This window comes from Miniopterus natalensis, chromosome 14, assembly GCF_054644295.1.
Source record: "Miniopterus natalensis isolate mMinNat1 chromosome 14, mMinNat1.hap1, whole genome shotgun sequence".
Lineage (NCBI taxonomy): Eukaryota > Metazoa > Chordata > Mammalia > Chiroptera > Miniopteridae > Miniopterus > Miniopterus natalensis.
The window spans coordinates 15,131,394-15,192,341 of NC_142094.1; the positions used below are offsets into that span (position 1 = coordinate 15,131,394).

The 60,948-nt window shown below is 46.8% G+C and overlaps 3 protein-coding genes across 5 annotated transcripts in view; 2 read left to right on the plus strand and 1 right to left on the minus strand.

The window, feature by feature from the left end:
• The window catches only part of LOC107523870 (pulmonary surfactant-associated protein A-like), a 2,121-nt gene extending 2,050 nt beyond the window's left edge, over nt 1-71 (plus strand). For both annotated transcript variants that reach the window (XM_016195546.2, XM_016195545.2), the window contains exon 4: nt 1-71. This exon is cut by the window's left edge and continues 306 nt beyond it. In XM_016195546.2, the coding sequence (XP_016051032.2) occupies nt 1-71 (71 nt within the window).
• Nucleotides 72-12,127: 12,056 nt separating this feature from the next.
• LOC107523860 (mannose-binding protein A-like) lies at nt 12,128-16,249 on the plus strand. Its single transcript, XM_016195541.2, has 5 exons — nt 12,128-12,305; nt 13,284-13,473; nt 13,855-13,971; nt 15,121-15,195; nt 15,876-16,249. Exons 2-5 carry the CDS (start codon nt 13,293-13,295, stop codon nt 16,247-16,249), a joined length of 747 nt encoding a protein of 248 aa, XP_016051027.2. The 5' UTR covers nt 12,128-12,305; nt 13,284-13,292.
• A 12,202-nt stretch (nt 16,250-28,451) lies between these two features.
• SFTPD (surfactant protein D) lies at nt 28,452-39,368 on the minus strand. Of its 2 annotated transcripts, XM_016195544.2 has the most exons (7): nt 39,170-39,368; nt 33,215-33,331; nt 32,837-32,953; nt 32,399-32,515; nt 31,905-32,021; nt 31,185-31,268; nt 28,452-28,828 (listed from the first exon to the last, which is right to left on the minus strand). In XM_016195544.2, exons 1-7 carry the CDS (start codon nt 39,366-39,368, stop codon nt 28,452-28,454), a joined length of 1,128 nt encoding a protein of 375 aa, XP_016051030.2. The 2 variants fall into 2 exon arrangements, with proteins under 2 accessions (XP_016051030.2, XP_087680253.1); XM_087824127.1 differs by lacking the exons at nt 32,399-32,515; nt 32,837-32,953; nt 33,215-33,331.
• Between the last annotated feature and the right edge of the window lie 21,580 nt (nt 39,369-60,948).

Below are 60,948 nucleotides of genomic sequence, written 5' to 3' on the forward strand. Positions count from 1 at the left end.
AGATGTACACGGATGGGACGTGGAATGACAGGAACTGCCGCCAGTACCGGCTGGCCATCTGTGAGTTTTGAGCGGGCATCAAGGCCGCAGGAGAGACAGGCTCCTGCCTTGCCTTTCAGCCTCCAGCCTGTGGCTCCACCTGACGTGTGAGATGCCGTAACTCCTTTGCAACAGAATTTATTTGAGGCTATTTGGGTTGGAGGCCCTCTCAGCCACTCGCTCCCCAGTGGGGCCCTCACGCTTCCCCCTTGATCACTAATCAGTCGGTCACGCCCCTGCAGCTCCTCCTCTGCACTCCAGGCAGCCCCCCCTACCTTTGCCCTTTGTGAAGATGTCTTTCTTCTTCCTCCTGCCCAGTTCCTTCATTTATGGATGGGGACAGTGAAGTCCTGGGACAGAAGATTGCCTCCAAAATCACGCAGAGGGTGCCTGCTTCCTCCCCCCTCTATTCTTTCTCTGCAGCCCACCACCTGCCCAGTCCCATCAAGATTTAGAAGTTCTGGTTAAGCATATGATAGAAACAGGTGGACTTCTGGGAAATTCCAAATTTGGGGATTATCTGGCAACCTGGGCATCTGGGGACACACGTGATCAGTCTGTCCATGGCATCAGAAGCCAGATGGTGTCCCAGCATGGTGAAGGCCAACCCAGTCACAGTGATTGGCATATATTATACATTGTCTTGAGCCTTGGGGTACCAAGTCAACTCCCTGACCTAAAAGCAGCTAGCTTATACCTCTAGAGAAAATCTTACCCCCACTCCAGACATAACCCATGTAACTTTCTGCTGTTGGACATATCTCCACACAACTTCAGATCTCACGAGGAGTTCACACCACTGACTATTGATTGAGCACATGCTATGTACCAAGCACCTTGACAAGCACTTCTAGAAAATAAAATATTATTTAATATTTACACAGTGCCGTTATTTTTCATGTTTTTTATATGAGAAGTTAAATATTTTTGAGTTTTACTACATGGAGCAAGTGACAGAGACTGGACTCAGACTCATCTACCTGGACCTGAAGCTCATGATCACAACCACCCTACCCTCTCGCTGAACAGAGGTGATTTAAGTGTAATAAATCATGACTGTGTTAACATCAGTTTCCATTGCTCTGGTTCCAAGAAACATCACATTTCTGTATTTTTATAAATCCATTTAACTGGCTCTGAGCCCCCACTTACCAAAAAAAAAAAAAGGAAAATTCAATCTCGGGTTATGCTTCCTCTGGTGAATGGAAGGGCAACCTGCTCTCCACTCGCAGGTTATACGGGCAAATGGGGAGCTACAGAAAACACCTGGAAGAACATCAGTGTTGATAGCTGGCATTAAGATAACTCCTCCTCTAAGTCTTTGTAGTCCATTTTGGGTAGTGATATCATGTCTTCCATTTCCCACTCAGCCCTCTGGATGTGTTCCATAGTTAGAGCTCTGTCCAGGGCCTCTGTGAGCCACCTTAGTCTCAAGGAATGGGACCATGTTCCAGTGTCCTGTGGGAATAAAACCATGTCCCTACTGGCTTGAGGAGGCAACCACATATGTGTCCCCACTTCTCCCACTTTCACATCTTCTAATGCTTTTCCTAACTGCATAGAATTCTTTTCTTAGGCACGAGGAAGCTCTGGATCAAAACCCACAAAGTCAGATGGGAATGAGCAGAAATATTTTTCATTCTTTCATGAATGGTCATTTTAAATCTGGTCACCTTGCTACATGTGCATAGGGCCCAGCACATAAATTATTGAGCCTGCCCCAAAATTCAAAAAAAGCAAGAAGGAAAGGTATATTTTTCCTATTTTATAGATGAATAGTCTAAGCCTACAAAAATAGATGTTTTCTCATTCCTCATTAAATTTATATTTTACTTAGTTTATGGTTTTATTTGCTGTTGTTACTATATTTTTATCACAATTTAAATTAATTATTGATGGTTTATAAGAAAACTATTGATTTCTTTTTTGTTGATCTTGCATTCAGCCATCTTTTTGAATTTTCATTTATCCCCTAATATTTCTAATATAATTATCTTATATTTTATAACTATATGATTATATTTATAAATGACAGAAATTTTTGCCTATTCATTATATTTACATTTATTATATATCATTCTTATATATTTAAAGGTGCCAAGAGAGTCCCTATATATTGTTGAAGACACTCAATGATGTTATGTTTTTGGGGGGCCCTGAATGTATAAATGGGAACACTTCTAATATTTCACCATTGAAAATATTGCTTGTTTTAGGTTTCTGATAGATACCTTTTACCAAGGAAAAGAAGTTCCCTCTTAGTTTGCTGTGATTCATTTTAATCATGAATGTGTATTGAACTTTATCAGATGATTTTTTTGGCATTTCCTTCAGTGCAATAACACTCAAATGGTGTCTAGTGTGGGCTGAATCATCTCCCGTTCCTGGGCGCCAGCATCTGGAGCCCATAGGGTGGAATAAGAGGCTTTAAGTGCCTCATCTTTTAAGGTCAGAGAAATGCCCCAGGGACCCCACTGTGGAACATGCAGGGAGTGGGCAGTTCAGCATGAGTGATTTAATTATTCCCCCCCTTTGGTCAGTGTACCGAGGAATAAAGAGAGGAAAGAAGGCTGACGCACCTTGGGTGGAATTATCCCTTCCTCTTCGCTCCCCGAGGGAGTGAGGCCTTGCTAGCCTCTTCCTAATCTTTGCAAGTAGAGATGCCCAAATTACTCCACCTTCCCTGATTAAGTCACCTAAGGTGGAAATGGAGGGATTGTATCCTGCTCTAAAATTACTGAAGTACTAATCCTGTAGGTGGACTGCTCTTGCCGAGGCATGGGGAGATGGAGAAAGGGGAGAATGGAACCGAGAGCAGGAGTGTCGGGAGGTAATGTGGATTTCCACCACTTGGGTGGAGCTTCCCTGGGGCTGTGTGAATGCCAATGCCGCGGAACCTAGCCAGGGTTTAAACCCTAACTGTGAGCAGGTTGCTTCCCTGAAGCAGGAACACTAGCTCAAAGGAAAAGAGACAATGAATTGAAAGGACAAGAGACATGAAACATTCACCGATGTGATGGTGAGGGTCAGAAACACGCCGCTAGAGGCTCTTACAGGGTCCCTTATCTGAAGAACTAGCTTCTGAGAAGTGCTGTCATTTGTAATCATCAACAAAGGGACCCAACAACCAGTCAGGGTGCGCCAAGAAGCAGCACTGTCCCCACTGACATGCGGTTCCTCCTGTGAGCAGGTATTGTCCACTATCGGAACCATCGCTTTCCCCCTGTGTGTGAAGAGGTAAGAGAGAAGGCCACTGCCCACCCTTCACTTCAAGAGGCCACTTCTCTATGGCCAGAGTAATGATGAATCAGAGATGAAACTGAGATTTTGATGACAAAACTGGAAGACAATAATCATTCATTTGGACTATGTTTTAAATCAACCCATAAAGGTTTTATTGGAGGGGTCTGGGAAGAAAACGTATAAAGAATTTTGAAACCATGTATTAGTTTTGAGGCCAAGTGAACTTCAAGTTTTAAGATTGTATATATCAGCAGTAAGGCTCTTAAACTTGTTTGTTAAGTTAGTGAGTTACATGGATTTATTTTTTGATATTGAACCATCCTTACATTCCTGGGATATACCCGACTTGGTCTCATGGCTGATACTCTCATCACACTTACTATGTGCCAGACACTACTTGTATTAACTCATGTCATCTTCCTTAGTCCCATTACCCCAAATTTACAAATAAGAATATTGATGCAAATAGAGATTGAGGTGAATCGTCAAAGATCATGCAGCTAGTTAATGGTAGAACTGGACTATAAATACAGGGAGTCGGATTCCAGGGACCGTGCTATTAATCGTTAATGTTTGGCTGAATATTAAGAACTAATTTTTACTTCAGGCTTTCAGGCAGGTAAGTATCTGCTCCACATCATATAATTATTCTGATGTCAGTGGCTACCAGGAACATATTCTTCCCATAACTGAAAACCTCAAGGGGAGGCCAGGCTAGACCCACAAGCATGTTGAAAGCTGCTGCTCCCCTCGTGTCTGCTCGATGTCAGCCAAATATCAAGGGGGCTGTGGGGTTTACTCAAAGGACTGTATCTCGTGGAAGACTCTACAAAGGGCCTGGATATAAAGTTCTATGGAAAGGAGAAGTTTAAAATGAGGACTAATAATTCAAACTATCATGGTCATATTTGCCATATTTATTATGTTTTGCAGAGAACCAGTTTTTGCTTTATTATTAGCTTTATAATTATTTTCATACTCTAGTTCATTAAATATATTATTTTATTTTTATTTTATTAATTTATTTTATTTTACTTCCTATTTCTTTCTTATTTCTTTCTTTACTCTTTATTTATACTGTCTTTTTAAAGATATTAATTTATCTGTTGCACAGAATCAGCAGTCCTTGAAGGGCGACTTCTTTCTCATCTTTTCTTTTTATTGAATTTATTGGGGTGACATTGGTTAACAAAGTTATATAGGTTTCAGATGTACAGTTCTGTAATACATCATCTGTATATGGTATTGTGTGTTCACCACCCCAAGTCAAGTCTTCTGTCACCATTTATCTCCCCTTTACTCTCTTCTACCTCCCCCCACTCCCCCTTTCCCTCTGGTAATCACCACACCGTTGTCTGTGTCCATAAGTTTTCTTTTTTGCTTAATCTCTTCACTTTTTACACCCAGCCCCTAACCCCCATCCCCTCTAACAGTTATCAGTCTGTTTTCTGTATCTATGAGTCTTTTTTTATTTTGTTTGCTTGTTTATTTTGTTCATTAGATTTCACATATAAATGAAATCATATGGTATTTGTCTTTCTCTGACTGGCTGATTTCACTTAGCATAATACTCTCCAGGTCCAGCCATGCTGTTACAAAAGGTAAAATTTCCTTCTTTCTTATGGCCAAGTAGTATTCCATTGTGTAAATGAAACACAGCTTTTTTCTCCACTCATCTACTGATGGGCACTTGGGCTGCTTCCAAATCTTGGCTAGTATAAATAGTGCTGCAGTGAACACAGGGGTGCATATATTCTTTCAAATCAGTGTTTTTCTGGTTTCTTCGGATATATTGCCAGAAGTGGAGGAATCACTGGATCATAAGGCAGTTTCATTTTTAATTTTTAAAGGAAACTCCATACTGTTTTTCACAGTGGCTGCACCAATCTGCGTTCCCACCCGCACTGCAAAAAGATTCCCTTTTCTCTGCATCCGTGCCAACACTTGCTGTTTGTTGATTTATTGATGATAGCCATTCTGACAGATGTGAAATGGTATTTTTTTGTGGTTTTAATTTGCATTACTTTGATGATTAGTGACATTGAGCATCTTTTCATATGTTTATTGGCTCTCTGTGTGTCCTTTTTGGAGAAGTATCTATTCAAGTTCTTTGCCCATTTTTAAATAGGATTGTTTGTTATTTTAAGTGTTGAGTTGTGTAAATTCTTTATAAATTTTAAATATTAACCTCTTATCAGTTGTATGCTTGGTGAATATGTTCTCCCATTCAGTGGGCTGTCTTTTCATTTTGTTGATGATTTCCTTTGTTGTGCAAAAAACTTTTTAGTTTGATGTAGTCCCATTTGTTTATTTTGTTTGTTTGTTTCCCTTGCCCAAGAGGACCTATCAGAAAAAAATACTGATGCAAGAAAAGTCTGAGATTTTACTGCCTATGTTTTCTTCTAGGATTTTTATGGTTTTGAGTCTTTCATTTAAGTCTTTAATCCATTTTGAATTTATTCTTGTGTACGGTGTAAGAAGCTGGTCTAGTTTTATTTATTTTTTGCATGTATTTGTCCAAGTTTCCCAACACTATTTAGTGAATAAGGTATCTTTACCCCATTATGTGTTCTTGCCTTCTTGTTATAGACTAATTGACCACAGAGATATGAATTTATTTCTGGGCTCTCTATTCTGTCCCATTGATCTATATATCTGTTTTTATGCCAGTACTTTGCTGTTTTGATTACAATGGCCTTGTAGTATAGTTTGATATCATTTAGTGTGATTCCTCCAACTTCTTTCTCAAGTTTGCCATTGCTATGCAGTCTCTTATGGTACCATGTAAATTTTTGAAATATTTGCGTTAGTTCTGAGAAATACACCATTGGTGTGTTGATAGGAATTGCATTGACTCTATAGACTGCTTTGGGGAGTATGGACATTTTAACAATGTTAATTCTTCCTATCCATGAACATGGTGTATGCTTCCACTTATTTGTATCTTCAATTTCTTTGTCCAGTGTCTTATAATTTTTCAAGTACAGGTCTTTTACATCCTTGATTAAATTTATCCCCAGGTATTTTATTCTTATTGAAGCAGTTGTGAATGGAACTGTTTTCTTAGTTTCCCTTTCTGATAGTTCATTATTGGTGTATAAAAATGCAACTGATTTCTAAATATTTACTTTGTATTCTGCTGTTTTATCAAATTAGTTTATAAATTCTAGTAGTTTTTGATAGAATCTTTAGGGTTTTCTATATACAGTATCATGTCATCTGCAAATGATGAGTTTTACTTCCTCCTTTCCAGTTTGGATGCCTTTTATTTCTTCTTGTCTGATAGTTGTGCTAAGACTTCCAATACTATGTAGAATAAGAGTGGTAAGAGTGGACATCCCTGTGTTGTTCCTGATCTTAAGGGAAACACTTTTAGTTTTTGCCCATTGAGTATGATGTTGGCTGTTGGTTTGTCATATGTGGCCTTTATTATGTGGAGGTATGTTTCCTCTATTCCCACTTTGCTGAGACTTTTTTTTTTAATCATAAATGGATGCTAGGTTTTGTCAAATGCTTTTTCTGATATGATTATGTGATTTTTAGCCTTCATTTTGTTTGTGTGATGTACCACATTTATTGATCTGCAAATATTGTACCAACCTTGCATCCCAGGAGTGAATCCCACTTAATAATGGTGTATGATCTTTTTAATGTATTGCTGGATCAAGAGTGCTAATATTTTGTTGAAGATTTTAGCATTTATGTTCATTGGGGATATTGGCCTATAATTTTCTTTCTTTGTAGTTAACTTATATGGTTTTGGAATTAGGATAATGCTGGCCTTGTAAAATGAGTTTGGGAGTCTTTCCTCCTCCTGAACTTTCTGGAATAGTTTGAGCTCTTCTTTGAATGTTTGGTAAAATTCACCGTAAAGCCATCTAGTCCAAGGCTTTTGTTTGTTGGGAGTTTTCTTTATTATTGCTTTTAACATTTATTGTAATACTGATTTGGTACTAACAGACTCCTTTAGCTTTTTCTTGTCTGGGAAGCTGTTTATTTATCTTTCAGTTTTAAACGGTAGCTTTGTTGGGCAAAGTAGTCTTGGTTGTAGGTCCTTGCTTTCCATCACTTTGAATATTTCATGCCAATCCCTTCTGGCCTGAAATGTTTCATTGAGATCAGCCTACAGTCTTATGGGAGCTTCCTTGTAGGTAGATAACTGCTTTTCTCTTTCTGTTTCTAAGATTCTCTCTTTGTCTTTAACCTTTGTCATTTTAATTATGACACGCCTTGGTGTGGGCCTTTTTGGGTTCATTTGTTTGGAACTCTGCACTTTTTGGACTTGTGTGTCTTTTTCCTTCACCTGGTTAAGGAAGATTTTAGTCATTATTTCTTCAAATAGGTTCTCAACCCCTTGCTCTCTCTCTCCTCCTTCTGATATCCCTAAAATGTGTATGTAATTACACTTCATGTTGTGTCAGTGATCCCCTTAACTATCCTCATGTTTAAAATTCTATTTTTATTTTGCCCCTCTAATTGGTTGTTTTCTGCTACCTTGTCTTCCAAATAGCTGATTTGATCTTCGCTTTATCCAACCTACTGTTTATTTCTTTTAGTGTATTCTTCATTTCAGATATTGTATTCTTTTTTCCTGACTGGTTCTTTTCTATGTTTCTGTGTCTTATTTTATGCTTGCTATCTCTTTGTTAAAGTTCTCACTAAGTTTTAGAGCATTCTTATAACCATTTCTTTGAACTCTGTATCTGGTAAATTGCTTGCCTCCATTTTATTTATCTCTTTTCTGGAGATTGCTCCTGTTCTTTTATTTAGGGCATGTTTCTTTGTCTTCCTATTTTGGCTGTCCCTTTGTGTTTGTTTCTATGTATTAGGTAGATCTGCTATGACTCTCAGTCTTGGTAGGGTGGCCTTGTGTAGTAGGGATCTTGTGGGACCCAGTGGCACAGTCTCCTTGATCACCTGATCTTGGTGCCCCAGGTTGTCCTTTTGTGGTTTGTGTGGGCCTTCCTGTTGTAATTGAATTTTGATTGCTATTGACACCTTTGTATGTGGGGTCAACCCTCAAGCTGGCTGACTGTGAAGATCAACCCCAACCAGAGTGTACGAACTGACCACATGAAGCAGAATTCACCTCAACAGGGTCTGGTGCCTGCCAAGATCTCCCTTTGGCTATGCTGCTTGTGAACCTAATTAGATCCTGTCCTGATATTGCCTGAAGCTGTGCATTTGTATGTTGGTTCTGGGTTTCTTTGGGAGGAACTCTGGTGCAAGCCAATGTCAGACACTGCCTGTGACTGACCCTGGGCAACCTCTTTGGAGCTACAAAATGATCCACAGTTTGTGGCTGCCTCTGCTGGAACTGGGTGTGTAGGTCAAGCTATGCACCAATGCTGGCTTTTAACAGCATGTCAGCAAACATCCAAAAGCACTCTGAGATCCTCCTTTGCCCCCTCAGCCTGCTGGCTGCCTGATTGGCTCAGTCACTGAAAGATCCTCTGGTGGTACTCAACTTGCATGAGGTAGGTTCTCAATGAGTCACCAGGAAGGAGTGAGTGGTGTTCACCAGATTAACACATGTTCAAACTTGGTGCCAGTGGTGAGTCTAAGGTCTCTCATGAAATGTCCTAGGGTATACTGAGTCTAACTAACACCTGCTAGATACCTGCCCACCTTTGTAGTAGGATGGGGTCTCAGGGAATCATTAGGGTGAGGCCAACAAAGCTTATTAGGCCTGAACAAACTAAGATTTGGCCACATGAAGTGAGAACTCTGCACTGGTCAGGCATGTATGGGGAAAATGGCCCCTACCTTAAATCTACACAACTTAGTCTGCCCAATATTCTGCAGGAGCCCAAGTTCAACAAGGCAAGGCTGTGGGGAGCCCAGAAGGTGGGGCTAGTGGATTTCCTATGAGGAGAAGGTGCCAGTGAGGCTTGGAGGGAGGTAGGAGGGGTAACCCCCACCCCAGAACCACACAATTCAATCTGTCCTGGATTCTGCCCAGACCTTGGCAGCATGGGGCCACCAGGAGTTGAGAGGGTGGGGCCACCTGAATCTCAAAGGGTGGGTTGAAAGTCTCCTCTAAAGGGGGCACCAGTCAGGTTTATGGGAGGTAGGAGGAATGGCCCCAGCCCCAAAGCCACACCACTCAGTTACTGACATGTCCTGAGTCTGCCCAGATTTCTACAGCCTGGCCCATGCAGCTGACTCCTCAGCAGGACATGAACATCACAGGGTGGGGTGACATGTAGTCTATAAAGTGGGGCTAGTGCATCCTCCCAGGCTGATGCTATAAGGAGGGGGCTGCTCTACCCTAGAAAGATGGCATCTGTGGTGTGAGAGAGTGACTCAGCACAGGGATCCTGGCAGCTGTCCCCTCAGCTCTCTCCCTAGAACCACAAACCCTAGTTTCTCCTCACACGAGCCTAGTCCACTCTTCCTTCCCTTTGCTGGAGCTTAGGGTGAGTAGCTGTGAATGAGATTTTTGTGCATTGGTCCTTTAAGAGGCGTGTGTCTTTAGCAGACTCTGTCTCTCCCGGGTGCACAGAATGCTTGCTAAATACTCCCTGGTGGACAGAATTTTCACAGCCAGATGTAATGTGGGTGCCTCTTCCCAGCTCTGGTGCTCTGGGCTGTTGAGCTGGGTTTGGGGTTGAGACCCCATGCTCCTCAGAGGGAACTTTTGTAACTGAACTATCCCTGTGGAATCTCAGCCACCACCTGTGGAAGTGGGGCCAGTCCTTTTCATGTCTCCTCACTTCCTCTCAGTCTCAATTTGGCTTCTTCTCTAAATCCTTGGTTATATGACTTCTGTTCAGCGAGTCTTCAGTTGGTTATTCAGGTTGATTGCTCTGTATTTTAGTTGTAGTTCCAGTTTGGTCCTGGGAGGAGGTGAATGTAACCTCCACCTAGTCTGCCACCACTTTGGGTCCTCCCTTAGAGGATTATTTCTGAAGCTTGTCATCTCAGTCAGTTTTCACTCTGCTTATTTCCTACTGTGTTTGGTAATTTTTGCAAGGTGAACTCAAATTTACCTGATTCCATCCAGGCAAATCCTGAGGTGCCTGGGTTAAGGATAAGGTCCTCCAATGCTTTTACGTCCCCACAGTGCACTAGGTTGTGATGAGCTGAGACCCTTGAAACACTATTTTTCATCTTGAGGTAAACAGAAAAATTTATTCATAATAATCACAGCAAATAATGATGATAGCATACATTCAAACCTCAGATCTGTGAGAAGACAGACTTGTGGATATGCGTGCTCAGGGAGGATCTTTCCCCACAGAGTCACTGCTCTCTTATTACCCCTTAGCTGACAGTGCACATTCCTCCCCCCTCCTGCCTTATCTTCTTCCTTCTGTCCCAAGCTCCCCTTCCCCTAAGTCTATAGCACATATAGGGTCCTAGTTTTATGTAAGTCACTCAGTTTCAAATTTCTACCTCTCTGGGAGGTCTGTTCATTTGCTGTATGGATTGAATGTGCCTTGTCCTCGGAGCCTATTGGCACAAATTTGTTTTAGCGGCATCAGGAAACACAGCCCTGGGAAGGGTCTTCTTTATAAAGGGCCCCTCTTAGTGCCTGGCAGGTTCCTTTACAACAGGAATCTGGGAGGGCTGCTGAACATGGCACGAGGACTTGAGTACACAGGACCGGTGACTTTTGAGAAGTCAAAACACCAATCACAAAGCAGGGTCAAAGAAAAGTGACCTGGTTCCTGCTCCCCACTAAGGAAAAAGCAAACCTTTGAGTTGTTTGATAAAACTAAGTGTTTCAAAGAGTGAGAGTAAGTTTGGGGGAGGGCAGGAATCAAAGGTCATGTCAGAGACTTGAAAAAGACCACTTAATCAGCCTTTGCTGATAAAAACTGGACACCCGTGGAAGCCCAGGCATGGAGGAGCCATGAACTAGTCTGGTATCTGCCCCACTCATGGTCTCTGCTTCTCTCCTCACTACCTCAGTGGGTCCTTCTGTGTACCTCCAGGGTTGCACCCTGGAGACAGGGAGGTGAATCATATCGAGCTCCTGCCCTAGAAAAGTAAGAACCCTGAAAAAGTCATCACAGATGTTTACTCTAGCTGTAGAGAAATCAAGAGGGCTGCTTCGAGGACATGATGCTGGAAGATTTGGTTGTTCCATTAATGTCTGTTGACCCTTGACTCTCTTCCAGGTGAGGATACAGCAGCTGAAAAACAATACTTCTGTTCCTGTTCTAAAGGAATCGGGAAGTCGATATGCAGCCAAATAAAGATTATTTTACAGAGATAAATTATAGGCAGAGAATTACAATTTTAATAGAGTGGCTACTTAGAGTTAACTGGTTAGGGAAAGCCCTTTCTCCAGAGATAATATTTAAACTGAAATCTGAATGACAAACAATTCTGCAAAGATAGAAGGAAGTGTTTTAGGCTGGAACAGCTAATACAAATGCCACATTCAGCTTTGAATGTAGCTTATCTACAAATACTTCTCCTGGGGCCTAGCCCCATGACATGCCCAAGGAGGACATTTGATAAATGTTCTGAATGAGAAGGTTGGAATGAGCTGAGTCACTGTTGTCAGTAAACTAAACACAAGTGGAGGGGTGAATTAATTAGAACAACAGATACAGAGGTGTGTGCCTCTGTGTGTGTGTGTGTGTGTGCCTCTGTGTGTGTGTGTGTGTGTGTGTGCTCTCACATGCACATGAGCACACATGAGCATGTGTTTGGTTTGGTAGAATGTCTATGCATGTCCCCTCTATAAAAAATATTTGTAGGAAAATATCCTGAGAATCTGTGATTCTAGAGGATCAGTTGCCCAGCTACAGAGATGGATGCATGGGACGGAGCAATAGAAGGAGGAGAGCTACCCAGTGCTGTGCTGAAGAGCCCACCAGCAGCCCTGGAGAACTGCCCAGCACACAGTTCTAAGAATGGTTGTTTATTAACCTGGGGTGAAGGTCATGGGTCCAGCAATGTCCCTGGTCACCAGACTAAATGGGCCTGAAGTTGCTGAGGCATTTGCCAGAGACTGAGGCTGGAGGACAGCTTCCGTGCCACAGACTTCGTGCTCTGAGGAGGCCCTAGTAAGTCATTTCTGGAGGACAGAGGTGGAGTCCTGGACCAAGAGCCTGGCCATCTGACTTGATCCTGGTGAGGCCCAGGCAGGGGCTTTGGTGGGGTTGTCAGGCCCACTCAGGGCCTCTGTCTCTCTCTGACCTGTGGCATTTATGTTCTTCTTGGATCCAGTTGACCATCTGCAAACTGAAGGGTGGTCCTTGTGGTCAAAGGGAAGAATGGAAATGGGGTGTGTCTAAGCCTGACCTTGGCCTCCAGCACAATCAGGGAAGGCAGATAAAAAAGAAGATAAAGAAAGGAAAGATGGAGCAGAATGTGATAAGTGTCTTTCCAGCTCACTACTTCTCACTGGGCCCTGGGGAGGGGAAGGGCTCAGGGAGCCGACAGGGTAGGCCAGGGCAGGTGAGTAGTTAGGCAACGTTGGGACTAGCGGCCAGAGAGGAGCAGAGGGAGAGGCCTGTGCAGGCTGGGCTGCCGAGGCTTCCTGCAAGAGGGACCAGCTTGAGCAAAGGCTGGAGGGGAATCTGACAGCAGGGTGGGGTACAGAGTTGCGGAGGCCTCTGGGCAGCAGAGAATCCTGCCAGGGGAAGAAGAATGAGCTGAAATCCTGCCAAGGGAGTATAAACAGAAATTCTGGGTTCTGGCTGGCAAACAAAGAAGAAAGAGAGAGAGAGAGAGAGAGGGAGAGAGAGACAAAGAAAGGAAGGAAGGAAGGAAGGAAGGAAGGAAGGAAGGAAGGAAGGAAGGAAGGAAGGAAGGAAGGAAGGAAGGAAGGAAGGAAGGAAGGAATAAGCCTCACATTAGAACATTCCAAATCAAGGGAAAAAAGCACTGATCTAATTCTACTTACTTGTCTGTCTCCTCTCAGGGTCAAGGGCTGTGTGTCTGCTGTTGCGGGCACAGGGTCGAACACACCAGAGGTAGTAGCAAATGTTGACTAAACAAGATGAGATGAAATTATTTCCCTCGGTTTTCTCCACTACCAGGTGAGGACCATGTTCTGGTTTGTATCACTTCCTGTCCTTCTGTGTGTGGTGACAGTGTCCTGCTCAGAAGCCGTCACCTGCGAGGATGCGCAGAAGACCTGTTCAGTGATTACCTGTGGCATCCCGGTCACCAATGGCACCCCAGGCAGAGATGGGCGAGACGGACCCAAGGGAGAAAAAGGAGAACCAGGTACGGGAGGCTGGTCTGACTTCTTCAGTCTTTACTCCCAAGAGGGATCTAGCCCGGGGCCACGAGCAGGCTCACCTTCCGTCACGCTGGGTGATGCATCGCTCCGAAGGATTCTTGCGCAGGGCCACCCTCTCCTAAGCAGAGCTCTGCGGTTCTCCCGGATCCCCATTGCCACGTGGGAACTGGTGATGTGTGGTTGTCACACGAGGTGGCATGCTGCCCACCTAGGAAGCTGGCCCTGGGATGCAGGACGGTCTTCCTTCTTCAGGCCACCACTAGTTGGCTGGTGGTTTCTGGAGTCAGTGTGAATCTAGTGTAGAGCTTTTGGAGGAAGGGAATGAGCAATGGCCACTGGGTCACATTTCTTTCATCTTCCAATAGGGCAGGCGCTGAGAGGCTTGCAGGGCCCTCCAGGGAAATTGGGGCCTCCAGGGAATACAGGGGCTCCCGGGTTGCAAGGAGTCAAGGGCCAGAAAGGAGATCGCGGAGACAGTTCAGGTAAGGAGCCCATCCCAGCCCCGGGGGGGCTGAGGGGCCCAGGCCCTGGGGACTCGAGGCCAGGTGGGAGGCGACCCTTCTGCCCCCTGGCAGGTGCTCAGCCCTGCCCCCTGGCCTGGCACTCTCGCTCTTCCCAGGCTTACTTGGGGCCTGGAGGGATTCCCACGGGGGCCTGAGTGCAGGCTTCGAACCCTGCCACCCCCCCCCCAGGGCGCTGCAGGAGGCGGCCCCGCTCTCCTTCAGGGGGAACAGCCCAGTGTGAGGCTCCAGGGTGTGAGGGAGGAAATGGCTCCTCTCCGCTGTTGAATTTGCTTTTTGTCACAAAAATGGCATGAAAATGGTCTGCTTTATAAGACCCCTGGTGCAATAAATGAATTAATAAAGTCATTAGCCCTGGCAGGGGTGGCTCCATGGCTAGAGCGTCACCTGGGCACCGAAGGGTGGCGGGTTAGATTCGCAGTCAAGGACCCTTACCTGGGTTGCAGGTTTGATTTCTGGCCCTGGTTGGGGTTTGTGGGGGAGGCAACCAGTCCATGTGTCTCCCTCATGTTGATGTTTCTCTCTCCCTCCATCTCTCTCTCTTTTTCTCTCTCTCTTCCCCCTCCCTCCTTTCCTTCCACTCTCTCTAAAAAAAAAAAAAAAAATCAATGGAAAAAATAACCTCAGGTGACGATTAGCAACAACCAAAAAGTAATTAAATAAATTAATTCACAGTGAAATACAGTAATCAGTAACAACCGCCACCAAATGATGATCTCAAGTAAATATGTGTCCACTGGCCTTTCACAATAATAAAAATATTAGAGAGTTTGCCTGGAATAAGAAATGACAGTGTCTGATTAAGCAAAATTTTCTCTAAGGCTAATGAGTTAGGCCTTTTCTTAGAAATTATTATAATACTGCGATATTTTAAGGGGTGTGTGGAAAAAAGGATCCAGAGCTGTAGTTTAAAAGTTATTGTTATTGTTAGTTTCAGAGTTACAGCTTCTAAGAGTTATGAATTATATCTGGAGGGCAGGGAGACAGGGTTTTTCCTTTTGCTTTTTGTTTTCTTGTTTTTATTTGTGGTGTTGCTTTTTTCCAAAATGCTCTGCTCTCCAATTTAGGCCGTCTTTCTCCATAAATGCCCTTCTCCGTGTTGCTTTGCAGGTGCTGAGAGTGCGCTGGCTAAGTTAGAGAGAGAGCTAAGGAGCCTGAAGTCCGAACTGGACCACATCAAAAAGCGTAAGGCTTTTGTCCGCACCACCCCCCCGCCCCCCGCACCCTGGGTCCTGGCTCTCGCCTTTATCTTCAGGGCACTGCAGGTTCTCCGGAGGGCAGAAGGGAGCTAACATTTGGAACACATTATATACCAGGGCCCGTGCAAGGTTGGCCTTTTCTCATAACATGGTTTCATTCACTCCTCTCACCATAGCTATTTGTGAGCATTACACTTACTTTATTTACAAGTGAGAGAAATCGGTCCAGGAATTGTAGATAATTCATCCAACAGGACGCAGGTGGGAAGCAGCAGAGGAAAGGTGGCCTGGACGTCTGCTGACTGCAGAATCTTTGCTCCATCCCCAGCACCCACTGTTCTCAGTTGGCCAGCCATGCCCCTTTCCTGTCCTGATAGAAACCAACCAAGCCTGATAGTGGGGCCCAAGCCTGTTCCCCTATGTCCACCTGCACGGGGCAGCTTGTACAGAGTGACCGTGTCCAGGACCGGGTACCCAGGAGAGGCCAGGCGTTCTGCCGGGGCCTTGCTAGACCCCTGAGGAGCTCTTCCTCGCTAGGCTCTGCCCAGGCGCCTTGAGCACAGGCTCTTTGTCAGAGTCCCGAGTTCCCAAACAAGGGCTTTGTCACCCACCGTCCTGGACTGGGCTCCAGGCCAAGTCAACCCCATCTACCCTTTGGGATTTCAGTGCAAACCTTCTCGTTGGGCAAAAGATCTGGAAAGAAGCTCTATGTGACCAATGGTGAAAAGATGCCTCTTTCCAAAGTGAAGTCTCTGTGCGCTGAGCTCCAGGCCACCGTGGCCACCCCCAAGAATGCCGAGGAGAACGCAGCCATCCAGGATGTGGCCAATGACTCTGTCTTCCTGGGCATCACAGATGAAGTGACCGAAGGCCAGTTTATGTATGTGACCGGAGGGAGGCTGACCTACAGCAACTGGAAGAAGGGCGAGCCTAACGACCATAACCTGAAGGAGGACTGTGTGGTCCTCCAAAGGGACGGGCTCTGGAATGACGTGTCCTGCTCTTCCTCCTACCTGGCCGTCTGTGAATTCCCAGCCTGAGGAGGCAGGCTCCTCAGCCCTCCCGGGCTCTGCTGAGCTCCCTGCCACTCTGAAAGAGAAACAGTGACGGCTTCTCTGGCCCTGTTGACTCCTTCTTGGGGGTGGGAGGGAAGTGAGGGCTTGTACTGGACCGTGGGCTGGGGAAGTGAAAAGAGGCTGGCTGTGGGACATGAGGGTTTCTGGTCCAGTTCTTGGCAAAGGTTGGCATTTTCTCCTGCCTAAGAGCAAGCCACTGGGTTACAGTCAACCACGGAAGGGGGCCAATCTAGCTCTCTCCTTTTTCAGCTAGGACACTGTGGCCCCCAGAGGGCCCAGCGGAGGGCCACATCTGCCTCCACGAGACCCACCTCCTTTTGTCCAAGGGCTGCCAATGCTTGATGCCAAACTCTGCTGCCCTCGATTCCTTCCCATGGCTGGCCCAGCCCTATCTATGCCATGGATGCTGATCTAGCTGTTCATTAGCTGCACCAGAAAGCCCTCCACTGCCAATTTCCAAAATTGGCAATATCCAAAATCCACACTAGAACGTCTGAACCTGTAGAGAATTTTTATAAAAGTTTTTCTGGCCCAGCCGGGTGTGGCTCAGCGGTTGAGCATCGACCTAGGATCTAGGCGATCGGGGTTCGATTCCCGGTCAGGGCACATGCCCAGGTTGCGGGCTCGATCAGTGACTCTCATCATTGATGTTTCTATCTCTCTCTCTCCCTCTCCTTTCCTCTCTCTGAAATCAATAAAGATATATTAAAAAAAAAAAAGTTTTTCTGAACCAAACAGAGCATAGGCCTGGAAGCAAGACAACGGAGAAGACGCTTCCCAGAATGACGATTTGCAGCTTCCTTTATGCATTTGGAGTTAAGGAGGGAACGAAAGGAAGGTTGCCTGAAGGCGGAGAAGGCAGGGCAGGGGTTGGATTACAGGATAGACAACAAGACCGTGTGCTCTCTGGAGGGCGATTCCCCTCGAGAGGTCCGAAAAGAGGCACTTCGAAGGTGTGTTAACCTAGATGCCGGAGAACAATGGACACAGCTAGCTCAAGGCATAGATAAACCTTTTACTAAAAAAGAGAAATGCCTGGAGTGTGACTACTCGCTGTAACCTGCCCAGTTAGACATTTATGATGAGATCACCCTGTGAGGTGACTCTTCACAGAACCCCTTTTTCTTACACAACCACCGGTAACAATGATTAGTCCCAGGAATTCCCTGCCCCTGCCCAAGTGGCTGTGGCCTCCTTATAGTCACCGAGGTGATCATGAGGACAAAGGACAGCCTTTCCTTCCTGCACGCTTTGAGGAAACTGATCTGATAAGGTGGCGAATGCCATGATCACGGTGGGAGGCGAAAGGTCAGGCAGACCACTGACCTTCCTCTTCACAGGGCGTTATCGGTCTCAGTCTGTCCATGTTCAGAGTCCCCTTCCTTCTGTGATGTCCTTGCCCTCTTATAGGTCAATAGGTCCATTTTTAGTAGAAACAAGAGGAAAAACTCCTCAAGAGTGAGTTTCACACCCTGTGGGTCAAATGATTCGTCATTCAGTCAGCAAACCAAACCTCCCTCTGGGAAGGAATCTGACTCCGTGGGCCCACAGTCTTGCTCATGACCATGCATGGTTTTTAGCAAATCTCAGGGCTGGTGGAGCTGAGGATCTGCAGGGCCCATACCGCAAACTGAGGGGAGAGTGAATTGCAGCTCCAGTTCTAGGAGTCACAAAATGAGATTGAAAAATAGTTCATGAATGTGTCAAGGGCCACTTAATGAAATATTTTCGTTAAAATTAGTTTTCTTTTTTATTTTTCTTTGTATCTGAGCAACCAGAGAGAGCACCTCATGCTCAGGAAGTACTTGATGAGTATTTGTTGACTAGGTACACCAAAAAATCCCCACATGGGTGTGTGGATCGAATCTGAGAAGTGAATACAGGGAGAGGTCTCTCCCAGATGTGCTCCTTCTGCAGGACTTCCCAGGCAGGGGCGAGAGCTGGGCTGGACATACTGAAGGAATTGGGGCTGGTAGGATGCGGGTGACAGGGCAGCTCTGTGTCCCTGGCCTCTAGCACAACTACACTGTCACATCACTGAATTTTCAATCCCACTGGCTCTTCTTCAAGCACTACACTTGGGGGCTATGCAGAGAGTATTTTTGTGATATAGAGCAGACCAATTCCCCATTTTCAATTAAAATCCAGACTGCTTACCAAAGGAGGTGGGACTGCTTATAGTTTAGAAGCACATATCAAACCATACGACAAGGCAGATAGAAAAAGGAAAGACCAGAAACTTTTAATAAGAAGAGTAGATACACATAGAATGACTCAGAAAAAAAGGATTCCTGCAGCCAAGCATGAAAGTTACACCTGGATTTTCTCACAGCCAAGGAAACAATGAGGAAATGGACTGGTAAGCACCGTATGATCCTTTCTATCTTATGCAGTGAGAGCTCGTGGTCTACCCCAAGGGGAAGGTCTCCTTTGTTTATACTGTGCATAAAGAGCAGTATCTTCAGCTATAAAATTGTAGAAGACGCAGTCATGTGCTTCACATGGGTTGTTTCCCAGTATGTAATCGCCCCCCAGTCAGGGAAACACAGTAAAAATCTATAGGACAAGCGCAGGCTCTTCCGCTCCCCTTTCAGGCTTCTCCTTTGCCTGTTCTTCCCCTGATCTAGCACCCAGCCACCTTTTCCAGTCTCCTCTCTCTAAATGTAAATGTTTGCCCTTATTCGTCCTTCAGCCTAGCGTTGAGGCAGCCACCTCCACAACATTTACTCCCCTATTCTTACCAGCAAGCAGTGGGACCCATGCAAGTTAGCTCAGGAGGAGGCATTAATCTAAAAATACAGGATTCTCACGAGAGTCTAAAGATAGAAACTGCAGTTCATCCGGTCCTCCCACAGCCTGGAACAAGAAATTGTGGATTCAAGGCGATTCTCCAGACAGGCTCTGGCTCTCTCAGGGGCTGAGGGCAGACAGTTCCCTTCACCAAGAGACCTACGATGATGGACATGATTGACAGGGGACCTAATGAAACCAGAGTCTCCAAGGACAGACTTTTGGGGCTTTAGGCAGCACATTCCCCTTGGGATTTCAGGAATAGGGAGGACTCTGAGCGACCTCTTGAACCCCATTTTTTGCCATATCCTTTCCCTGGCTGGCTTTTGGACCAGGAGCCTGACAGGTGCATCTGAGCCACAGTCTCCCTCTGCTGACTCTGCGAAGAGTGAGGGCCTGACGGTCACGGCTCAGAGCATTCCTGGGAGTGAGGCTGCTGTCTAGACCTCTGTGGGGCCTGGGTTCGGACTCCAGGGTTATGCCCAAGGGAGAGCAAGGCCTGGGTCTCTGTGCCATGTTGAGGCTGAAGGAGAGGCAGTTGGTGGGTGGGAAATGCAGGGTTGGGAGCATCTCCCTGACTAATACATTGAGTAGCACATTAGCTCCCCGGGCCTCAGTCCCTGGATCTAAATTGACCAATTGGTCTCATCCCTGCAGGATCACCTTTCTTTGGAGTCCTACACCTCTGCTGTTCTCACTTTTAGCCATCCCCAAGACAGGGGACGGGGACTTTGGGTACCAGCTAAAGGCCTAGCATTCACATTCCTCCACCCTCCTTTGTGCCTAGGCCAGCTGTTGTCTGGCGCCCACCAGCACCAGGGGGCCACAGTCAGAGCATGGCCTATATGTTTGTACCTGGCAGAGCGCCTCTTACATGGAAAGTTGTTTGCTCACAGTTGTGCAACTGATTTGTGCTTTATAACCTGCCAGGAATCAGGGATTTATTTCCCATTAACCAGGAAGAGACCGAATGTCATCATGGGGATGCCAGGAAGGGGACTTTGCAAAGTAATGTTGTCTTAGTAACCCTGAGTGGCTGCCGGAGTTCTGGGAAGAGAGGAGGAGCTCAGGGCAGGGGTCTATCTGGGAAGGATGCTCCCAACCTTGGGTGAAAACTGCTCAGGCGACAGCGTCTCCAGCCATGGACCAGTGTCTTTTCCCGGCAAACGCAGGTGTCATGCTCAAAAGAAGTGGGATGCAAGTAACCACTTGTTAGCTAAACAAACACTTGGGGTTAAGCTGGCCACCGTCAACCCAAGGTCCAGCCTGCCCTGTCCTGGCAAGCCGAGTGCCTGTGCCACCTCCTGCGGCTCTGTAGAGCAGTGGCCAGCAGAACTGCCTGGAAGGCTTGACAAATCATAGGGTCAAGTTGGTTCCACTCTGGACCAAGTGCATCAAAATCTTAGAAATCTTCCCCGTTGTACTCCCCTAAGTGACCCAGAAGTTTGACCAGTTTTGGAAACCACTGCTCAAAATATACAATCACCACAGCTGCTGTCTGTCTGCCTCTCACCTTCGCAGGGAGGCCCTGGAGCCAGGAGCCAGGGCTTCTCCATCCTTGTAGGCCCCTCATGAGGTGAAGGAGGTCCTGCTTAACTCTATAATTTTGCACCCCAAATAATCTCAATTGATCAGTACCCACTAGTTAAAAGCACCTGCTGACCTGAATCCTTCCCCCTGCATGTCCAGGGTCTGACTGCCTCCTGACGTCAGGCAGCGGGTCTGGGCCTGGAACAGCTCTGGCGAGTGTCAGAGCGAAACACTGAGTGGAGAATTACGTGTACATGAATTTAGGGGTCTTTGTGCATATGTGAGTGTGTGAGTTTCTGTATAGAAACCAGCAGACCCAGGGCTTGAAATTCGCAGCATCCTGCTGTTAAGGGTCTCAGTTCCTGCCCCGCTCCCAGCCTATATCCAGGTGCCCTACTCTGAGTACCCCTCATTGAGGAGCATTGGCTTGGGGTGGTGTCAGGGACCCTGGGTGAGGTATGTGAGTGCTTGGTCATGGACAAAGGGGCCCACAAGTGGCCCTGAGCTGTGCACTGGAACCCTAGGGCTCAACAGAGATTGTGTGGGTGATAACATGATCCCATTCCTGCCAGGCCTTGGTTCTTATATCACCATTGTCCTCCAAAGTCTGACCACTGAATCTAAGGTTACTCCAACCCAGTCACCATTGCAACACTTGGTTTTATTTTCTTATTAGCAGTTGTAGGCACCTGAGATCATCCTGACCATTTACTGGTTTGAGCTGTTAGTGAAGCAAAGTCATTCAGAGGACTCTGGAGCCAGACTGGCTGGATTCAAACCTTGGCTCCACTATGCGGCAGCTGTGGGACCCTGAGCAAGTGACACACTCTGTGCTTTAGTTCCCTTCTTGGTAAAATTGGGATATGACTAGTGCCCACCTCACAGGGCTGTTGTGAGGAACAAATGGACTGACACAGCAAGGCAGCCAGGAGAGCACTGGCCCGCAGTGGGTGCCAGGCAGGCATTCGTTCCTGCGGCTGCTATGATGAGCAGGACAGCCTGTGTCACACAGTGAAGTCCCAGGGCCCTTAACAGGCCTGGGACCACATCACTCTCAAGAACTGAGAGTACTAAATGAATAAATGAGTAAACGAATGAATGAGTGGAGTGCAGTCCTCCCGGAAAATGTGGGACCCCACAACCTTCTCCGGAACTTGACTCAGCCCCAAGCTATGTCCAGAGCGAAGCAGCGGGACTTTGACGTGTGGCTCGGAGCACGGCTTCTTTTCCTGGGTAGTTTGGTTTAGTTGGGCGGCAGCAGTGGCTTCATGCTGCCCTCTGCTGGTGGCTCTAAGACAGGGCTGGAAACTCAGGTTCCCGCCAGGGGCCAGGTGAGTGGTGGGGTCCCCGGAGCCCCTTGCCTGCAGCTTCAGCTGTTCCTGCTTCCCCCCCTCCCCTCTGCCCCTGTTGCTACACCCACTTAGGACACTTTTCCTAAATGCCCCTGCCCTCGAGGGTCAGATCCAGACACACTCCCCTGGGGGACCTGTCAGCCCTCGCTGTCCAGCAAGCCCTGGGACTGGGGGAATTCTCTGCTCCTATGTGTGTCTGTCACATGTCCAAACCTTCACTGTGAACTCTACAGAGCAGGACCCACGTGCCACCCCACCCAGCTTCCTGCCTGCCCCCCTCAGGTCTCTGTGTCTAGGCTGATTACAGAATCCCCGCCAGGGCAGGACTGGCCCTGTGGAGGCTGGATTGGTGGACATCTCCCTGAGCTATCTCTTTGATCTTTCGGGGTATCCTGTGAAGTCCAAAAAGATCAAGCCCTAGGCCTCCCCCACCCCTACCCCTCAGCATCAGCAGGGAAAGACCGTGGACTTTTCTCTGAACCAGGTGTTTTTTTTAGAACATTGCTAAGTTTTACTTGTGATCTTGGTTGTGCGGAGGCGTTCAGGCTGAGGACCTGTAACTAAGGAAACTGCAGAGGCTCTCGTGGGACCTGCGAGGACACCAGGAGGGGGCTCAGTCCACAGAGAGATGGTGGGGATCTCCTGCAGGTCTCAAAGGGAGCTGCCATTGCTGTCCCACGAGCTGTCGGTCTGTGCTCTAACGCTGTCCTTGGGCTTCCTGGAAGCCCAGCTGGTGGAAGCACCGGGATTCTTGCAGAGGTCCCAGAGTCACCTTCACTTGGCTCACTGATGCAGCTCAGGGGGTCCCCCTGGTTTGGTTCCCTCAGGTCCTGCGGAGCAGTGCCCTCTTACGCCAAGAAGGGCAAACACTAGCACACATATTGCCCCCTCCTCCCCCGTGTCAGTGGCAGACTCAACTACCACCCATTCGGCCCGGAGGGGACCCTGGAAGCCGTCTCAACCCTGCAGTTATTACCAAGGGACCTGAGGTGGTCGTGTATGCAAAAGAACTCACTGTCCAGCCCTGCCTGGTGCTTCTGCCGAGTGCAGCTTCCTATTCACATAGGAAACCGTGGCATCGGCAGTCACAAAAGCGCTGTCAGCTGCCACAGGAGAGCTGCGTGTGTGACCCTTTACCGAGCACGAACATCCCCTGGGGAGCAAACCTTGACCAGCTGCGCTGACCGTCCCGTGCCGCCTGCAGTTCCTAGTGACCATCTCCCCGTACAGATGAGGGCGGCCTGCCAGGCACTCCGAAGGCAGGGACCAGAAAAGACGCTGTGCACTTTGGATTCACTCCGAGGACGACGTCTGGGGAGGGCAGGGGTGGAAGCGCCGCTGGGCCTGAGAGGGAGGAAGGATGGATGCATCGGAGACGGCTTAACTCCACACTCCGTGTCCATGCTTCTGCTTTTTTCCTTTTCAATAATGAAAGCAAAGGATACTTCCCTCTGAGTACAGCTTTAACTCTAGTCCATAAATTTTGGATACTTATTGCTGTTTAATTTGAATTTCTTTAATTACTACTAAGATTGTACATTTTTCATGTTTCATTACTATTGGCCATTGGTATTTCTTATTTCATGAATTTTCTCTTCTCATTCTTAGGTATTTCTCTTCTCATTCCTACTTAGATATTCATCATTTTCTTGTTGAATTATCTGTTATGTACTTTGCAAATAAATAAGCATTTCCATTTTAATCTTACATTGTCTTACTTTTTTGGCAGAGAAGTTTTATATTTTAGTGTGTGTAGCCAGATGTATCAATATTATCGTTCTGGGTTTTCTTCTCTGATATCGTTCTTAGATAGCTCTTCTCCCCTCCAGGACTACATAAGTCACTACTTATGTTTTCTTCTGATTTTGAATTTTATATATTAGTAAAAAATCTGATTTTATTTTCCTCTAAATGCTTAACCAGCCCAGCCAGCGTGGCTCAGCGGTTGAGCATCGACCTAGGATCCAGGAGATTGGGGTTCGATTCCTGGTCAGGGCCCATGCCCAGGTTTCAGGTTCGATCCCCAGCAGGGGGCATGCAGGAGGCAGCTGATCAATGACTCTCTCATCATTGATGTTTCTATCTCTCTCCTTTTCCTTTCCTCTCTCTGAGATCAATAAAGATATATTAAAAAAAGAAAAAATAATAAATGCTGAACCACTTAACTGAGAATTACTCATTGAACCATTCATTAGTTTTCATAATCTTGGTAATCTATTTTTATTATGCATATGATATATATGTGTAGACATACTTTGGCCTGTTTTTGGTGGTTCTTACATTGTTCCATCTCTTCCTGTGTCAGTAACACACTATTGCATAAAACCCTTTAATATAAGATGACCCAGTCCATTCTCATTGTTTAAGTAACTTTTCTGACTGTTCTGGGATATTTATTCTTTCATAAGACCCCCTGAAGAGGTCCTCCCAGACTCACCCTTTTTTGGAACTGAGTTTTGGTGAACTCACCTCCCTCTCACCCTCTTCCTGTCCTCTCAGGCCCTCTGTAGCCAGGGCCAGGCGTCCTGGGCTTGCTCAAAACCCAGCACCTCTTGTACCCTCCCCTTCCCGCCCTGATCCAGCTGTCCGCTCACAGAATGCATTCACTTGGCCTGAAGTTGTCATCTGTCCTTTGGCTTTGGCCTGACCCCAGCCACTTATGTGTGAAATGAAGCATTCGAGGAATTAATAAAAGTGCAAAGAGGTTGGCAGTGGGGTCACAATGCTATTTCCTCAGTTCAAAGGGCCTGGAAACATCTTGAAAACACTTTATTCAGACCTACAAACAGGCATACATACAGGAATTAAGGATTTCAGTCACTCAACTCGTTTATTTTTTTGTTCTATTTTTCTTTAAGGGAGAAGAAGGGAGAAGGAGAGAGAGAGAGAGGCATCGATGAGAGAGAAACATCAACCTGCTGCCTCCTGACGCCCCCTACTGGGGATCAGGCCAGCCACCCGGGCATGTGCCCCGACCCAGAATCGAACCATGACCTCTTGGTTCATGGGTCAGCGCTCAACCACGGAGCCACTCCGGCTGGGCTCAACTGTTTCATTTATTCTCTGTCTACTCACTAAGCAAATAGGAAGAGTACTGTTTTGCTCAGGTAGGGAGGGTCCTCATGGGTCCCTCTGTGTTCAAATTGTTTGAGCCTGGCAGTCTGAGAGAGATTATATTGTTTATATAAATAAAAGTCAAATAGGTTAATATTGAAAATTTATGCAGGAAAGATGGGCTAAGTATGCTGCAGTAACAACCCCCAAATGTCACTCAAGATTCAGGTAGAGCCCAGCCGGGCGCGGCTCAGTGGTTGAGCATCGACCTGGGATCTAGGCGATCGGGGTTCGATTCCCAGCCAGGGCACATGCCCGGGTTGCGGGCTGCAGCCGATCAATGACTCTCGCATCATTGATGTTTCTGTCTCTCTCCCTCTCCTTTCCTCTCTCTGAAATCAATAAAGATATATTAAAAAAAGGATTCAGGTAGATCCATCCAAGTGATCTGCAAGGACAGGTGCTTCCCATGCATTTGCTCAGGTTTCCGGAAGCTGGATTTATACAGCAATGTTAGAACCACCGACGCGTCTGCCATCACTGCGGCGGCGGAGGAGCGGGCGTTGCAGACGGTGCGCTTGCCCTCACCTGCTTCCACCCAGAGGTGACACAGGTCACAGACCTGCCTTCGTGAGGACTCTCTTATTGAAATATTAACACACACACCCCCTAGTAAAATCTACCACAAGATACCGGCTATTAGCCATAAAGAGGCCTCGTAGCCACAGTTAGATTGAACAATAATAAAGAGGGTCTTGGTCTCCAAGTAGCTTCGATCGCACAAAGAGATGGATCTTCTCTATTCTCCAGGCTAAAAGATTGATGGGTTTAAAAAAAAATGATTGATGGGTTACAATCATCCCCTCATTTCAAATCTATCTGTTGAGCACCTCCGCTGTGTGCAGGAACACAATTCTACAGCTTATTCCTAATGTTGGGGGCATGTAAGGCTGTAGCATCTATGAGGGTTTGACCAGGTGCCTAGATAAATACTTGACTTATATAAATTAATCTTATGTTTCCCCTAATAGATACCTGGATTCTTGGCTCTAGTATATAAACACAGGTAACTTGAAAAGGTCAAGGACACCATTAACCTTGAATTAAGAATATCCGGAAGGTAACAGTGAGCGAGAACATCCTGAACTTAAGCAACTCAGTTCCCAGTGTTCTGTATCAAGGGAATTCAGAACAGAGATAAGAGCCTTAAAAAGGGCAAACGTCAGGGTGCTCCCCACTGTCGTTCATTATGGGACGTGGGCTGGTCGAGTGGCAGGAGGGTCGAGAGCCAGGAAGTGATTCGAGAATATACCACTGAGCTGAACGGGGCTTCCCTGTGCAGTTGCTCGGCTGTCACCCTCCACGGATGGAAGGACCCCAGCCTGCTCCCACGACATCGCCTGGCACTGTGAGGGTAATAACATCTCCTGAGATGTAAGTCACACAGTCCTGGCTTCACTTGGCACCTAGGTTACTAGGGACCATGGCTACGATGGTTGGGTGGGACTAATACTATTTAAGATCTGTGTTGACCTCTGCCCATCAATGTGAGTGCAGGAGAGGTCTCCGTGCTCAAGAATGGGCTAAGACCTGAATTTTCCGAAATACTTGCCTTGTGCAACCTCAGCCCTTGAGCCACTTCAGACCTCTTCATTCTTAGAAAAAACACTTCCCTTTGGCTTAAATTATATCCAGTGCTTCTTCATTTTATTTGCAATAAAAAAAGCCTTTCTAAGCTTCCTGGCTGATTGGGTCCAGGGGTGGCTTCTGTATTGAAGATTATTTGCTCACTGTTGCATCACTGACATGTTTCAGAAGCTGCCAGAATTGGGGATTTTTTTCAGTAACAGGAAAAAGATCTTAGCAGAGAGACTGAGCTATATGCTCTTGGGAGATACAGCTTTTTGGGGGGTTATTTTGGTGTTTTTTTTTTAACCCATCAATAATCACTTTATTTAAATCATTTTTAAATTTTCAATTACAGGTGACATACTATATTATATTCATTTCAGGTATTATATAACTTACTAAGTGATCATCCCAATAAATCTCGTACCAATCTGACACAGACACAGTTATTAGATATGGCTTTTTGTTTTCAGACATGCTGTCCTACATATGAAGTGTGGCTGCGGGAGTTTTGGGAAGGGGGGGCTTCGGGGTCCCACTCAGGAGGGGCCAGAAAGGGCAGGCTTCCCAGTCCCTGGGAACAGAGAGTGGTTGGTGTCCTGTCTGGGGAGGAGTTTTGTTGCCATCTCCTACGAGCCTGTGGTTCATCCAGGAGTCATTTCAATTTCTTAAGCACAAGTGTCATTAAAATCAACTAATATACAGAGGCTTCTGGCCTAAATGCTTACAGGCCCGGAAGTACAAGGTTTGGGGCCAGATGACCTTTCATGAGACCAAGTTGTAGCACTGATACACCTGTGGCCTTGAGCAAGTCTCCTCCCCTCTCTGGGTCTCTGTTTCCATATCTGTGGGAGGAGGGGGCGCATTTGCCTAGATTATCTCAGGAGGAGCGGGGAAGAACTCCCGGGACTGCCAGACAAGAGGAGGGTTGGGATGAATCTGAGCTGGCAGGACACCTGTGTGCCTGCGATTTCAGATGGAACTGGATTGTGCAGGTGGGACGCCCTCCCATGAGCCGAGAGGTGGTCATATTGACATGGGTACAAAGAGGTCCTGGTGCGCAAGGATGCAGAGGATTCTGCGGCAATAAGGCCACACCGTCTGGCCAGGGAGGCAGAGGACCTGTGCAGCTTCTAGGGCACAGGCCTCCTAGCAAGAAGCAGCACTGGAAGCCCCCAGCCCTGGGGCTCCAGCTGGCATTGGCTCGAGGAGTCTGGGGCTCAGCGAGAGGTCCTGAGCAGGGTTATGACATGGATGCAATCAGTAGAAGGAATCGGAGCCGTGGACAGGATGAGCCCATCCCTGAGGGAGGGCAAGGAGGGGAGAGAACAAAGAGTCAGGGCATGAGCATGTCACCAGTAAGTGATTAGAAGAGGAGGAGGGGCTGGCACAGGGGATGGTCAGCAATGGCCAGAACAGGACAGGCAAGCAGGAGGAGGAAGGGGACGGAGTGGGGAGGGACCAGCTGTGTCAAATGTGGCTCTCAGTTTTGGGAGGCGGAGGGCTGAGGAGGAGCCATTGGATTTTGGGACAGGGAGGACTTTGACACCTAATTTAATCCCTTGCAACGTGGAAAGCAGGCCGGCCCCTTCTTCCTCTGACAGACCGACCAGTGTGTGAAGCAGGTGTCACATTTTATTCTGAGAGAGGAGCTCCGCGGGGCCCCACCCTGGCCTCACCAACGCTCTGCGCAGAAGGGGGCGCAGAGGGTCAGCTCTGCGTTGGGGTGTTGGCGGCACACAGGCCTGGGCCCCCCTTGCTAGCCAGGCCCCGCCGCCTCCCGGCCATGCCTGCCCACCCACCCCAGGGGCTCAGAACTCGCAGATCACCAGGCGATTCTCGTTACAGGACTTGTCGTTCCACTTGCCGTTGGCGAAGATCTCCACACAGTCCTCGTCACCTTCGTTGTTGGGCTCCCCCGGGGCCCAGTTGGAGTAGAGCAGGGGCTCCCCGTTGGGGTAGATGAACATGCCCTCCTTCTTGGAGTCGGACACGCTCAGGAAGGTGGCGCCCTTGTTCTCTGCCTCGACCAGCTGCCGCAGGGCCTCGTTCTCAGCCACCGAGCGTGGGGAGGGCATCCTGCCCCCGGCCTGTGCGCATATTTGCTGTGCATCCTCAAAGGACTTTTCAAAGCCGGACGCCTTAAAGATCTTCTCACCGACCCCTCGGCCGCTGGGAAAGAGCACCACTAGGAGGAGAGGACAGTCAGGTTGGCATTCTGGCAGCGCCTGCCAAAGCTCCACGGCCCGGAGACCTTTGTGCTCCAACTGGAGCTCCAGGCCTCCCATCAGGGTGTCAGGGCACCAGAGAGGACAAAGTGAGACACAGTCCTGGACAGCCCCAGCTCCACGATGAGCTCTGTGAGGCGGGTCTGGGTGTCTAGTTACAGGTGAGGACACTAGACTGAGGTCAAGTAAGAGGCTCAACTTCATGTAACCATCACATGTAGAATTAGGGGTGAAAGCTTATTTGATGTGACACTAAAGCTGAGACATGCTCTTTCTGTTTCAGCCCACACTGCAAGGCAGAATCGGTTTTTCAGTTACTGGGTGGAATTGGAAAACTCTGGCTGGGCAAACGGCACCATACAGCCTGGGGCAGTCTCTGAGCGCATGGAAACAATGCAGGTCCTCACTCTGACCTCCCTCTGAACCCTGCATAACAGCAGAGCACTTGGCCTTGACAGAGAGGGTCTGTGCCATGTGCAGGGTGTGGGAAAGGAGAGGAGAGGGTGGGCCATCTGAGAGCAGTGATGTGCTAATCTCTGCACTGTGTGCAGCCCAGTGCTGGCCTCTTGTGCCCATGTGGGTGATGCTGGAGTGCTGGGTGAGGGGACAAAGGCATCTGAGAGGTGTGCGTGGGAGTCAGGGGCAGGGAGAGAGTCAGTGCTGGAGAGAGCCCTGTCTGGGCATCAGAAGGCCAGGCGTTCAGTCCCACCTTGGCCACGACTGTCTAAGGGAAAGTCACTTCCTTTTTCAGGGTTCTAATTCCTCATCTCTGAAGTGGGGATACATTTTGCAATAGCATCACCTGTGTGACATTCAACTATCTCTTTTTATTCCATCTCATTTTCCATCCCTTTGACTTCTGGGCTCATGCATAGAAATCTTCAGGGCTCCTGAGAGGGCTGAGTCCAGGCCTCCCAGGGCTGGTTAGGGTTCCAGGCTGCACCCCAACCCACTGCCCTTCTCCTGTGAACCTTCCACAAGGGTTCAGGGGGCAGATTCTCCATAGGCTCAGGGGAGCACCCAGAGCAGCCCTGGACAAGGTCAGAACAACAGTCCATATGCCATTACATGCACCCAGGTGGGTGTGCATGTATGTACATGAATGTGGCCACATGTCCAGCTGCAAGTACATGGAGCACTGAAGGTCCATCTGGGTGTATGTGAACGTGTGCATGCCTGCATATGCATGTGTCTCATGTATGTAGATGATGTGAGGCGAGTGATGGTATATACGCAAGTACACACACGTGTGGCAGGTGCATATCACAAGTTTTGCTTTGTTTGCAGTAGTGTGCATATGAGGGAGTGAGCGTATATGCAGATGTTTGTGGAGGGAGGGAGACGTGCCAAATGCTTGAAACTCTCATCCTTGGTAGGAAGGTATTTAGTTGGCTTAGGTACATAGGAGCCAACACTATGTCTCACCCTGTGTGCTCTCCTCCTTCAGATACTCTTCTTTTTTTGGATCAATGAGATTTGTTGAATGATTTGAGCTCAAAGATGACATCAGGGGAAGTGGGGGTGGTGGTGGGTGGGACAAATTAGGGCCTGAGGTGGAGATTCCCACAGGCACAGGGCACTCGGCTGAGCTGCTATAGGCCTCCGACTCCTCAGCATCCAGGGTTAGGGAAGAACCTGCTTTTGAACACCCAGGGATGTGCAGAGAGAGCCCAGCACTGGCCAGAGCCCAGAGGCAGCCTGCCCCCTGTCAGACCCAGGGCATGTCTCAGGTCAGGCCCTCACCAGCCTTGAACCCCAAGGACAGCATCTCAGCCCCAACTCTCAGAGCAGTATCTGGAGTCTCTGCTGCTGTGGGCTGTACAGCAGCATCTTGGGGTGTTCACACACATAGCCCCACAGAGGTAAGAAATGCAGCCTGGGTGGTGGGATGTCCCCATATGCCACAGGGGCCAGCACAGGTTGGCAGGGGGAAGATCTGGTGAACTGCACTGGACTCAGGACATTGACCTGGCTTGGGTCACAGGTGGCTGTGATGTTGGGGGCATTCCGGAGCCTGACAGCCATGGCCATGACTCCGCCAGCCCACTGAACTGTAGGGGCCACATCCTGCTACTTGTCCCTTGCATCTACTTCTAGCTCCAGGAACATGCGGCTTCACTGCTCTGTCCCACCCCGATCCTTAGCCCCACTTCCTGCCCTAGTCCCAGGTGCAGCCCATTGTCCCAACCCACCTCTGTTCTAGACCCAAGCCTGCCTCAGGCCCAGCCAACTCCAAGCCAAAACACAGACCCAGTCTAGGGCCTACCCTCAGTGTCTGGCTCAGGTTCAGGTCCAGGTGCAGGTCCAGGAACTCACCTTTCTTACACTGAGAGAGGGCACCCTGAAGGCGTTGTACCTGTTTCTCTAAGCTCTCCACCTGCTGCCTCAGAGCAGTGATGTCTGCAGGAGAGAGAGGCCAAGTGAAGACTAGTCCAGCACAGCCAGGGATCCAGGGATCAGTTCAGAGTCTGGGCCTCAAAGGAAGGGGTGCCCAGTTGCAGGCATTACTGAGTGGGGGTAAGGAGCTGAGATGGCCCCCAGGAAGCCAACATCTGCTGACACAGCTGGCCCCTGCTGCCCATGGGATTCCTTGTGGTTCTGTGTGAACACACTGCTCCTTGAGCAAGTCTTGGCTCTCCACTGACACTGATCAAGATGGCATTTCACACCAAATTCTGAGAATCTGAGAGCACTTCGGTGGGGGCTGGGTGGGGGCTGGGCAGGGGCAGGACTGCACGTCCCTCAAGCACTTCCAATCCTCTGGTTATTTGATGCTCAAAGCTTTCCCAGGAATTGGGAAGGGAGCTGTGCTTGTCCCAATGCTCAGATGGAAAAACTGCTCAGGCTTGTGCTCCCCCAAGTAACAGAGTCTAACCCAGAGCCTGATCTCCCTGCCTTCCAGCCCCTCAGCCTTTCCTGCTTTCACCCACCCCTCAATGGGCTGACCACTGAGCAGAGGGGCTATCCTGAGCTAAAGACAGCCCCCCTCCTTTCCCACCCTAGTGGAGGCACCCGGAGTTGGGGAGGTGACCTTACCTGGAAGCCCACTCTCTCCCTTTGGTCCTCTTTCCCCAGGAGCACCTCTGTCCCCCTTCGGTCCTGGGGGTCCCCTGGCACCCAGAGGTCCCTGTGGGCCCGTGGCCCCTGCTGGCCCTGATCAGAGAAGAAGAGGTGGGTGAGCTCAGCTCACAGTTTCAGCATTTCACCCTCCCAGTATATGGACTGTGCTGTTGTCCACCAATACACCCTCCTGCCTACAGTCTGTGCCAAAGCCAGCCATGCACCCTCTCTCTACACTGACCATCGCCATCCGCACCCCACCTTCCATGTATGCAGACTGCCCCTGCTGCTCACACTGCTTTCTCTCCAGTTACAGACAGTCCCTCAAGCCCAGCAATGCACCCTCCTTGCATCCAGACTCCCCACTGCCCAGTGCTGCAGCTCTGACCTGATGGGGTGATGGTGGAGGAAGAGGCATCGGTAGCTTCAGATGGATGCAGGAGAGCCGAGGGCCTGCTCCCATCACTCACCTGTTCCTCCGGCACTTCCGGGGGCTCCACGCTCACCGGGGGCACCTCTTTCTCCTTTAAGCCCTGGGGGGCCTCTTGCCCCTGCAGAGCCCGGAGTGCCTGGGGCACCCACTTCTCCTGAGGAAGGAACAGAGTGGGACAAATGCTCTGAGAGTGTGTGCAGCCAGTACCATTTCCTCAGCAGCGGAACTTCTTGCCTACAGCCCCACAGGGAGAGAGAGAACTGGGGTGGCTCTGCTCCCCACTGCGTGGGCTCTGGGGAAGCTAACAGGAAAGTTCTGTCAATGTGGGGATGTGGGGGAAGGGCCACAGCAAGGCCTGCCCAGTGCCAATGGCCTGGGCTTCCCCTGCACTCTGAGCATGCCTGAGGTCACATCATGGACTGCCGCTGTCATTCCTCCCTTCTCCCTTCCAGACTACCACATACCAACCACCTACCTTTGGGCCCAGCCTCTCCTTTGGGGCCTGGTTTGCCTTGAGGTCCTACATTCCCCTGCATTCCCGAGGGACCCTCTCTTCCAGCTGGACCAGGCACACCTGGAGGTCCCGGAGGTCCTGGGGAGAAGCACCAGCCAGTCAGTGCACTAAATCTCCTTGGAAGTGCGAGTGCATGAAAAGGTGAGAGCAGTCATAGAAGTCAGAGAAGCAGCACATCCTACAGATGAGGCCCAACAGCAGTTGCAGCCTTCCCTGAAACAGCCCAGGGCCACCTTCAGAGCATCCTTCTTCCTGGGATGGGATACGTGCATCCTGCTGGCATGTCCTAGTGGCAGCAGCACCACTTGCAGACACTGCATTCCACGCCCAGCTGCTCACCACAAGGTCCGGAATCTCCCTTTGGTCCAGGTTCTCCAACAGAGCCATTGTCCCCTTTGGGCCCAACTGGGCCAGCTGGTCCAGGCATCCCCGGTTGCCCTGGAGCTCCTGGTAAACCTGTAGCAGCAGAAGAAATGGGCATAAACCTGGCCCTGGGCCTAGGACGAGCCAGCACCTACAGGGTCAGGTCCCTGGCTTTCCTTCTGGGCTCTACGGGGTATAGACATTCCACCTCCACACTCCTGGGCCCATTGATGACACAGGAGATAGGTGTGCACATCTCCATTTCATAGGTGAAGAAACAGGCCTGCCCGAGTTGGAGGTGTGTTCAAGCCCGAACCCATCTGATTTCCATGCAGTGCGCCTTCCCTGCCCCAAGGCTGCAGTAATTAAAGCAGGCAATCTGTCTGTACTTACCCTTGATCATGGACTCCTTGCTTTCCCCTTCCTAGAGCCAGACTTTATATCAGAAATGACACCTAACGCAAGTCATCACAGAAACGCAAATCAAACCCACAAGATATCATCTCACACCTGTTAGAATGGCTGTTATACGAAAGACCAAAGGTAACAAGTGTTGGTAAGAATGTGGAGAAAGAAGAACCTTGTGCACTGCTGGTGGGGTTGTAAATTGGTACAGCCACTGCGGAGACCAGTATAGTTCTCCCCAAAATCAAAAATAGAACTAAAAAAACAGTACGATCCAGCAATACCATTTCTGGGTATTTTTCCAAAGGAAATGAAACACTAAGGTGAAAAGATACTGGTACAGTAGCCAAGAGATGGAAACAACCTAAGCGTCCATAATGGATGAGTGGACAAAGATGTGATACACACACACATACACGCGCACACACATGCACACATGCACACCGTGGAATATCATTCAGCCATAAAAGAAAATCCCGGCTGACTGCGATGACATGAATGCATCTTGAGGGAATTATGCTAAGCTACATAAGCCAAGCAAAGTAAGACATATACAATATGATCTCATTTATATGTGGATTCAAAAAAACAAAACAAAAAACCTGAACTGATAAATACGGAGGTCAGATTATTGGTGGTTGCAAAAGGCGGGAGCTGGGTGGTGGGCAAAACAGGTGAAGGTGGTCAAAGGCCACAAACATCAAGTTTAAAAGAAATAAGTCTTAGGGATGCAGTGTACAGAATGGTGACTATACTTAATAGTACTATATCATATATTTGAAAGTTTCCAAGAGAATATATCTTAAAAGCTCTCATCACAAGAAAAAAATGTAAACATGGGTGGTTATAATGATTACTTCACAGTATATATGAATATTAAGTCATTGTCGCACACCTGAAACTAACACAATGTTATGTCAATTACATCTCGATGAAAAACAGAACAAGCAGCGTCACATGCCCCTGAACCTATAGAAAACAGACCAAATTATTACCTAATGCATCATTAGGTTTTAAAAGTATGTCATAAATACTATGTTCAATATGATTCTGTTTCATAAATATGTACAGACATTGTAGGGTGTGTGCACATGTAATACTCATTGGAAAAACCACAGGAAAGGCATATACAAAATGTTACGGTGTTTTTTCCCCCAGAGTAGCACATCAAGGAATTTTCATTTTTCTTCTTTTTATTTACCTTAGTGACCACATGGTATTTTTCTTTTGTAAAAATAACCAAATATTTCAAAAATGTTTGAAGAAAGGCTGCCTAAGCCTGAAATTATACAAGATTTACCCAAAAAGGCTAAAGGGAGAAAATGGCTATTAACATTTAAGAATTTTACACTCAATTCTATGACTTTGGGTCTCTTTTATTAAGGTAAAATTTATTTAATGTAAAATTAACCTCTTTAAGTATACAGTTCAGTGGCATTTAGCATCTTCACAATGTCATGCAACTACCACATCTATTTAGTTAAAAAACATTTAATCACGGCCAAGGAAAACCTCATGGCCATTGGGCAGTCACTCCCTATCCCCCACCCCAGCACCGGCTGTCACTGTTCTGCTGTCTCCGTTACCTATTCCAGATATTTCTTATCAATGGAATCATACAACATATGACCTTTTGTGTCTAGCCCTTTTAAACTTGGAGTGACTTCTTGAGGTTTATGCACTTTGTAGCACGTCCCAGTACTTCATTCCTTTGTATAACTCAATAATATGCCATTGTATGGATAGAACACATAATTTTTTATCCATTCATCAGTTGATGGACTTTTGGTTGTTGTGAATTAAGCTGCTATTAATGTTTATGTGCAAAAAGAAAAGAGCCCAACCTGGCGTGGCTCAGCAGTTGAGGGTCGACCTAGGATCCAGGCGATCAGGGTTCGATTCCTGGTCAGGGCACAGGCCCGGGTTGCGGGCTTGATCCTCAGTCGGGGGCGTGCAGGAGGCAGCCGATCAATGACTCTCTCATCACTGATGTTTCTATCTCTCTCTCTCCCTCTCCTTTCCTCTCTCTGAAATCAATAAAGATATATTTAAAAAAAGAAAAAGAAAGAAAAGATACCAGAGGGGAAGGGGGTGGGGAGGAAGGGGAGGGTAAGGAAGGATAAATGGTGATGGAGGGAGACCTGACTTCGGGTGGGGAACACACAATACAATATACAGATCATGTATTGTAAAATTGTACGCTGAAACCTATATGATTTATTAACCAATGTCACCCCAATAAATTCAATAAAAAATAAATAAATGAGTAAGACTTGTGGGGTAACAAAGCAAAAAAAGACAGAGAGAGAAATAACACCTGAGAGGTGGTGCCAACTTGTTCATTCACTTATTTGTCCATTTGTTCATTATTTCATTTATTTGTTCCCTCAGAAACCATCTGTGGAGCATAACTTTATGCTTAGCACTGGGAGAGACGCAAACATGAGCACCAGGCCCTGTTCTGCAAGGGATTAGTAGCAGAATGTTACACTGTGGGGCGCGGGTAATGAGTGTGGAAGACAATGTGTGAGATGCCCCTCATCCGACCACAGCACCCCAAATCCGGCACACACAGAGCTCTTTTCCTGAAGAAGGAAATGGGACTTAAAGGGGAGGAGAGTTTAGAGAAATTTGTAGAGGAGAGGTGCCATTTCAGATATGGAAACCATGCTCCAAGGGCAGGAGGGGCCAGGCCTGCCTGGGGCAAAAATATGCTGGGGGGTGGGGGGACTGGTGCCTTTAAGAGGCTGTGCTGGGGCATTGTGTCCTGCTTTTAGCCACAACCCTCACTAGGAACGAAATGGAACACAGAGGGTTGCAGAATGGGCCCCACATTCCATATTCAACAGTGCACTATGCAGGGGCAGAGATGTCCTAACTCTGGCTGAGTCTCTCTTGGGCTCCACTCTGGCCGAGATGGCAGCAGATAGAGAGAGAGGTGAGGAAAGAAGCCAATCCCTAGAAGAGAGCATTAAAGGTCGCCCATCCTTGACACTCAACCATAGTGGCCGCCAGAGATCTGAGGTGGGGGAAGAGACACCTCATTAGCAAACACTCATGCCTCCTGAAGCACTAATTTTGGTTTTTGTTTGTTTGTTTGTAATTTAACTGTTGACAGAATTACAAATGCTCCCCATTCCCCCCCTTTACTGCATCCACCCAGCCCAGTTTTGCATCCTAGTGAAGCTTTATGGACCAGCATATTGGTCACTCTTAACTGTACCAGAATTCCTCCTCTTCTTGCATCTCACATTTATTTATTCCACAGGTGTTCACTGAACTTCTACTACATTCTGTGCTAAATGCAGGGAAATAGTAGTGAAAGAGACAACCAATCATATCTCTTACTCATAGAGCATACATTCAACTACATAGAAACTGATAATAAAAATTAAATGTACAATATGCACTTTACTGGATCAGAATAAGTGGCACAGAGGAAACAAAGCATAGAATGTTGTCGGGGTGTCTTGTGAGTAGGGGGTCAGAGAAGGACTCCCTGAGCTGGGGGTCTGTGAGTAAAGCTGTGAAGGAGGTGAGGTGTGTGCCTGTGGAAGAGCAGTGACTGGGCCCTGGCGGGGCAGGGGGCCGAGTGTGGTAAAAGGCCAGCAAGGAGCCCATGTGGTTGGAGGCCAGTGACTTGGAGAGGAGATAGGAGAAGTAAACAGGGTAGAGAGCTGCCGCGTGGGCTGCTGTGAAGTGTGTAGTTTTCCTCGGAGGGAGGTGCATGCCCCTGGGGGAACTCACTGAGTCATTCTGGGCAAGAATCTAGATGCTGATGGCTACGGGAACTATCCCTGTAAATATAGCTCCCAAAGCAGGGTCCAGGTCTTACTGGCCCCCAGTGATTCGTCTGGACATCACCACAGGACCCCGGCTCTACCCTCCGCCTCTGCTCAAGGGTCTCTCATCTCAGACCCATCTTGTCTGTTATTGCAGCTTCTTGGGACCAAGTACATCAGAACCTGCAGGGCAGGTTGTCAAAAGTCCCAGCCAGACCTCTGGGGTCAGGATTCTGAGGCTGCTCCAAGCTCTCAGGAAATTCTCAGACCCTTAAGGGTTAAGTGACTAAAGTGGCTGGAATTAAGGAGCCAGTGTGGAGCCTGGTCAGTCTGGCCATGCCCCCGTCTCTCTCCAAGCACCAACCCAAGGCAGGCTGGGACGTGCACGAGTCACTTGCAGGAAACAGGGATATCTCAGCCGTACTCCATGCTGCAGGTTCAGAGGGCCACTATAGGAAAGGGCCTCCTCCCCACGATTCAATTCAGGGTCCCTCTGGGAGCTAGAGAGAGCTGGGATTCTCCAAGAGAGAGCCGGACCTTGAATACCACCCTTCTTCTGAGTCTACTTCCAGGCAGCCTTCTTAAGGCCCAGGCCATTCTCACTGGGAGCCACTTTCTATAAAGGACAAATGGGTATTTGTTTGACCCTTGACCCACAGAGCCTGGTAGTGTTACCTGTTCTTTCCAGATTAAATGTCTTCTTCCTCCTTCAACCCAAATGCAAACTCCACGAAGATAAAGGCCCCAGTCAATCCCTCCGTAGCGCCAGCCCAGTGCCACAGGGTCCCTTCAGCCTTAAATGGTTTTTTAATTCCTTTTGCCAGTCAGACCCAGCCTCTCCCCTATGGGGCGCTATTTCTTGGAAAATGCCCTCAATAGAAGTGCCTTTGGAGAGCTCAGGAGAATTCACCTGATGGTACGAAGGAAGACGTTATCCGGAAGACAACAAAAAATACAGCCTTGGCTCAATTACTTGTCACTGTGTGGTTGATATTCCTCCCACATGCGAATGAGCCACCAAGGCTCAGGGACACTGAGCGGCTTGTCCCGGGGGGCCCTGCTGTGGAGCTGGCAATCAAGCACAGACCTGTCTGACGCAGAAGCCAATGTCCGTATCACCTTCCACAGTGGGTGTCATTTAGCCTCCCTGAGTCACAATTTCATTACCTGTCAAATGAGGTTAATATGTCCCTAATAAGTAGGGTTAAATGAATTGCACGAGCAGATACCCAAGCACAGGGCATGACAAGGGGATGTGAGCTCTCTTTCCTTCTCTCCGTAATGTATTTAAGGGCAAATGCTCCTGATCAGGCTGAGTGGGGGGCCACAGAGCCTCATCCTTGCCCACCCTTCATGGAGCAGAGTTTAGTTAGATATTTAACACACAGCACAGGCACCACTCAGCCACAATGAACACCCGCTAAGTGCCGCAGCGTGGTTCCCAAGGGCCCCAACACCAGTCTTTAACCGCGATTTGCTCATTCCTGGGGCGAGAGGAATCAGAAGATCCCCGGGGAGGAATCAAGGAAGCTGGGCTGGGGGGGGACAGCTGGGGGCTGAGGGCAGCCGGCCATTTGCCAGCCGGGGAGGCGGCGTTTTAGGTGCGCGGGGTGTCTAGGGCTCCTTCCCCAGGCGGCGGGGTCCCACCCCCACGGCCTCCACAGCCAGGACCCTGCGCTGCAGAGCTGGTTCCAATTCCAGCGCCCACCCTGCCCACCAGGACAAGCCCAAGTCCCAGCTCTACCTGGATACCCCTTCTCGCCCCGGGGGCCCTCTCTCCCATCTCGTCCGTCACGACCAGGCAGGCCACTCTCCCCAGGGCTACACATGACCAGGGTGCAGGCATCGGTCACCATTTTCTTGGCATAGGTCTTCATTTCTGTCCCCACTGACCTCGGAGGCAGTGTGAGCAGGATCAGCACGGAGAGGAGGGGGAGAAGCATGGCCTAGGCGGATGGACAGAAAGAAAAAGGACATGTTCCTGCTTCTAGAACATGGGTTAGACCTTGGCCTAGCTCCTGGAAGCCAGGAGAGGCACCTCTCCTACCTCCGCTCCCCTTCCGCGGGATCAGGAGCATCAGGACTCCAAAAGCAGGTTAGGACAAGGTGCGCATTCAGCCTGGCCTGGGAAGACGGCAGTTACCCAGCTGGGCTCTGACATGGATGAAAGCAGCCTCTCCCTCTGTGGATGCCCTGTTCTGTCCCTTGCAGTGACTTGCTTCCCTCAATCACTGCCTTCGGCACAGCGCCTGGGATATAGGATTCCTCCCTGAGGCCATGTGCCACATCAGGAAGGATTCGTGAAGTGCCTTTGGGCAGGTCCCTTCCCCTCTTTGAGCCTCCTTCCTCCTATCTAAGGGGCTTGGCTGAGCTCCAAAAAGGCAAACCGGTTTCCTGTCGATTGTAGCCTCTGATGGACTAGCACTGGCAGTCTGAGTGCTGGTCTGAAAAGGAGCCAGAGTCCAGAGGCACTAAGCCAGAATACTTAGTGACATTTCCCCTGAGCACAAGGTGGGGACATGGCTGCATGTCTGCCAGGTGATTTGCCATTCCTGGACTAAACGCTTTCTCTATGAAGAAAGTTCCAGATGGAACCCAGGCAAGCATTCTCAGAGGTGCTATATTAGCAGCTGGAGAGATCCTGGGACACCTGGAGTGCTGCCCAGTCCACCTGAGATGACTTGGAAGAGGGGGGTCATGGAGGAGGGGCATGTCAGAGGTGCTCAGGGAAAGGGTAGTGCTAGGGGTAGGAAAGATGTCCAATAGGCATCCAGTAACCATGTGAGAGGGACTTTGGAGCTGAGATCAGGCTGCGTGCATTGGTCACTCCCAATGTGGGGCTTCTAGCCTCTCTGAGAGAAATTGTAAAGTTATGAGCGAGAAAAGAGCTCCCAGAAATTGCAGAGGCTGGGAACAAGCCTGAGGGACCTGAGCAAAGGAGGGCAGGAGAGGGGCTTCCTGCACGGAGAAATGCTGTCTTCAGGTGCTGGTGATCCTGCAATGGAGGGCTCTGTTTGCACCAGCTCTTTTTCAGTTTGAATTTACCACTTCCTCGGGCATCCTGGGAGCCTCTAGAAACCCCCAGGTGTCTTCACAGGCCAGTAGCAGCTGCCTTGCTGCAATTGCTGCTGCAGGGCCTTGGTCATGAACACTAAAGGACCCAGCCAGAGCCAGGACATTGTCCCCTGGTCTGCAGCTGCCACAGTCCTGGGGCCCTGCGCCCAAATCTGGGGAAGAATGAAAAGCAATAGGCATTCTGCCCAGCAGCTCAAGATGGCACAGAAGGCACCACCACCCGTTGTAGCAGAAAGGAGCTACGGCACAGGTTTTGAAACCTGTGATTTAGATGAGGCCTCTTAGCTGGGCCTATAGGGTCAGTGTGCAGAGCCACAGCCTCTTCAACCCACACAATGTTCACTTTATGTCACGCTTTCAAACTAAAATTTTATTGAAAAAATTGGTTGAAAACCAATGACCCAGTCCAGTAAGTATATTTTTTAAGTAAAGTCTGGAAGCTAAGAGGAAAGCATGTTTATCCATGTGCCATGGGCAGTTGGTACCAGGACAGGCTTAGAGCCCGGGCGTGTGAATGCTTGGCCTGTTTCTCCTCCAGCACCCTTCCTTTCTGAGGAAATCAGGGATGGAGAGGAGCCAGGAGAGAAGGTGGAGTTGCATTTCCATCTGAGGCTTCCAGACAATGGCATCTGGGATCTGGGTGGGTGTTACATCCCACTCACCTACCCTCCTCCTGAGCCAAGGAAGCAGAGTGAGGGGCAGAAGAGGGGTCCTTGTTCCCCCACTATGCCTCCCTCCCACAGCCCTCCCACACACCCCAGACCAGAACAGCGATGTAGACCGTCTTCCTCAGCACCAGTAAAACAGGCCACCCATAATGGGCAGGGGGACAGTCACTGGACACAGAGAACGAAATGAGAGGCACGGACAGGGACACTCACTGTTGCTTCCTCTGGGACTCCAGGATCTCCAGGCACACTAGCCTTTCCTCGGCAGGCAGTGGCTATTTATGCTGCCCTGTAACCTGAGCCACCTCATCTTGGTCTTTTGAGAACTCTTTAAGAAAGGGCACTTTTCTTCCTGTTGACTCACTCCATCTCACCCCCAGCTGGGTTCTGGAAACCTGCCACCGGTATTCCCAACACTACACAGGCATCACCTTAGAGTTTACAAAGTACCCTCAGTCTATGACCTCCACTGCACCCCACTGCAGCCCTGTGAGTGGAGTGGCATCATCAGTGCCTGGGTTTTACAGATATTCAAGAATCTGAGGTCCAGAGGAGACCAGCAAGTTGCCCAATGACCTACAGCTATTGCAAAAGCAACCTGCACCTGCCGATTTCAAGAGCCAGAACCTGCTGCGTCAACTTCTCTTTGTTCTTCACTTCAGTTTTACTACCCAGATACTGAGAAGAAGCTGGAAGCCTCTTGGCATTTCTGGGCAGGGGTTGGGCAGGTGGCGAGGTGGCAGAGGCAGCAGCGGCCTGTGAGGACAATGGCTGGGGAGCTCCATCAGCAGGGGTCACTCTTTTGCTTCCTGCTCTAATCCTGGAGAGCCCCTCACTTGCCTTTTGTGGGAAGGACAGCCCTTAACTCCCTTGCCCTCATCTCTCCACTTCCTAGCTGATGTTTCCTCTGTGTATTGCTCTAGTAACCAGCTTGGACCCCTGAGCTGCTGATATACTATAGCAGCCATCCCCCAGGAAACTAACTTCCAGTGATTGTGGGGCAGTTGCCTGCCCTGCTGCTGTTGCTGTCATCTCTGCTTCCTTCTAGATGCCTGTGACTCCATATCTTGCATCAACCCTTTGCCTAAGTCCCCACACAAGCAACCTCATGTCTCCAGTCCTCTCCTTTGGCCACCCCATTGGTGATGTTGACTTGCTCCTGGCCTTTGATGCTTCTGTGGCACCTCCTTATATATTGTAGATTCTATAATGCCAGGTTTCCTCAGCTGGTAGGAAAAGGTCTTCTGCTTCCCATATTGCAATTTTTGTAGCAGGATCCCATAGTAGAGCCACTTGTGCCCCAAATGATAAAGCTCTTTCATTATTACACACTGCCCTTCCCATTCTAGGATGTTCATGTGTCTCCCAGAGATCTAAATGAGCATGGAGGCTGAACTGAACCATTGCTCTCCACTCCCCACAGAGCCTACCTGTCAAGTCTTATCCTGGTATCTAGACAAACTCCTATGTATGGTGATTTTTGTTTCAGAAGCCCTGTATTTTCTCTCTCTTTGCAACTTGCCTTCTATTAACTTTTACCTCCTAACCTGTCAAATACTTCCTTCCCAATGCCCTGGGGCCCCACTATAGCACAGAATAGTGTTTCCTTTGTTTAACTCCACATTACATCAGAGTCTAGTTTTCTTCATGATCCAACCCAGACACTCTTGTTACAATGATAACCTTTGTTTTCCATAGTTACACCAACACAGGTGACCTTAAATGATCACACAGTCAGATCTTAAATGATGATTACAATGGCTTTCATGCAGAGGACAAATGGGCCACACAATCTGCCCAAGATGAGGTCGAGGATGGTCACACGGTTTCTTTGGGTGCTGGCCACTGATGCCACACTGCAGCCTCAGCAGTTCCTGCAGCCCTTAAAGACTTCATTAGCTGCACTTTTGTCAGATCTAAGGTGTGGCCTCATATTGGTTTGCCAGGTGCTTGCCCACATCCCTGTTGAAACTCCCAGCTCAGCAGGCCCATTACATCTCTTATCAATGCTAGACCATAAGGCAGCAATTTTCAAGCGGCGTGTTGTAAAAATTTTTAAAACATGCAATACCTGACTATTTAGTCAGGTGCACTGACCTCTTTTCCCTTAGATTGTCAAATTTTTTAAAATGACAACAGCTGGGATTCCAAGATAACTGCAGAGTATCTAAAAGCTGTGCCACTTGCTCCCAGCTTCAAACCAGATTTACAGCTAAATTACGAGCAATCAACAGGAAAAAAAATTTGAAGTATAGGTGATCTGAAATTTTGTAACCATGGAGCACAGAAGCCACATAGAGACTGGTAAGAGTAGTGGAGAAGCGGAAAGGGAGATTCCCCCTTACACAGGGGCAGCTGAGAAGCCAGAGGGATATCGCAGCTGCAAAACTTCCTCCCCCTAGGAGCATGGGGTCTCAACCCCACGCAGGGATCCCCAACCAAGAGCAACAGAGACTGGAAGAGGAGCTCCCATAGCATCAGGTGGTGGGACTCAGTGGGGATTCTGTCTGCCTGGGAGACTGGGACTGCACCATCCTAGGGAAGGAGTGCTCCCATTATTGCAGCACCAGCTGGAGAGTTCACTCCTCACTCCAACTGCTGGACAGGCCACACTGTCATACTCAGGTTTTGTGGAGGGGTCTACTGACTACACCCAGCAGTGACTTTCAGGGGCCCTCTGTTCTCTGGAAAGGCTCTGAGACCCATTCAGTGGCTAAACTGTGTGGCATGGTGGGAAGGAACCGTCTCTCTTGCCTCGAGCACACAGTCTGCACCCCTTCCCCAACCTGTTGAGCTGCTTGGCCTGCTCCATGCTGCTGGGTGCAGCAGCACAGGGAAATGGCTCAGGAGTGGGATTTTTCGGCCCATGCTACTGGTTATGGTGGTGCAGGGGAGCAGGAATTTTGGTCTATGAAGCTAGGTTCGGAGCCTGAACACAGGTGGGAATTTCAGCCTGCCCTGCTGAGACCAGCTGCGTGGAGAAAGCTGAGCACTGTGCAAGGCTGATTTTCAGCCCCCTCCTCCTTGGTCTGGTGGTGCAAGGGTGCCAGGGAGCTGCACAGAGCTGGGATTTTTGGATTGTGTCTCTCAAGGAGGCTTCTGTCCAGTGCTGGTCTCTGAGGCTGCATTGCAGAGAAACAAATCCAGCCTCCCCAGCAATTAAGCACGTGCTGTCCCAGGAAGGAGGAAAAGTGTCCACCCCCTTCCTACAGGTTGCAGGCACCACCACCACTTGGATTAGCCCTGCCAGGTCCGAAATACCCCTGATGGGTGCAGTCACGTTGTGGAAGGGAGAGCAGCTCAGAGAGGGGACATTCAAAGTATGAGACCCTCGGAGGCTATTGTCTGGGGCCACAGGAAGTGCTTAGCCCATTCCTGCAGGCTGGGCCAGGATCACCCTCAATGGAAGACTCTTTTGATCTATACCGCTTAGCCAAGGGTGGCTGAGCTTGCTCCTACAGAGGAGACAGCTCGCTGTACCCAACATGAACCTACAGCAAGCCCCGCGAGGGGGAACTCGAGTTGGAGACTCTGGCAGAAACTGAGAGATTTGACTTTGAAGCAGGGACTAATTTTCCCTCATTGAGAGCAACCTCAGGGGAAGGCAGAGTAGCTAGCAGGTGGAGGTGCCAGAGAGCCTTGGTCCTATCACAAATCAGCCCCTAGCTCTAAGCTGGAAGAAGTTGACCCTTTTACACAAATTGGTCACACACACACACACACACACACACACACACACACAGGTCTAATACATGCAGACACAAACAGTTATTGAAGGCAACCTACCCGTGAAACCATCCCAGTGAACCCAGAACCAACACAACCATGGGTGGGCTTCAGACCTCACCACAGCTCATCCCAACCAGCCACACAAGCAGCACACCCAAAGGGGGAATCACAGCAGGCACCAAATTCTGCTGGGAATAACCCCACCTCAGAGGGCAGCCCCTGCACAGCATCTCATACATGGTGATTGAGGTTTACCCCTATAGTCACCCAGCTTAAAGGCTTAACTCCACTCACAAAAGGACCAACAGCAATCAAGCTTCAACTACAACAGAAGGTGCACATAACCCAGAAGAGACCTTCCTGGGGCCCAGAGCTCAGGTGATCTGGAAGATTGTGACTCTTAGCCCAACAAGACACCTCAAGACTGCACCTGCACAGCAGCCTGCATGCCATGGTCAGGTATGAACCTCACAATCAGCCACCCTGAGGGTCGATCCCATCCACAAATGTTCCAACAGCAATCAAGACCCAGTTACAACAGGAGGGCCCACATAACCCACACAAAGGACATTCCCACAGCACCCAACTCAGGAGATCAAAAAGACTGCACCACTGGGCCCCACAAGACACCTACTACAAAAGGCCACCTCATGAAGACTGGGAATCACAGCAGTTCTATCTAATACATAGAAACAAACACAAAGAGACAGCCCAAATTGGGAGACTCCCAAATGAAAGAAAAGGAGGAGCCTTCAGAACAGGGGCTAAATAAAATGGAGGCAAGAAATTTATCAGAAACAGAGTTCAAAGTAATGGTTATAAGGATGCTCCGGAACTTAGTAATAACTACAACAGCATGAAAAAGGACATAGAAGTCATGAAAAACAGTCAGAAATGAATGACATAAAGAATAAACTAGAAGGAATAAAAAGTAGATTAGATGAAGCAGAGGATAGAATCAGTGATTTGGAAGACAAAGTAGGAAGAAATGCCCAATCGTAACAGCACAAAGAAAAAAGAAAAAACATAAGGATAGCTTAAGGATGCCCAGTCAGCATGGCTCACTGGTTGAGCATTGATCTATGATCGAGGAGATCAAGGTTCAATTCCCAGAGAGGGCACATGCCCAGGTTGCCGGCTCCATCCCCAGTAGGGGGAGTGCAGGAGGCAGCCAATCAATGACAACTCTCTCATCATTGTTGTTTCTATCTCTCTCTCTCTCCCTCTCCCTTCCTCTCTCTGAAATCAATAAAGATATATTTTTTTTTAAAAAAAGGATAGCTTAAAGAAACTTTGGGACAACATGAAAAGTAACAACATCCACAAAATAGGGGTACCAGAAGAAGAAGAAAATGAGCAAAAGATAGAGAACCTGTTTGAAGAAATAACCACAGAAAACTACCCTAACCTGGTGAAGGAAAAAGTTGCACAAGTTCAGGAAGAACAGAGAGTCCCAATAAAGATGAACCCAAAGAGATCCACACCAAGACACATCATAATTAAAATGGCAATCATAAAGACAGAGAGAATCTTAAAGGCAGCAAGAGACAGTTACTTACCTACAAGTGAGCTCCCGTAAGGCTGTCAGCTGATTTTTCAACAGAAACAAGGACCTGCAACCAAGACTATTCTATCCAGCAAGGCTATCATTTAGAATTGAAGGTGAAATAAAGAGTTTCCAAGACAAAAGTGAGGCAAAAGGAGTTCATTACCACCAAACTCACATTGCAAGAAAAATTAAAGGGTCTGCTTTAAGAAAAAAAGAAATGGAGTGAAGCATAGGTATAAAGGGAAGAAAAGACGGAAGTTTCAAGATGGCAGCTGAGTAGGTGGATCTTTCTCACACCTCCTCCCAGAACCAAACTGGAAATAAAACTAAATTGGGGAACAGATACCCTGAATTATCAACTGAAGACTAGCTAAAGAGGAGACTTAAACAAGGAGAGACAGAAACCACCTCAAGACTGGTAGGGAGGGCAGGGTCATGAGAGGGGCTGGCCCCACTCCCACAGACAACAGGCGGAGGGTGTGGAGCAATATCACTGCTAAGGGGGTTCCCCTGAGAGGAGTGAGGTCTGGACCCCAGGCTGGGCTCCCCAGCCTGCAGCACCAGAGCTGGGAACAACCACCCATGTAGCATCTAGTGGTGATAAACAGTGGGGCTTATATTCACCAGGGAAAATTGGATCCTGTTGGAATCAAAGCCACATTTTTTTTTGAAGGACCAGATCACAGGATTTTCATTCATAGCAACTTACCCTCCAGTGGAGGGAGGGCGGTGTGGACAGGGGTCACCTGACAAGTGAGTGTCTGGGTGGGAGGAATTGGGGAGAGATGTGGGTGAGTGGCTGCCAGGATACCTGTTCTCAGTCATTCTGCCAGTATTGTATCGGCCATTTTTCCTGAGAAGCACAAGCCCTCCCAGCAGCAGTAGCCTGGGGAAAGGCAATGATCCCACCATCTGGGATACAGCTTACCCCACCCTCTGGAATCCCATTCACCCCACCTTGTATCGTGACCCCTGCTGAGGAGGCAGCAGCAGAAGCCATGCCTGGGTAGTCTGAAGGGGTGTTAGTAACTGGCTTTGGGGCGATGCCATTCCCCCCACTTTCCGGACACCCTGTCACTTCCCCTCATGTGAGAGCTGATAGAAACTCCCAGCTTCCTGCTGGGACCCCACAGCTTGCCTAAGAGGGCCTCTGCCTTGCCAAGGTCAGGGAAATATTCTGAGAAAGACTCAAACATGTGGCTCTGGGATGGGGGAACACAACCACCATCTACCCTGAAGTCTGAATGGCACCTCCCTCACATAGGAGATCCAGAGGTCCCATCTCCTGATTCTGCCAAAAGCCATTTCAGAAACAGCCCTTTCAGTGACTAAGTCTGACAGCTTGCCAGCAGGTGGAGACAGGTGGAGGCAGATCCTGAGGTGCCTGCAACATTTGCTGACCTGCCCCTGGTCCTGCGGTGCTTAAAAGCCGGCCTTAGAATGCAGCTTGTGCAGCCAAGCACAGTGGAGGCAGCCGCAAACTGTGGATGATTGAAGCTTTGAACAAGCTGCCAAGAGTCAAACGTGGAAAGCCTCAGACATTAGCTCCCAGAAAGCCTAGAACCAGTATACAAAACAGTCAGCCTCCGACAACATATGAGCAGGATTGAGAGGAAGATCCAAGCAAGAGCTAAACTCTGTGAATACAAACTCCACTTTTCGTTTCATTACTTTCTTTATTTTTTATTGCGTTGCTATTCTTTTTCCTCTCTTTTTTTTTTCATATCTCTTATTTTTCTCTTTCTGTTTCTTACTCAATATTTTTCTTTTTCTTTCTTTCTCTTGATTTTTCCTTTTAATTTTTTTTCTTCTTTTCTCATTTTCATAATTATTTTCCCTTTCTTGTTTTTTGTTTTTTTTTGTTTTTGGTTTTTTTTTTTTTACCATTCTCCTTTCCCTATTCTTTATTCTTAACTTTCCTCTCCATTTTTTCCTTTCATATTCCTTTTTCTTCCACTTTTACCTTCTTGGGTTTTTTTCTTTTATTGTTCTTGTTCTCCTTCCTCTTTCAGAATTCTCTCTTCTTTTGTGGTTGTTTTTGCTGTGGTTGTATGGTTCTTTTGTATGTTTTTGCTTGTTTTTTTGTTTTGTTTTGTTTTGTTCTATTCTGTTCTGTCAGCACCAGTACAACAGCTTGCATTGGGTTGATCCTCACAGTCAGCCAGACTGAGGGAACATCCCACCCACAAATGGGACAACAACAATCAAGACTCAATTACAGCAGGAGAGCTCAAATAACCCACACAAGAAACATTACTAGAGCATCCAGCTCAGGAGATCAAGGAGACTGTACAACTGGGTCCCACAGCACACTTACTACAGAAGCCACCCCACAAAGACTGGGAGTCATAGTAGTTCTATCCAATACATAGAAACAAACACAAAGAGACAGCTAAAATGGGGAGGCCTAGAAACAAACCCCAAATGAAACAAAAGGAAGAATCTCCAGAAAAAGAGCTAAATGAAATGGAGGCCATCAATTTATCAGAAATAGAGTTCAAAGTAATGGTTACAAGGTTGCTCAAGAAACTTAGTGAGAACTACAAGGAACTTAATGGGAACTACAAAAAACTTAGTGGGCACTATCAGCATGAAAAATTACATGGAAACCATGAATAAGAGCCAGTCAGAAATGAAGATTACCATATCTGACTTTAAGAATACACTGGAAAAAAATAAAAGTAGGCTGGATGTAGCAGAGCATGGAATCAGCAATTTGGAGGACAAGGTAGAAAAAACTCCCAATCAGAGCAACAAAAACAAAAAAGAATTTTTTAAAAATGAGGATAGTTTAAGGGAACCTTGGGACAATGAGAAATGTAACAATATCCATACATTGAGGTACCAGAGGGAGAAGAAAGTGAGCAAAGGATAGAGAACCTGTTTGAAGAAATAACCACAGAAAACTGTCCTAACCTGGTGAAGGAAAAAGTTGCACAAGTTCAGGAGGCACAGAGAGTCCCAATAAAGATGAACCCAAAGAGACCCACACCAAGACACATCATAATTAAAATGGCAAACATTAAAGACAAAGAGAAAATCTTAAGGGCAGCAAGAGAGAGACAGTCAGTTACCTACAAGGGAGCTCCCATAAGGCTGTCAGATGCTCTCTCCACAGAAACACTACAGGCCAGAGGGAATGACATGAAGTATTCAAAGTAATGAAGAGCAAGGATCTGAAACCAAGATTACTCTATCCAGCAAAGCTATCATTCACAATTGAAGGTTAAATAAAGAGCTTCACAGACACACACAAAAAAAGTCTAAAGGCGTTTATTACCACCAAACCAGCATTGCAAGAAACGCTAAAGGGACTGTTGTAAGAAGAAGAAAAATAGAGGGAGGAACATAGGCATAAAGAATGAAAATGGCAATAAATAAGTACCTATCAATAATAACCTTAAATGTAAATGGATTAAATGTTCCAATCAAAAGACATAGGTAGCTGAATGGGTAAGAAAACATGACCCATATATATGCTGTCTACAAGAGACCCATCTCAGAACAAAAGATTAAAGTGAAGGGATGTAAAAAAAAAAAAATGTTCCAAACAAATGGAAACAATGACCCAAAAAAGCAGGGGGTAGCAATGCTTATGTCTGACAAAACAGACTTCAAAATAAAGGCCATAAAAAAGACAAAGAAAGTCACTACATAATACAAAAGGGATTGTTGCAACAAGAGGACATAACCCTGGTAAACACATATGTACCCAACATAAAAGCACCTAAATATATTTCTTAAGAAAACTTCTTGGAATACTTTAAGGGAGAGATTGACAGCAATATAGTCACAGTAGGGGGCTTCAACACCCCACTGACATCACTGGATACATCTCCCAGACAAAAAAAACAATCCAAAGTCAACAGAAGAAAGGAAATAATAAAAATTAGAGCAGAAGTGAGTGAAATAGAGAACAAAAGGACTACAAAAATATCAATACAACAAAGAACTGGTTATTCGACAAGATTAATAAAATTGACAAAGCCTAGACTCACTAAGTAAAAAGAGGAAAGATTCATATAAACAAAATCTGAAATTAAAGAGGAGAAGTTACTACAGACATCACAGATATACAAAGGGTCATACTAGAATACTATGAAAGATTATATGCCACCAAGTTCAATAATCAAGATTAAAATGGATTACGTTCCTAGAATTATATAACCTTCTTAGACTGAACAAGAAGAATTGGAAACTCTAAATAGACTGATAAGCAGTGAAGAAATTGAAACCTCCTCAAAAATAAAAGTCCAGGACCAGGTGACTTCACTAGTAAATTCTACCAAACATTCAAAGATTTGATACCTGTCCTTCTCAAACTCTTGCAAAAAAAATGAAGAAAAGGCAATACTTCCTAACACATTTGTAAGTCCAACATAACCCTGATACCAAACCTGGCAAGAATAACACAGAAAAAGACAACTACAGAACAATATCTCTGATGAACACAGATGCAGAAAACCTCAACAAAATACTAGCAAATGGGACACAACAATTCATTTAAAAAATAATACATCATGATTAAGTGAGGTTCACTCCAAGGGCACAAGGATGGTGCATTACATTGATCAATATGCAAGTCGATCAATGTAGTATACCACATTAACAAAGAATAAAAAAATCATATTATCTTATCAATAGATGCAGAAAAAGCAGTTGATAAGATACAATATCTATTTATGATTCAAAATTCAATAAAAGAGATATAGAAGGAAAGTTACCTCAACATAATAAAGGCCATATATCATATTTAATGGTGAAAAACTGAAAGCTTTTCCTTTAAAATTAGGAAGAAGACAAGGATGTCCACTCTCACTACTTTTACTCAACATACTTCTGGAAGTCCTAGCCAGAGAAATCAGGCAAGAGAAAAAAATAAAAGGCACCCAAATTGGGAAGGAAGAAGTAAAGTGTTACTTTCCACAGGTGACATGATCTATATAGAGAGAACCCTAACGACTTCACCAAAAAAACTATGAGAAATAATAAACAAATGCAATAAAGTTGCAGGATACAAAATCAATGTACGAAAATTCACTGCTTCTGTAATACTCTCAACAAAACAAAAGAATTAACTGCTTTCCTATATACTAACAATAAAACCTCAAAAAGAGAAATGAAAACACAAATCCTTTTGCAATTTCAAACATAAGAATAAAATACCCAGGAATAAACTTGAAAAAGGACGTGAAGGTCCTGTATACTAAAAACTACAAAGCATGATTAAAAGATATTGAAAAAGACACAGTGAAGTGGAAAGATATTCTGTGCTCATGAATTCGCAGAATCAACATAGTTAAAATGGCTATATTACCCAAATGATATACAGATTTAATGCAATCCCCATCAAAATCCCAATGACCTTTTTTTTTAAAAAATAGAACAAAAAAATCCATCAGATTTATGTGGAATCACAAAGACCCCCAAATAGCCCAGCAACCCTGAGAAAAAAGAACGAAGCCAGAGGTATCACACTACCTGGCTTCAAATTATACCACAGAGCTACAGTAGTCAAAACAGCATGCTATTGGCAGAAGAATAGACACACAGAGCAATGGAACAGAATTGAGAGCCCAGAAATAAAACCACAAGGATATGGGCAAGCAATTTTTGACAAAGGAACCAAAAACACACAATGGAGAAAAGAAAGCCTCTTCAATAAATCGTGCTGGGAGAATTGGAAAGCCACATGCAAATGAATGAAACTAGATCACAGTTTGTCTCCATGTACAAAAATTAATTCAAAATGGATCAAAGACCTAAACATGAAATCTGAAACAATAAATTGCGTAGAAGAAAACATAGGTACTAAACTTATGGACCTTGGTCATATAGAACATTTTATGAATTTGAGCCCTAAGGAAAGGGAAGGAAAGGAAAAATTAAATGAACTGGACTGTATCAAACTAAAAAGCGTCTGCACAGCAAAAGAAACTGACAACAGAACAAAAAGGCAACCAACTCAATGGGAAATGATATTTCCAAACAACAGCTCCAACAAGGGGTTAATATCTAAAATATGTAAAAAACTCATACAAACAAACAAACAATTCAATTAAAAAATGGGCAGAGGATCTGAACAGACAGTTCTCCCAAGAAGACATAAAGTCAACACATACATGAAAACATGTTCAACTTCACTAGAGACAAGAGAAATGCAAATAAAAACTAAAATGTGATACCACCTTACACCTGTTAGAATGGCTGTCTTCAACAAGATGGGTAATAACAAGTGTTGGAGAGGTGGTGGAGAAAAGGGACCCTCGTTCACTGCTGGCGGGAAGGTAAACTGGTACAGTCATGATGGAAAACAGTGTGGCGGCTTCTCACAGAGTTAAGAACAGAGCTACCATATGATCCAGCAATCCCTCTTCTGGATTTCTAACCCAAAAAGTCAAAAACATTTATTCCCAAAGATATGTGCACCCCTCTGTTTCATCGCAGCATTATTCATGGTGGTCAAGACATGGAGACAACCAGCATGTCCTTTGACAGAGGACTGGACAAAGAGGATGTGATACATACATACAATGGACTACTACTCAGCCACAAAAAAGGTAAAATACTGCCAGTTGTGACATGGGTCGACCTTGAGAATACTATCCTAAGTGAAAAAGGTCATTCAGAAAAACCTAAGAGCCATATGATTTCACTCATATGTGGAAGGTAAAGCTGAAACTCATAGACACAGACAACAGCATGGTGGTTACCAGAGAAAAGAAGGTGAAGGGTAGTAAAGGGTAAAAGAAGCCAAATATATGGCGACAGAAGATGATTTGACTGAGGGTAGTGGGCACATGATGCAATATACAGATCATATATCACAAAAATATACACTTGAGAGCTATATATTCCTATGAACCAATGTCATCCCAATAAACTTAATAGACTAAATACTTAGACAAGAAAGAATTAAATTATTTCATTCTAGCTGCCAAAATAATAGGGCATTAAAATCACAAGGATTTTGGCTACCTGAGGACATGGAAGCACAGAGAGTAACTTGCCTGAGGTCACACTCTAAGAGGAAAATGCCCAGAGGGGTGTAAAGCAGGTGGCAGTAAGGTGTTTAATTGGGAAGTCAACAGCTAAGGTGCAGGTGAAGGGAGTACCCATGTTTCTGAACTCCAGAATTGCAGCACAGATCATGCCTCCCCAACCAAAATAAATAAAAGGCATGAGGAACAGATCTGATGGGCAGATGAAATCATGAGAGGTCCTCTTAATGAGTCACGACTGCATATGGGCCCTGTGCTGCTACTTGGAGTCGGAGGCCTTGAGAGCTCAACCAGTCCACCTGAGCAGTACTAGGTGCTCTGAGGGGAGCATTTGCTGAGCCGGAATTGTTGAAGGAGTTTGGAGACTAAGAGAGCAGAGCAAACCAAAATAAGGTTGAACCTAAACTAATTTCTCTGGCTTTTTTTCCTCCCCCAGCAATCCAAAGTTCACATGAGACTTTTTGTTGTTTTTGTTTTAGTTTTTCTCCCAGTACCTTGAATTCACACCAGGTGGCAGCCTTCCCTGCACCTCCTCTATCAAGCTGCTTCCAAAACACATTTCCGCCAGACCTTCAATTCCTTGCTCACCTCCAGTCAATCTTGCTTCTGTTCCTATTCCATTATTTAGATCACTGACAAAAGTCAATAAATCAGCTCCTAAATTGCCCAGCCATATGGTTAATCTTCCTCCCTAAATCATCAGACCTTTTTTCTTAAAACTCTCTTACTTCAGATTCTTATATTAAGCTTAGCTTCAAGGTATATCCACTGAGTCCTTTACGCTTTTGAAAAATACCTCATATCAGTAAGAGCCCAACATATACCAGGGTATGGAATGTGGGAACATAGGCCCCCCCCACATCCCCGTTTGCTTTGTCTTCCGTACTCTATATAACCCTGACCTGGGAAAGCCTGTGTTGGAAAACTTCACTGGCCAGCAGCCACTAGTGTGCACGTAGGTCTAATAAACCCATGTCTTTCACAGCCAGTCCTCCAGGTTCTGTCTTTGGAATCAGCAAGCAACACGCTGATGTTCAATCAGCCCTTGGCTTTTTGCATAACAATTGTCCTGTAGTGGGCAGGATTCCGGGGAAATTCTGTAGAGTTGACAGCTGGTGGAGGCAGGATGGGAGGCAATGGGAATGCATTGGGAAACCGCATGTTGGAAAAGGAGCTCCACACGATGGGGGAAATTCCAGGTGGCAACCCTGACTGACAGTTGGGGACCACCGTGTGGGTACAGGGACACCTGGAAAACACCAAGAGTACTATTTTTGGTCCTGGAATCAGTGGTGCGAAAGCTGCCACTGGCAAAATGAAAGGAAAATGAAGAAAATGGGTTTTTTAGCACCCTAAGTCCTCCAGGAGGCCCGGAGGCTGCTGTGGTCCTGGGCACAGTGGGGGAATTGGTGCCACCCAAGCCCTGTTCAGGCAGGGGGAGCAGTAGGGGCAAGTGCCCCATCTCAATGTGAAGTGAAAAAAAACTGACACTTTAAAAATTCAAGCAGGTGGAGTCACCCAAGCCTGATGTCCGCCCACCCCGCTTCTCCAGCCTTTTTTTTTTTTTTTAAATATATCTTTATTGATTTCAGAGAGAGGAAGGGAGAGGGAGAGGGAGAGATAGAAACATCAATGATGAGAGAGTCATTGATCGGCTGCCTCCTGCATGCCCCCTGCTGGGGATCGAGCCTGAAACCTGGGCCTGTGCCCTGACGGGAAATAGAACAGAGATCTCCTGGATCCTAGGTCAACGCTCAGCCACTGAGCCACACCCAGCCGGGCCTCTAGCCTTTTTATTTTTATTTTATTTTATATTTTATTTTTTAATATATCTTTTTTTTAAATTTTTTTAAAACATATCTTTATTGATTTCAGAGAGAGGAAAGGAGGGGGAAAGAGAGAGATAGAAACATCAATGATGAGTGAGTCATTGATTAGCTGCCTAGCCTGCAACCCTGGCATGTGCCCTGACCAGGAATCGAACCCCGATCACCTGCATCTTAGGTCGATGCTCAACAGCTGAGCCATGCCCGGTTGGGCATCCAGCCTTTTTAAGAGTTGGCAAGGGCACTAGATAATTAAACAACACACTTTTGAACACACTAAAGGAATGCAATAATCACTAAGAATCCAAATGGGTGGTTTAAGTTCAGTGAATGTCTTTTAAAGTTATTAACATAAAATGAATGTTTGTTTTGCCTGGGTTTACAAAAATGAGTTCATGTTATTTATCTGTTACAAAATTTGTCAAGAAAATGGCTTGGGTAATAATTTTCTTTAAAATCTCATAAAGTTGTTAAGAACAAAGAAATTTTAATCTGTTAATATATCTTGTTCTTTATTTGAAGTATGTCTCTTGAAAATGTGAGTGTATTTGCCAATGAAAAAACCTGTTTCTAGAAGTTATGAAATATATTCATAAATTTGCCAATCTAAAAAATGCTACTTACTTTTAGTTGTCACTAAAAGTTAAGATTTCTAAGAATTAAGAATTCTAATTAAGTTGGGGAAAAGTATATGGCTTTGGTAATAAAGGTTTAAGATATGGATTTATATATAGACATATATATATATTCTTTTTTTTTTTAAACCCTCACCCAAGGACATGCTGAGAGAGAGAGAGAGAGAAGCTTTCATTGGCTGCCTTCTGTATGTGCGCCGACCAGGGATCGAACTCAAAACCCAGGTATGTGCCCTGACCAGGAACTGAACCAGCAACCTTTTGGTTCATGGGACTATCCGCCAACCAACTGAGCCACTCCGGTCGGGCAATATAGTAATATATTTTTAAATAAATAAAAAAATAGGTTGTTCTAAAGTTGGTTGTTTCTGACTGAGTCCAAGTGAAGGTCAAGATGGAAAGGGACATTATGCCAACCTCCCTCTCTCCAAGTCTAGAAGAGGGCGTTCCAGGTGGGAACTCACCTGAAAGCACCGGCATGGGGAATAAACCCCAATAAAATACAAAGGCCTGGGCTGTCCGTCCAGTTCCTGGGTCTTACCTGGTCCAGTAAGATGAAAGTACTACCTGATGGTGTTATAGACAAGATACAAGCTTATCCCATCCCCGCTATGAGGAATATGTTGCGAGAATGTGTTCGGTTACTAAGTTATTGCAGAGCCTTCATCCCTCACTTAGCCTAGGTACTGAAACCTCTGTGTGCTCTTACCATGAAAGGGCAACAGTGGGGTTGGCAGGAGAAGCATCAGTGGGCTCTTAAGGAAGCAAAAAGAGCAGTCAGGCAGGTCAGGTACAGGTGCTTGGTATCTATGATCCAAACCGACCTACAGAATTGGATGTACATGTGACCCAGGAGGGGGTGTTGTGGGGTCTCTGGCAATGAAAGGGGATGATACCCACCCCAATAGATTTTTGGTCCCAGGTATAGAAAGGGGCTGAAGAAAGATACAGCTGAATGGAGAAACAGCTCTATGCCACCTACCAAGCCCTGCAAGCAACAGAGCCTATAACTGGAAGCTCTGCTGGACCACCTTCCCATCACAGGGTAAGACCCACGACGTGTCTCACACTCCAAAATCTGGTGCAGCACAGACACAAACTATAATGAGATGGAGTGTTTACCTGCAGCAGAGACATGTCCATTCAACATTCCCTCTTAGCCAGGAATTACAGACATTAGCCAGGAATTACAGCCAGTCACCTTTATGTCAGAGGAAAAGACACTTGAGGAAGAGCCTATTGGCCCTTCACCAGTGAGAGTAGGTATGGCCCCTGGACCACCTGAAGCATGGTATACTGATGGCCCATGCAAAGGACAGCCCCTAAATGGCACACTCAGGACTGGACTATCAACAACAGACCCCTGTGGGGACAAACCATGTGGCCCGACATATGGATGATTGTACAGACTAAGGAGGTGACCCTATATCATGTCTCAGGACATCAACTGTTACAATAAAGCAGATGCGCTTGCTGGCATTTGATGGCTAGAAGGGGCCCCAGCAGAACACCTGGCTATATGGCTACACAGAAAAATGAAACATGCAGGGCAGAAAACCCTATGGGCAACAGCTAAAGCCTGGGGCCTCCCACTGAAAATGACTGATGTTGTTATAGCTTGTTAACAGCTTGTCTGTATGTGTGGAGTGGCATCCGTGTTCCTTGCTGGCAACAACAGGGCATTATATGCAAGACGGGGCTGAGAGCCACAACACTGAATGGCAGCTGTACTTCCCTTATAATCCAACAGGAGCTGGACTGATAAAACATTGCAACGGACTGTTGAAAAATGCCCTGAAGACTGAGAGAGGCTCATTACAAAGACAGACCACAGGACTCTCTGACATACTACTAACAATGAATGAAAAGCCCCAACCAGATCACCCTACAGCGTTCCACATGCTGCAGCAGACATTGGCATCCCCACTGAGAGGACAAGTTTGAACGACAGATATTAAGCTAAGACCTTCTTGGGGAATGGAGAATAACCTGTTGTTGCCAGAAACCCAGGACACATATCCTGGAGGTAATGCATTACCCTGGCCCTGGAAAACTCAAACTGGTACCTGCTGGTCTGTTCTGGCCCCATGGTGGGGGAGGGTCTTGCCCAAGGCTCACTTATAAGACCTACCATAACTGGTAAACGGCCAACTACTATTAAAGCAATAACCCTGGGAAACTTACCAGGGAAGGTGCCTTAATGATTTCCACCTGGCAGATTCATACTCCTCCTCTCACAGCTTGCATTCTAGGCCAGGGGGGATGTCACCGGTCCAAAGACACGGCATAGGAGAACAAGGGTCTGTATACTACCCACTGGTGCTGATTTACCTCTCTTGGTGTCTACTAAACATGTCTGATTCTCCTTAGTTCAGTGCAGGCTAACAGCTTTCGAGATGGGCTGATGAAGTAAGTGGCTCTCTGGTCCAATGTTTCAAACTATTGGGTGTGTTCATTGATACCCACTCTCTGCTATTACTGGGCGACCTTGGAAAATGAATCCAGTCAACCTAACAAAATGATCCTATCACAGTGTGGTCTCGAAAGTTGTCTTGGGACTGGCGATCAGTTTTCTAGAGGGGTGGGCAAAAGTAGGTATAGCTGCTCCTATGAAAAAAGATTATAATCATTACAATAGCTTTATTAACTAAAAAGAATCACAATGCAACTATAAACCTACATTGCCCACCTCTGTATACTCTGATAATGATATGTGTAAGTCTGTCATTTCTTTGCTACATGCTATATAGTTGCTGTAGAACATAGATACAATGTCTTACCTACTCTTCCTTCCCAGGATATATGCGGATGATGTAAGGGGCAGATTGTACAGGAGTTGAGAAGGAAGGTACCCATGTCGGTAGGGAGTGTATGGTATGTGAAAACATAGGCCCCTTCCCAAGCTCCAACTCCCCCTCCCACCCCGTCGGAGTATGATGAAGGCCATCTGTAAGAAGACTATGACACCTTGGAAGCCTGGCCAGCTCCTTGGTACCTCCAAAAAGAAACTGCTTCTAGATGTGAGCCCAGAATGTAAACAACATCACCCCCCATCCCCACCCTGCTTGCTTTGTTTTCTGTGCTCTATATGACCCTGATCTAGGAAAGCCTGTGTTGATGAAAACTTCACTTGCCAGCTGCCACTGGTGCACACATAAGTCTTAATAAACCTATCTCTTTCAGGCCAGTCCTCAGGCTCAGGCTTATTTCTTTGGTATCAGCAAGCAATATGCTGATGTTTTCTCAGACCTTGGTTCTTTGCATAACAACTAGGTATGTACTGAGCCCCGTAGATTCAGCCTCTGCTCTCAGAAAACCAACATTCAGCAAACTTTTAAGTTCTTAACTCCCAATTATCAACTGCAAGGAAAAGTCAGAACTTTAACTAGAGTGCCTAAAAGGAAGTTTCATGACCTTGCCTACCTTCCTGTCAGCCTCTCCTTTGAAACTCTGTGGCCTTCTGTCAAATGCTTAGCTCTCTAATCAACCTAGGCTATTTCCAGGTACTGAGATACTTTCTGCCCTCTTCGCCTATACATCTGTTTCAGGTACTACAAAGATGAATTCCAGGTTACTTTAGAAAAAAATACTTAAGTCAAAAGCAAGTTGATTACAACATGGCAATTTGATTAATTTGATTAATGATCATCTGGTTAAAAAGAAAAAGGCAACAATAACAACAGGTGATTTTAAGAGTTTGGTGCTCTGTAGAGTAGTTCTGCTTTCCTTAGGTGTTTTTCTCCCAGGTCCCCCCACTCCAAGAATTTTGGGACCTGTACTCCACTTTTTGGATTCCATGAATTTTTAATTCATTTTCCCCATTGTTTCTATGATGTTAAAAATTAAACTTAAATGCCCCAAAATCTGGTTACTCCTCAGTTTGCCTAATTAAAAAATGTAACATTTTCCTTCTTTATGGATGTTTGAAACAGAGAATTTCACTCATTCATTTATGCAATAAATATTTCTGAGTTTCTACTGTGTTCCACAATTGTTCTATGCAGAGATTAGCAATAATGTGTTTGTTTTATCCAAATTTGGGTCAATTTTTCTTTGTTTTTTATTTTTACAAAGGTTTTACATTTGTCTCCAGGTGACACTCTTTTCTTTTTGATAGGGGCACTTATAATGTCCAAGGATTGAGAACCTGAATTAATCTGAAATATAATTATACCACTTATTAATTATAGAACTCATATACTCATGTGAGGAAGAGTTTAAGTTTCTTTTTCCTTAATTTTCTTTTTCCTAGGCCTTTGTGCCCGTACACTGCCCTTAACTCTGGACAAAGCAATTTAGGAGGTGGCGCAGCTGTGGACAATGTATCCTTGAACAGATGTGGTCAGGCCAACCCAACCAGGAGCCAAGACATCATCTTTTGAGACATCGCCAGATGACCGAGAACAATAGCTGATGCCTGCTGACCTCCGGGGCTGCACAGTAGCTGCATTCCGTTCCCAGTCTCAGTTTACCTCATTTCCCTACATAACCCTATCCCGTCAGGCCATTCCTTAAGGCAGGTTTTGGATGCTCGTATGCTCCCTGTCTTCTGGGTTGGCCGGCCTTCTCAATAAATGCTTTATGTGACTCAACCCTGCCTCCGTTGAATTGGACACAGTGACAGGCAGCCTGAACCCCTCTGGGGTTTCCCAGTAACATTTTCTCCCTCTCAATGTATGTGTTCAAAGGGACATTATTAGGCATTTGCACTTCTTTCCACCCCTACCCTATGATGAAATACTGTTTATTCATGAGAGGTTGACTTCTGTCAAATTGTATGCAATGTGCAGCAATGTTCCACAAGAAAGAGTAACATCGTTCACCCAGGAGTGAGGCTGCCTGAGAGGGTTAACCACAGCACCAGCCCAGTAGGGGTAAACTGAGAACAGCCTGAAGGGCCCTATGGGAGCCCCCAAGCCTGGAAGTCAACATTTGTGGGAGAAAAATAGGGTTTACTTTCTCCCACCATATCTAATCCTAACTAATACAATATACTACCTGAGAAACTGGCTTTAAAAAAACCTTTAAAAATTCTAAAGG

What these genes read in the sequence shown, in the direction of transcription:
- LOC107523860 (XM_016195541.2), top strand. Translation starts at nt 13,293, where the DNA reads ATGTTCTGGTTTGTATCACTTCCTGTCCTTCTGTGTGTGGTGACAGTG. An exon ending in GGGAGAAAAAGGAGAACCAG is followed by an intron (nt 13,474 to 13,854) that starts GTACGGGAGGCT and finishes ATCTTCCAATAG; the next exon opens with GGCAGGCGCTGAGAGGCTTG. An exon ending in ACTGGACCACATCAAAAAGC is followed by an intron (nt 15,196 to 15,875) that starts GTAAGGCTTTTG and finishes TTGGGATTTCAG; the next exon opens with TGCAAACCTTCTCGTTGGGC.
- SFTPD (XM_016195544.2), bottom strand. Translation starts at nt 39,368, where the DNA reads ATGCTTCTCCCCCTCCTCTCCGTGCTGATCCTGCTCACACTGCCTCCG. An exon ending in GGGAGATTCCGGACCTTGTG is followed by an intron (nt 32,954 to 33,214) that starts GTGAGCAGCTGG and finishes GCTTCTCCCCAG; the next exon opens with GACCTCCGGGACCTCCAGGT. An exon ending in CCTCTCTCAGTGTAAGAAAG is followed by an intron (nt 28,829 to 31,184) that starts GTGAGTTCCTGG and finishes CTCTCCTCCTAG; the next exon opens with TGGTGCTCTTTCCCAGCGGC.